A 72,089-nucleotide genomic window follows, 5' to 3' on the forward strand; every position below is an offset into this window, starting at 1 on the left:
CTGTGCTAGTACTCGAACGAGTAGTAGTGAATGCATCATTACACATCTCTGCTGCCAAAACCGTGGACAATTAAGGAAAAGTGGGGTCATTAACAACAATCTACTACCAGAACATATTTCGCAATGAATTGAAACGAGGCGGAAAAGTTGGTGTACCTCTTACTTTCCCTGCTCTTTTGTACAAAGTACCTATTAGAAAAACAGATTCTGTGATTTGCCAAAAAGAAAATTGTATCTATACAAGGACACTAATAAGGCAAGGCAACTAATCGTGATAGATATGGCCAAATCCTTGTGGGAATACTTTGCATCGACCTGTATCTATCCATCGGGCGCTTCATCCTTTTTTTTAATTGCAACCTATCCATGCGCTAGGAGATCATTTTTCGCGCCTCTACTCTTTTTCTTTTGAGAGAATACAACACTTTATTGGTCATAGTAAATCATTCTGCACGGAGCGAGCTAAAATGTCAGCGCTCTACTTTATAGGGAGGGAATCTAACGGAAACCACCGTGCCGATCAAGCTACATAGGCTGTTTTTTTTGAAAAATTCAAAATCGGCACTTCAAAATTTGAAAATAAATCTAGATGCATACAATGTTTTGTTCTACCACCACTTTCAACTAAGAATACCTTATATTCGAGGCTGTAAAAATGACAAAATTTAACATATATGGTAGTGTCGTAGTGAGCAGTGCAAGATTTTCAAAACCTCAAAATCTGCAAGATTTTGTCATTTGGTGCATTCCTGAATGTTAGTTAACCCGAGTTGAATTTGTGCACATCCGTAGAGCACAACATTGTCAACATCAAGATTTTTTTAAAACCTTAAAATATAGTTTTCGATTTTGCGAAAAAAGAGCTACGTGTAGCTCGAGCTACAAAAATCCACACTTAGGACTCTAACCTATATGTTTTACAACAATTTATTTTCTTCTAATTTTGCAAGCGTCTACCTAAGAGTCTCCGATTTTACATGCCCTAACACCAATTGAGAAAAAATAATTAGATTTTTACCTAATTATATCGTGGGTTTTTTCGATTAAGTAAGGTGATGCTAATTTATGGGAAAATTGCATGCAAGCTACAAAGAAAGAGACACCACCTTCTACATATTTAGTTAATTAGCCTGAAATGAGAGAGCACTAACACATAATTTATCGTGATATTTATTACTACATCTAAATAAGAAAAAATAGTAATAGTTAAAGCCTACAATATTTTGACCACTTGAAAAGTTGAAAATATAAACATCTACAACATCATGAAGCAAATATATTATGGAAATATAATGTGGTAAATATACTGGTATTGATTTGACATCGTAAATGTTCGTATTTCTATCTATTGGTTAAACTTAGGGGATTTTTTTTTTACTAAATTTATTGACCTTACTCATTTGAATGGAAGGAGTACTTGGCTTTATTTTCTCGTTACCTGGAATATAAGTTCATGGCCTTGCGGATGAAGCCTGGTGACCGGGTGTATACGTGAGCACGCGGTCTCTATCCAACACGTGTCCAACGTCATGTCTTCTGCCGTTTATCCGTGATGAGATCGGAACAAGACGTGTGGTCCTAATTAAAGTGGCTCCCCTTCTTATTCCCTTTTATCCTCCACCAGACGCACAACAGCACAAGAGCCTGGCCATGGTCGCCTGCCGATTCCGCCCGCAAGCCTCTTCCCCCCGAGCGCTGCCCTGCCCTCCCCTCCCTTGGACCGGGGCGGCGCCAGGGTCCAAGGTAGCCGCGGTTGGGGAGAAGGCGTGCGCGAGGAGCCGCTCTGGCGGACGTCGGCAGCTTCCGGTGGTGGCGCCCATGAGGAGCTGTGGAGGGCGGCGCCCACGAGGAGCTGTCGAGGGCGGCGCCGGAGAAGTGACGGGTCTTGGTCTAAAGGAAAGGGGAGGAGTGGCCGAGCTCCTATGGTCCACCTGCCCGCCGGCCGCTCCAAGACGACGACGCTGTTCAACCTGGGCGGCCAGGACGAACGCGGCGAGGACGGAGGAGCCAGGCATCGATTGAATTTGTGTCTGGATGAAAAGTCAAGGAGGAGGGTACTTTGTGCTCCTGCTACTCCGTGAAATTGAAAGTGAAAGTGAAATTATCCAATTAATCTGAGCTGACACAAGTTCAGGACCATGTCACGCACAAAAATCATGCTGAAGATCCAAAGGAGTGGCCCAACAACGAAGCAAACATTGAGTCAAATAATCTTCCAAGAACAGATGGTGAACAGATCACTACAAATTCTGCAACCACTCCAAGCGGCGGCCATAGCAACCAGGCTACGGTGGTGGGAATTAGGTAGCCGCTCATGTACACTCCGATTTGGCCTCCTCTGGCTTCCGATTTGACCTCCTATTTTGGTCTGCCGCCCCTGTTCGCCCTGCTCGCCCTCTCCCCTCGACCGTGTACGCCCTGGCTGGCCGCGCTCGTGCAAGTACGGCCACTCGCTGCTCCGGCCGTTACAATGAGCTCGATTTGCTGGTTCCCCCACGCGCAGACGGCTCGAACCCGAAGCCCAGATCGAGGAAGCCACGCAGCTCGACGGTAATGCGGTTCCCCCACGCGCGGACGGCTCGAACCCGAAGACCAGATCGAGGCAGCCACACAGCTCGTCGAGGTCATCGTCGGTGACACTCTGCGCGAGGCTGAGCGAGGACGACGAGGGCGCCCGGCGCATCAGGCCGCGGCGGCGGCACCGCTCTCAGGCCTCGCCCCGCTCGATGTCGGGTGACCACGAGTTCTGCTTCTGTAGGCTCATCAGCCCCGCCGCGCCCTCATCTTCTCGCATCCCAGCAGGTGGTGCTGGTGCTGGAAGCCCTTCTCCATGGCGCCGCCGCCGGCCTCCTCCCTGTGATGCGGCGAAGGTGTTGGGACTGGTTGGGAGAGAGAGTGGGCAGAGGCGGCCCAATTCGAGTCAACAGGTCGGCTCGCGGTGGGATTAGAAAAAGTATGTTTCACGCCGTTTGGCCTCAGTTTGTGAGGCTAGCATCTTAAAGCGAATCCAACGGTGATGACCGCGTGCTCACGTATACACCCGGTCACCAAATCCACTCTCCATGGCCTTGTATAGAAGAAAGGAGGGAGTAATCTTACTTCTAGATTAGCATTCTTTGATTATACTTGGGGGTTTTCTAAGCATATACGATTAGACGTATTAAGTTCCACACAATTTTTTGTCATAATTAAGGAAGAAATTGTTGAGAGCTTTTTAACCATTGAGTTTTTTTTCTGTCAGATCAATATATTTATGAGCGCATCCACTGCCTGTCGTGATTCAGGCTAGCTTTGGGTTACAACATGAGTTGAAACTGAGATATTCTCACTTGAACATGAGGCTATAACTTATATGTGAGATTTTACTACTTGCATTGCGGATGAGTTGCAGCTAAGAAAAATACCTCGTACCGCTAGATTGCTTTGTGATTCATGCTTGCCATAAATCGTTGCATCTCTAAAAGAAATGTTCCGAGCCGTTGGATTGATTTATGATTCATACTATTCTTAAGTTGCAAGTGAAATTACATGCATGGCTAGGAGTCGGTCGGATAAGCTTCCACATTGTTTTCTTTTGTTTTACGACCAAACTGGAAACATTGTGCAAACAGATAGCAAACGCGTTATTTGGGGATGAGGTCATGAGTTCAAACATATGAAAGCTAGTGTACTTCCGTATCATCACCATCTACAACGGAGAGCACGATACATGGGGTCGGTGCTGAATTACAGGCGAGTCATCCAGAAATTCACGTACATCTCTACTACTTATAAAGGCACGAACTTGCGCAGGAAAATTCAATCTAGACCGTTGATCTTGTATATCACACGGTCGAAAATCATTTGTTCTCCCCACCCTCCACCCCAAATTTCCGCGCCTGCACCTATCAGCTTTCCCCATATTTCACGCCCCCTTCCTTATGAACGGTTGCATCTCAATCTCATCCTTCACACCTCCCACCAGACGCGCAGGACTCTCCACCGCGGGCACCTCACCTCCAAACGCCGCCGCACAAGTAGAGCCGCCGCGGCTGGTGATGCACCGGATGAAGGGAGCACCTAGGCGCATCACGACGTCAATACAGGAAGGGACTCTCCATGGTGAGGAGGTAGGTTGCCGGGCGCATCCGAGGCGCTGCCTAGGTTGAGCGGCACTTACAACGGGTCCATCTCCATCGTTCCTCTCGGCTATGGCTCGACCAAATTTCCTTCCTGGAGAGAGCAGGTGATATCAGATCTCCCCCGCAAAAGATCTGTGATTTCCATTTGCAATATGTTCTGGTCCAGTTCATGATCTATGATTTCCATGGCTGCCACACGGGTGTAGGTTGCATGTAAGGGGATTCACGTCTCAGGTGCATGTATCTTCAGCTTTTGATTCATTTCTTAGGTCTGCTCTGACCATCGCATTTGCTAGGAAACTGCAGGGAATGTAATGCTCTGATTTATTAGGGTGTAAAGAACACAAGTTTACACAAACCGTACTCTAATTTTAGGGTATTCCCAAGTAGCAGAGATGACGATATGTTAGAGCGACATAACCACCGTATACTTGAATCTCCAATACCGACTCGGGGTTGATCAATTGGGGTGTTCAGTTGCTGTTGACGTCCAAAACCCACCGGCGAGTAACGACGGGCAACACGTAGAGCCGGGAGGCTCCCAGAACTGCGGTTGGCCCTGGTCCCTCGAGCGACGGCCCGCAAAGCTCCGGCACGCACGTCCGATGCTGGTGCAAGGGCGTGCCACCTGACCTATACCTGGTCAGGAAGGTGATGGATTGCTTCGCTTAGTTTCCTGCATGGCATACACGTAAACATTAAATACGAGCCTCGATCGGCTCTCAAGTTGTCCTGTGAATCGGCTCAAGGAGCCGATCCACCCATGATTCGTATGAGATCTACGATAACATGGTGGTCCTGCTTGATCAATACTAAGTTAAAACGACCTACGACGATTTAGGGTTTTCACCACATAATCGGAACGTCCTACACGTGATTGAGCCTGGCAGCCACGCAAGATGACAATAAACCAACCCTAGACAAGGCCTAAAAACCAACATGGAGTTGATTCCCGGAACATCTTCTCTAGGGCTAGCAAACTACACCTTACGTGCTACTGGATCCTTCAACCCGTTTGCAAGGCCTAACTATGTAGATATTAAACTAATCCTTGAAGAACAAGAAGCAATCGTAACGGATCGGATCTACTAAATAATGACTAAGCAAGGTGCCACCCTTGCACCTCAGATCGGTACAAGGGTGGCTAGATGTCTAGGGATAGCATGGATAAAAGCATGTATAAAGGTAAAACAATGCTAACCCTAACACATCTACGATAACTACGTTGCTCGCCATCAACAAGGCTTCAGCACGAGCAACGCATGAACAACGAATAAACTCGATACTGCCTAGATCGCGAGATGCGATCTAGGCAGCATGATGCTTACCCGGAAGAAACCCTCGAAACAAGGGGTGGCGATGCGCCTAGATTGGTTTGTTGTGAACGTGATCGTCCTCCTTCTCAATAACCCTAGATACAAGAGGAGGAGGCTCCCAAAGAGGGCTATGGGAGCAGCGACGAGGAGCCCGCCGGCAGCAGTGCCGACGGCAGCTCCGACGACGACGAGGGCAGCAACGGCCCGTAGAGCAGCACCTATTAGTATAGGTCTAGTAGTAGTAGCAGATTGGTCAATAGACCTTTCTTTTGTTCTTCCTCCCTTGAGCAATCGGCTCTTTCTTTGTAATAAATCCCTTCTATTAACGAAGAAAATGTTCCCATGCTGATCTTGTTTCGCCTCGATTTTGCCGATTGCCAGAGTAAGTCAACGTGTAAAGAGCCGATGGCAGCGCATCGGCTTTTTCCGTAACACGCGATTAAGGCCAAATTAGTTGCCTATTTGCACGGTAACCTGCAATCTTATCAGATCCCTCAAATTGCCGTCCAAACAGGTCCAATCCATGTCTACGTCAACCTTAGATTTCAAACGCACAGACTCGGCTCCTCAGCGAATTCAATGGGAAAATTATCCCAAATGCCACGATCTTGCCTGAAACTGATCTGTTAATCTGCTCAATTGAGCTTATTCCTCTAGAGTCGATGGCTATGCATCGGCTTTTTATTATTCTGAAGTCGATGTCCGTGCATCGGCTGTACTGGTATCCGTATTTCTAAAGTCGATGTCTGCGCATCGGCTGTGAATTGTATATAAATTTTTTTTTACTGGCCGATTTTATGCATCGGCCCCCATGTTTCATTGTCCGTCATCCCACATGCTTGGGAAATATTTCTTGAGGTGTTGACCATTGACGGCTACTGGGAATTTAACACCGTCCAGCTGCTCGAGCATGTATGCATTGCCCTTCAATACCTGATCGACTTTGTACGGACCGTGCCAATTAGGAGACCATTTGCCATATGCTTTATCCTTAGTTCCTAATGGCAACACGGCTTCCCATACTAGATCACCAACTTGAAACTCCTTTGGTCTCACCTTCTTATTGTATGCGCGAGCTACCTTGGCTTTGTTCTCTTTAATCTTTTCCAACGACCAAAGTCTGAGTTCCGTTGCATCCTCAATAGTATCACTCATCAGGGCTGCATATTCTTCAGCTGTTAGATCATTCTGAAACGTGACACGTCTCGATCCAGCCGTAATTTCCCAAGGCAATACGGCTTCCTGCCCATAGACCAGCTGATATGGCGAAGTCTTTATAGCTTCATGGCATGACATGCGATAGGCCCACAAAGCTTCTGACAATGTTTCATGCCAAACCCTAGGGTTCTCGTCAATTTTCCTCTTAATCAGCTTGATCAGGCTCTGATTGGACGCTTCAGCTTGCCCGTTGGCTTGAGCATAGTATGGAGATGATCGGATCAGCTTAATTCCCATGTCATCGCAGAACTTTCTGAATTCTTTAGAAATAAAGACCGAACCTCCATCGGTCGTGATGGTTTGGGGAATCCCGAATCTATGAATGACGTGTTCTTTCACAAATTTGATAACATCTTCTGATTTTACTTTCTTCATAGGGACGGCCTCCACCCATTTAGTGAAGTAATCGGTAATGGCCAAAATCCACTCGTGGCCTTTGCTCGACGCATGATGGATTTTGCCGATCATATCCATGCCCCAACCTCGAAATGGCCAAGGCTTGATGATGGGATTCATTGCTGATGCTGGTACCATCTGAATCTTCCCGAACATCTGACACGCTTGGCATCCTTTGTAATATTTGAAGCAGTCCTCAAGCATGGTGGGCCAGTAAAGCCCTGATCGCCTGATCAGCCACTTCATCTTATGAGCCGATTGGTGAGTTCCACAGGCGCCTTCATGCACCTCATGTAAGAGCCGATTAGACTCGGTTGGTCCCAGGCACTTGAGCAGTAATCCTTCCAACGTCCTGTAGAACATGTCATCTCCTATGAGGACATATTTCATGGCCTTGTACCTTATCCGTTTAGGTGCCCCCCGAGCCGGATCCTTCAAGTAATTGAAGATATCGGCTCTCCAATCATCCTGTTCCAGGAACTGCACCTGAACTTCTGACCCGTCTGGTATGTCCTTGTAGCCTGACGCCATTTGTGCGAGATCGTTGGCCTCGGTATTTTGAGACCTTGGGACCCAATTGAAGTTGATGTACCGAAATTGTGCCATCAGCTCGCGGCATTCCATCCATGAAACTTAACACCTTGTGGCCGGCAGCTGCATTGATCAATGTTTCTGCCACAGGCATTGGATATTCATCCTTTGGAGTGGCTCTGTTGAGATCTCGGAAATCTATGGCAACACGCCATCGGCCGTCCTTTTTCTCTACAGGTACGATACTGGAAATCCATTCAGCATACCTGCATGGCCTGATGAACCCGGCGGCCAACATTTTCTCGATCTCTTTCTTGACTTCTTCAAGAATTTCGGCCTTCATCTGACGCGCTCGTTGTTGGAATGGCCGAAATCCTTTCTTGAGAGGGAGCCGATGCTCAATGATGCTCCTGTCTAACCCAGGCATCTCTGTGTAACCCCACGCAAAGCAATCCGGGTACTCTTTCAACAGAGCTATCATCTGGCTCCTGAGATGTGGATCTAGCTTTTTGCTGATAAAAGTTGGTCGTGGCTTATCCCCAGGACCAATGTCAACCTCTTCTAGCTCATCAGCCGATGTAAACCCGTACCCTAGCTTTCCGTCTCCTGTTAGATCGATGTTCAACACAGGCAAAACGTATGGCGAGGATAGTACGGGCCGATTGCTGGAATCGGCCCCCATCTTGATTGCATTGCTCAATGAAGGTTTACATCTTGTTCGTGCTCTACTACGACTTCGTGACATGCTTGAGACAAGATCATCACTTTTTATTTTTTGGGGCCGATCGCAGGGATCGGCCTTGCCACGTACGTTCATAGTCTTTGTCCTTGTTACACAGTCAGGCCGGTGGATAAGACCAGCCTCACCCCTTTTTTGTCACGTCGATGCGCTCACAGTCGTCCAAAGTGACTCCAGAGAGTGGCTCTTGGCCTGCCGCCTCCCAAACGTTCATGCCAGACGTTGAGATCTCGGCCGAGTCATCTGCATGGACGATCTCTACTTCATCTCCATCCCACTGTATTAAGCATTGGTGCATCGTGGATGGTATGCAGCAGTTGGCGTGAATCCAATCTCTCCCTAGCAGGACAGCGTAGGTGCTCTTACTATCGACAATGAAGAATGTCGTAGGTATGGTCTTCCTTCCTACGGTCAGATCCACGTTCAGAACACCTTGTGCCTCTGATGCTTGGCCGTTGAAATCGCTCAATGTGACGTTGGTCTTGATCAGATCCGAGCTAGAGCGTCCCAGACGACGTAGCTTGGAGTATGGCATGATGTTGACTGCCGCTCCGGTGTCAACCAGCATCTTGTTGACCGGCTGCCCATTGATATAACCTCGTAAGTACAGGGCCTTCAGGTGTCTGTAACTTCTTTCTCGTGGCTTCTCAAAGGTAACTGGCCGTGGGCCGCAGTCAAGTTGTGCCACAGGTGCCTCTTCGGTTTCAGGAGCACAAAACTCCGCCGGAAGAATGAACACCATGTTTGTGCCAGCCGATGTCTCATCATCGGCTTTCTTTTGTTTGGGGCGCCACTCTTTCTTCTGTGGTCGACCCACTTCGTCCAGAGTTTGCTGAATTTTCGCGGCTAGATCAGGCCGCGCTTTCCTCAACGTATGCAGGTATAACCTTTCGGCTTCCTCCAAGCAACGTAGCCGCTGAACCCTACGTTTTTGGGAGTGGCTGAGTCCATCAGGGCACCACCTTGGACGGTGGTATTTATCTTCTTCTTCTTCTTCGTCTTCTAACTCCTCGAGATCTTCCACCCGAGAGGACTCAGCTTGCTTGTTCCGAGATGGGAGAGGCCCTAGACGCTTGAACACTGACACGTCTCCTGTGCCCTTCTTCTTCTGTCTACATTCTGGGCAGTTGCCGATTGTGGGCAATCGGCTCATTCCTGAATCCCAGCAGTGTTTGAAGAAGGGACAATCCCAGTGCCTGTCCACGTCGTCCTGCTCTCTTGACTTTTCCTTGGCATGGCGCTCATAACCTTCATCGTCTCGATCATGCCGACGATATTTGCTGTTGTCCCTGCTAGACCGATGATCTCTTTCGTCGTCGTCGTTGTATCGCCGGCGTTGGTCGTACTGACGCTCATATTTGTTGAGGAGATGATCAGAGAGAGGTCGCTGATATCGCACATTCTTCACTTCTCCCTCTGTGATGTAGCGCTTGCCATCGTGTCGGGGCCGGTCGCGTGGAACGGCCTCCTCCTTGTCCTTGCCACGAGAGCGGCTGCCCTCGTCTCTTTCCTTACCAGGGTGGTGCACAGGCCCGACCATGTTAATGCTGAACGAGAAACCTGGCTGGCACCCTCCGGGGTAAGTGAACTCCACCATGTTAACGGCGGGGAAGGGGTGCGTGTCGACTTTCATGGCGTACTGGCTGAAAATTAGACGCCCTTGTTCTATCGCCATTTGGATCTGCTGACGCCACACCCTGCAGTCGTTGGTGGTATGGGTGAACGTATTATGCCACTTGCAGTATGGCTTTCCGTTCAGCTCCTGCGTCGTAGGGATGTTATGGCCTTCGGGTAACTTCAGCTGCTTCTCCTTAAGTAAGAGGTCGAAAATCTGCTCAGCTTTGCTTACGTCGAAGTCAAAACCCTCTTGGAGGACCTTGTGGTTTAACCCACTTGCAGGACACGGGGCTTGCCCCCCGAGCCCATTCAGCTACTGCTACCTCCTGATCTCCAGCAGAGCCTTCACCTTCCTCTGTCTCAACCAGGACTACTGCGCGCTTGAACTATTCCTGGTACAACTCTGGGTGGTGCTGTTCATATAATGACAGTTTCTGAACCATATGCGCCAGTGAAGCGTACTCTGCTTGGGAAGCCATATCCTTGATAGGCGATGCAAGACCCACCACCGCCAGCTCGACTGCTTCTTTTTCAGTCAAACGAGCCGAATAGCATCGGTTCCTGATGGTCCTGAAGCGCTGGATGTATTCTGACACTGTTTCTCCGCGCTTCGTCGTACTTGTGCTAGATCGGCAATGCCAGCCTCGGAAGCCTCTGAGTGATACTGCATGTGGAACTGCTCTTCCATCTGCTTCCAAGTCTGGATTGAATCTGGTGGCAGCGAGGTGTACCACCCGAAAGCCGATCCTGTGAGGGACTGTGCGAAGAACCTCACACATAATGGGTCTGATGCTGAGATCGTGCCCAACTGCGCCAAATATCGGCTCACATGCTCGATTGAACTGGAGCCTTCTGACCCGCTAAACTTGGAGAATTCAGGGAGCCGATATTTGGGTGGTAGTGGGATCACATCGTACTCGTCGGGGTACGGCTTAAAATAGCCGATCGCCCTCCTTTTCGGCACCATGCCGAACTGGTCTCTCAAGATTGCACTGATCTGATCCGCGGTGCTAGCTGCAGGAGTCGAGCTTTGAAGATTCGCTGGAGTGGCATACTTAGCTAGCCACGCTTGCTTCTCACGATCTGAGCTAGCTGCAGGAGTTGAGCTTTGAAGGTTTGTTGGAGTGGCATACTTAGCTAGCCACGCCTGCTTCTCAAGATCTGATCCAGAAGCCCCTCCTGCTGTTCCAGAAATCCCTGCTGTTGCAGTCTGGTTCGTGAGTGCCCAGTTACTGCAGTCTGGCACATATGTGCACGTGTATCCGTGCGGGATCTCCTTAGGCGCCTCATACAAGAACTGGTAATCACTAGGATCGCCACCGATCTTGTAGACGATGAATGCCGGTGAACTCGGCACTTCTGGTGCTGCCAGCGCGAATGGCAGCTGTGGTCGGGTCTGGAGTGGTATCTCTCCTTGGTGAGTCCCTAGAGCAGGTCCTGACGGGGAGTACTGATGCTTCATGATTTCCTGGACCACGCGAAGCGCGACACGCTCCAAGGCGTTCACCAGGCTCTCAGAATGGCGGTGTAGCGAATGAGCTACCATGTGATTAACCTCCTGACGCAGAGACCTGGTGCGTTCTTCTGAAGGGGTAGACAGATCCACTCCATCGAGTGCGCCTTCAGGTGAGAACCCTTTCCACCTGATGCCGTGTGAGCGGGTCCTCTGAAAAGAGCCGATGAGGTCGGCTTCGAAGAGAGCTTTGACATCGTCATACTTCTTCTTGAGCTCCTCCGTTAGATCCTCGTACGTGACTGGATCTTCCGCCATCTCTGATGCGGATGATGATGCAGGTGATGTCGAAGACTGTCCCACCGGGCGTGCCAGAATGTGTTGACGTCCAAAACCCACCGGCGAGTAACGACGGGCAACACGTAGAGCCGGGAGGCTCCCAGAACTGCGGTTGGCCCTGGTCCCTCGAGCGACGGCCCGCAAAGCTCCGGCACGCATGTCCGATGCTGGTGCAAGGGCGTGCCACCTGACCTATACCTGGTCAGGAAGGTGATGGATTGCTTCGCTTAGTTTCCTGCATGGCATACACGTAAACATTAAATACGAGCCTCGATCGGCTCTCAGGTTGTCCTGTGAATCGGCTCAAGGAGCCGATCCACCCATGATTCGTATGAGATCTATGATAACATGGTGGTCCTGCTTGATCAATACTAAGTTAAAACGACCTACGACGATTTAGGGTTTTCACCACATAATCGGAACGTCCTACACGTGATTGAGCCTGGCAGCCACGCAAGATGACAATAAACCAACCCTAGACAAGGCCTAAAAACCAACATGGAGTTGATTCCCGGAACATCTTCTCTAGGGCTAGCAAACTACACCCTACGTGCTACTGGATCCTTCAACCCGTTTGCAAGGCCTAACTATGTAGATATTAAACTAATCCTTGAAGAACAAGGAGCAATCGTAACGGATCGGATCTACTAAATAATGACTAAGCAAGGTGCCACCCTTGCACCTCAGATCGGTACAAGGGTGGCTAGATGCCTAGGGATAGCATGGATAAAAGCATGTATAAAGGTAAAACAATGCTAACCCTAACACATCTACGATAACTACGTTGCTCGCCATCAACAAGGCTTCAGCACGAGCAACGCATGAACAACGAATAAACTTGATACTGCCTAGATCGCGAGATGCGATCTAGGCAGCATGATGCTTACCCGGAAGAAACCCTCGAAACAAGGGGTGGCGATGCGCCTAGATTGGTTTGTTGTGAACGTGATCGTCCTCCTTCTCAATAACCCTAGATACATATTTATAGTCTGTAGACTCTCTAACGTGGGAATAATCTCAACCGTGCACGAGCTAAACTCCTTTAATCCTAACCGACACGTATCCTACTATATTTACAGATACACGGGCAATTTAGCCCAAACTCTTATACAAGGCCGATTTATGCATATTTTCCGTGTATATTCTTCAAGCCCATCTCAATCACGGCCCACCTCTGATCTGGTTAAATTCTGGTGATAACAGTTGCACGTGAGGCATTCACATCTGTCATTAGAGGCTTTTCTTACCGCAAAGTTGGTTAACTGAACATCTGATGGTTGTGACAGGTGGATTGGATGAGTATGGATCAGAGGCCAGATTGCGCAGCACCAGTCGGACTTTTAATTCCCACCAGGCATGTGACTGTAGAACAATATATGACCATGTATGATTTTTACGGGCGACCATACCTCTAATTTGTTTTGTCAATGCAGTCAATTCACATGCATACTTGACCTAGGATCAAGCAAGTAATAGAAACCTAGGATCAATCAAGTAATAGAAACCTCGGTTAGTTCTCTTGAGTCATCCATGTTTGGACATGCTTTTCGATAAAGGGAATATATTAATATCAAAAAGATACCAATTACATCCAGCCTCTGCAACAACGCACCACCCTAATGGCACTACGGATGCACACAACCAAAAAAGGAAAATAAAACTAAGAAACAAAAGTTCCGCTACAGTATCTCGGGCCTAACAACAGCAATACATCCACCGCCAAGATAACACCTGAAATACAGAATCTCCAAAAACGACGCCTCCAAGAAGGAAACGGTGCTCTAACACCGTCGTCGCCGATCAACGATCTTAGGTTTTCACCCTGAAGATAGTCCCCGCTCTCAAAACAATGCCTCCAACAAGGTCATTGCCAGGCACTACCAGTTAAGGACAGACCTTGGGGTTTCACCCTGAAAGGTAGGACTCTGAACTTCACCTGTGTTGTCGCCCCCACTTTCATACCGCTGCTGTGAAGCCCGGAACACCAAGCAAGTCCCTCAACAGCGCGGAGACTTAACCTCCCTTAGCTAACCCTCCCCTCTGGCCTTCATGAACTTCTCTTCTTCCGAGTTTCATCATGGATCCATAGTCACTTGATGTCAACATAGAAAAAGAGCTTCGCGCCGCTCCCTCCAGAACCAATCGGTCGGAATAAAATCATGGGTGTGCACGACCGAATACCACCGATCCAGCAAACTCCAGGCAAAAAGCATTGTTACATTCGCCGGCGGAGCCTTCCGGAACTCAACACTCCGGCTAGATCACGAGTCCAGGCCTCCGGTAGGTCTTCCTCTTCACGCAAGAGAGACCCTAGGACCACCGCCTTTATTCAGGTCGGACCCCCACGTCGGCGACCATCCCGGGCTGGCCACTCCAACCCTCCACCGGCGACACCGTCGCTAGCTTCCATGCATCTCCATCTCGCCGCCGGAACAAGGTGATAGATCGATAGATCCACCACCACCAACCGCAGGCCGACCCTCTCCGGCGAAGAAGAGGGCCACCTCCACCGTCGTACCCAAGGCTACTGCCCCGCGCGACCTCGCGTCGCGGGTGAAGCCCGAGATCGCCTCCACTCATCGGCGAGAGGCGGGGGGAAATTGGCGCAGGCCATGGGCCTGGCCGCCGCCCACCACCAGCCCTTGCCGGAATGCTGCGGAGAGCCGACAGGAGGAGGGAGACTGCAGCGCAGGCCGCCGCCGCCCATCCCAACCGCGCCGGCCGATCCACCAGGGGAGAGCCGACGGGAGAAGGGGGCGCAGCGCAGGCCGCCGCCGCCCATCCCATTCGCGCGTCCGCCATGCGTCGAGGAGGGGAGATCCGGCCGCCATCCACCATGCGTCGACGAGGAAGGCGCCCCCCCCCCCGCCGCCGCCACGCCCCGTGGGTCTTTGCCCCGACGGCGCTACCGGCGGCGGTGGCGGTTAGGGCTGGGAGGCTGGGGTGCGGGAGGGTTAGGGCAGCCTTCACGCGTTCTGAAAGTACAAATCCTACGGCGGTTAGGGCTGGGATGCTGGAGTTTGGACATGCTATTGTCCAATGCTCACGGGAATTCCTTTACAATGTAATATTTGGAGCTTCTACTGAAAGTACAAATCTTTTTTTCTTCTTTTCAATTCAGGTTTCTCGGCCTTTCTGGATTCATGGGAACATAATGGACGATTGAGCACCATAAGCATAGGCAAGTTTGTTGCAGGATTTAGCCTCAACTGTGTACCTGGCATAAGCACTCATCGTTTGACGAACATCTGAATTGTTTTTATGGAAAAAATGATCTGATCTCAGAAACTATGTTTTCGGTTAGTATATTCTGGTTGCAATGTTTGCATTTTTTGGGGTGAATTTGCACTCTAGCTAATACGGTGAAAATGTCATTAGTAAAAGTACTGGTTCTACTGTCAAAAGCATGTCTATTTTATAGGTAGAACGAACCCATTCTTTTGCCTTATGAACTATGTCTATATGTAATCTGTTTCTTTTGCCTTACAATAACTTTTTTCCTACATATTATTGTTGTTCTGTTCAAGCTCCTATCAAGGTCAGTCTTTAAGCATCAATCTTTCTCTAATAGACTTGTGGATGTTGGCAACCATACCAAGATTAAATTAACAAACATATCTATAGTGAAGGCATAGTCCAAGATTGCAGTTGCAGCTCATGAACGCATGTATCATTCAGGAAAGGTTAGAAAACGCATGTACCATTGGTACTTTGGTAGTGCTTGATGCTTATGGCGCCATGTACAAACTGCTACATACTTAATAATTGGTTATTCAGTTACATGTCTGCATCATCTATTTTCTTGATAGATTTGCTCATCCCTGGTGTTTGATCAACTAACCTTATTTTTATATACAGTATGGTCCTTCTTTTTTCATAATTCAAATTGTTACCTATGTTAATGTGTATTACATATTTTCTCTATTCCAACATTTCCTGTCCTAGGAAATTTGTCTTAAGTTTGTTAAAATTTACCGAAGGAGTATATGAGATTAAGGTTATGTCAATGTGCATGTTCTTTTTTGTGCCACTGGCTCATCTATGCTTCTGGATGTCTTTGTATAATAAGGAAAGACGTGTTCGGTCTTCTCTGTTATATTATTCTTTGAGAAATATTAAACACGAAATTACTAGCATCAATCAAATAAAGATGAAAAAAAATCTAAATTTAGATGATAGAAGGGACATTCTTTGAAGAACTTTTTAACGTTTGTATTGTTTCTCAAGATCTAAATATTTGAATTTTACAGTGTGTGTTATCATTGGTTAAATATAAATACGTGCGTTGCACGTGCAAACTTACTAGTATACTATCAGTAGAAATTTACTACAGTTTTTTTTTTGAGAGGGAAAATTACTCCAGCTGGAGAAAGAAAACAGCGGCGCTCCTTCTCCGTTCCTCTTTCCTGGGTCGGCTCTCCTTTTGACCGGCCGGCGGCGCTAGGGGGGCGTGCGAGCGAAACTTCAAATTCTGGAGGGCGAGGGCGGAAGATTCCCATGTGGAGCCGCCGGCCCGAGCTGGAAAAAGGCCGTTCAGCGGCGGAGGGCTGACCGGGTATCGCTCTGTGCGCCGCGGCGACGGCGACCAACGGCTCCGTCAATTTTATTTTATTTTGTTTGTTCTGTTTTATATGTGCTGGCGCCTCAGATGAGAAGCATCTCCTCCGGCCAGCCAAAATTCCAGATCCGGCGGGACCGTCCACCGCCGCGCCATGTGAGCTCCAGGCCGGGGCCCGCCGCGCCTCGGTTCGTTGAGCTGTGCAGCTACTGGTGCGCTGTCGTTTGCCCCCGGGAACCCGGCAAAATGGCTCCAGGCCTCGAAATATTTTCGTCGTTCCAAACTTGTACTTTCACAAGTCACAAAGCTCGCAATTGCTTTCAGAGAAGTAAATCACTGCGTGTGTCTCTGCCGTGTACTCTAATCTGCTTCTCGATGAAGCGACTCGTGAAGTCGTGAGGACAACACTTGCTGTGACAAAGGACGCGTCGAAACTATATCGATTGGGCATACATCCCCGGTGGCAGTGGCAGGAGATTGAATAGGCTGTCATGTAGTCCTCGGACACAGATTGAGATTAAGATTAGCGAAGCAGATCGATCGGCACGTGCCTGGATGGCATCGGGATTCTCGCGCGTCACCGTTCCTCGCTACTACTGTACCAGTGACAGTGCCGCTCATTGGGAGTTGCAGTTTGGCTAGTTTCATGTCTAGGTGCCTACTTTGTTTTATTGATTTTTTTCTTTTTCATATTTTTTTTGGATGAGTTTATAATAGTTCTGCCATGTAAGTATTTTTTTCTGTCGTAATTGGGCTACAACTGAGATAATTTCCATATGCAAGTGGATTTTGTAACTGATTTTTTTTTCTAGTCGTGAAAGTGGGGTTGCAACTAAAAAAGAATCTCCTCTTGCAAGTGGAGTTGTAACTGAGATATTATTCATTCGCAAGTTAGGTTATAACTGAGATATTGTCCAGTCACAAGTGGGGTTAAAACTAGGATATTGATAATTTGCAAGTGGTATTGTAACTATATTTTATCTAGTTGCAACTTAGCTTGTAATGAGATTTTCTTCGGTTGCAAGTGGGGTTGTAACTGAGATTTTGTACAGTTGTAAGTGCAATTGTAATTGAGTTTTTATCTAGTTGCAACTTGGATTGCAAAAATGAGATTTTGGGCACTTGCAAGTGGGGTTGTAGCTGAAATCTTGTCTAATTGCAAGTGTGGTTGTAGCGAGATTTTCTTCATTCACAAATAGGGTTGTAACTCAGATTTTCTCCGGTGGTAAATGGGGTTGCAATAGAGATTTTGAGCTACAGATGAGTTGTACCTTGTTGCAAGTGGGTAACAACTGGATATTTTTGCATTGTTCCAAATATTGGCCGATATTTTAGATTAAGTGCAAATTTGAGGGTCACCGAAATGATAAGGGCCTATTCAGTGAGTTAACTAGTCCAGGAGATTAATCGATCTAGCAAGCTGATTCATCGGCTGTCAGACCGACTAACAGGACCTAGGCGGTTAACTAGATTTCATTTTCTGGCTATATAGTGGTATATTTTGGTATATTACATGTGTTTTTACCTTTTGTATGTGCATTTTACATGCATACAGTAGTTTATCCTAGTATATTACAATGCTTTGAACATTGCAGTATGGGATTGTACCTAAAAAAACTAGGTATATGATGGCAATATGTTAGCATTTTCCTATGTATTCTACAGATTAATGGTCTACCGATAAATTCAATTAATCGGCCAAGTAACCGATAATTGTTTATCCCAGCCCAGCCGACCGGCTACGAGTTAACGATATCATGAACATTGGTATTTTTTAGTGGTTGGTGAGAGATTTTAGAGTTGGGTTGCCACTATTTTTCTTGTTGATAATTAGCAAGGTTCTTTCTAATTTCTTTGAAGCTTCGCACATTGATTTTTTGTTGTTGCAAAACACAGTGCATGCTCAGACTCTTATAAATACGTACATACACTTTGCATTCAGTGATGAGTTTGCCCTTCCAAAGATGCTGAAATTAAACAATGTGTAAATATATATAGATGAGAATTATCAATTTTAATGTCGAAAGCCCGCTCAACACGCTTTTTATGAGCATGTAGAAACTTTTGCCATTTGGGTGTGTGAGGTACTCCTTCTATTCTAAAATAGGATGCCTATAATATATGGGTAAAGTTAAATTTCTCAAAGTTTAACCAACTATGTAGAAAAAAGTATCAACATCTATAATCCCAACTTAATATTTTTAGAACCATCATGAAATATATTTTCATATTATATGCATTTAAAATTTTAGATGTTGATATTTTTATATATAGTTGCACAAACTTTAAAAAGAGACTTTGGCTGAAAACTATAGGCATCATAATTTGGGAAGGAGGAGTGCATGTGTACAACTCACTCTCTCCGTCCATTATAGATGCGACACGTGGATTTTGGTGCCGCTGGTGTCAGCTAACTCAGAAATAGCCGAGGGATCCTTTGATTCATAGGATAGAAAAATCATAGAAATAGGAAAAAACCTAGGATTAGTATGTCTTGCCTTCTACAGAAAGTTGAGTTCCGTTTGATTGTGCCAAAGAATTTTTTTTATGAGGTATGACCTCAAGTTTATTTTCTATAGGATTTGCACTACAAGATTCATATAGGATTATTTCCTATAGAATCAAAAAAATAGTGTAGAAAAAATCCCATATGATGTAAATCCTAGCTATACAATTCCTACACAATTCCTATGAATGAAAGGAGCCCAATGAAAAAGTCAAAGGAGCACTTGGACTTGATACAATAGGCTTCCTTTATTAATGTTTTCGAACTTGATTGTAAACTATTTCCACCTAAAAGATAAGCTTACTGCTAGCTTTAGCTGTAAGTGGAGCTTTAAAATTTGGTGAGAATGGTTCTCACTAATTTCCACTAAAATTCTGGTTTTTTTTTTGAGCGTTACTAAAGAGCCTTACTAAAATTCTGGTGCTAAACAAGGCCTAAAGAGGGCCGCATGGTTAATGTGGGAAATGGCAGTCAGTTGAGCCTTAGACCATTTATTGATTGTTTCTATGACGATCCACTCACATGTGATCACTGAATGATGCACAGTATGTCATTTTCGGGAGTCTTTTTTTGGTTTATACCTGATCGACGTGTAGATCCTATGTCATCACATGCGTTGCGGTGATCAGAGATGGACAGGGGCCATATGCTGCAGAGATCGCAGCTCACAGCTCGTACCCAACGAATGCTGTATAGCCTAAGGGGTTTGCTGTGCTGGATTAAACGCACCAGTCCTAAATTAGCCGAACGATCACCGCTCAAGAAATTTCCCAAAACAATCGCAGTGATGCGTGAACAAGACAACAACGAGAACAGATTGGAGATAGGACCAGTTGGCAACCCAAAAATTGCTCCCAATAGCTGCATTGTGGATATGTTTGGCACTACTTCGACAGCGATATAAGAAAGTACAGTTGCTTTTGGTTTAAACACTTTGTGGAAAAGAAGGGGCATGCAAGTGAGGGTGAGAAAGGGATCATGCGAGTTTGCCCGATGTGATCTGATTCCGGACAGGAAAGACGGACAAGCCACGAGTCGCCATTGGCCATTGCAATCATACTAGTAAGCTGCAACGAGATCTAGGCCCAACAAGACGATCACTCTGGATGTTCCAAGAAAAGAGAAGTGGTCAGATGCTCAGATCTGGAACGATCTTTCTAACGCTGAGACCAAGTCCCCTGTGCGGGCTAAAGGTAAATTAAACAGGGAGCAACCTACGGCGATCCGCACCGCTCATAAGCAGACACGAAAAGTCAAATCCATCCATCGCCCTCCCCGAGAAGCTAGCGCGTGTGATCACCGGCCTCCTGGCAAGCATAGCCACAGGCCGATCAAAGTCGCGCTCACACTCGCAGAAGCAGCAAGCCGCCTTGGCATACAGCTACTAGTATATCCTTAGCTTCGGGGGTTAAGATCTTATGACGTTGACTACAGGCGTACGCTTACGCTAGCAGCGCCCCTACAGCTGCGATGGAGAAGTTGATAGCACGACACCATTCGTTAGCTTCTGTTCGTAGCTCTTGGCTTCGAAGGTGCGATGTAGGGCCACGGTTCCCGGATGGATTACCGCGTGGCCGTTGCGGCATTGGCGGTGCCCGCTCCCGTGGCCGCGCCATTGTTATTGGCTGCGGTAAGGCCAGGCAGGCACCGCATTCTCCGTAGGATTGGCCATGAACACAGCCGCGGGAGCGTTCTTTCTGCGAGAAATGGAGCCGTCACAACTGCTATCGGAGTTGTAGTCGAGGGCGGGGATGGAAGAGCGACTTGTCATCGCGGTTGTCGTCGGGATCGCCGTCTCTGGCCAGTTTGGTGACGAAGCTGGTGCCCACGGAAGTGGTGAAAGCAGCGGTAACGAAGGCGTCGATGTCATTGGTCGCAGCGGGGGTGCTGGCCGAGTCGGTGGTATCGTCGGCCGAGCCTGCCGCACAGCCGCAGTGACGGACTTGCCGGCTTGTTTGCCCCGACACTTTTTGGGTCCGCCGGTGAAACCGATGAAAGCAAAACCATTTGAAGCGATTGAGGCGCGTGTGATCGGCGCCGGGGCTGGTCGGTAGCCACGGCGTAAGATCATATCGTAGCTGTCCACGGTGACCATATAAGAGCAGCTCTAGCAGCTATAGCTAAAATTGGCAAAACTGCAAAACCGAATAATAACCGTCACTTCAGTTTTTCGTAGAAAAAACGTGCAGTGCAGCACACGTACTTCGACCCGAAACATTAAAAAAAATGCAGGCAACATCAAATTCCAAATTCGTCTGCTCGAACCGAGTATACGCGGGGCGAGAGGCGAAACCGAGGGCGGCCTCTATCCGCGCGTGAAACTTGACGCGCTGAAGTTTCATTCCCCCCACTCTTCTCTTCGTTTTTCCCCTTGATTGTTCCTCCTCCTCCGCCGCCCGCCACTACCCGCGGCCAACGATTCCAGCCGCCGCCCGCCACGTCCATGCCAAAAAAGACCTCGCCGCTTCCGTTCAAGCTAGAATCCCGCTTCCGTTCGAGCTTCGAGCGGCAGCGGAGGGTCGATTCGGCCACTTCCTCGAGCTTGACGATCAGATCCGACGACGCCAGATCTGATTCATCCTCCCCTGCCCGTTTTTGCAGTAAGATTCCTACTCCCGTCGTCGATTTGGCCGCCGCGGTTCGATTTTGACTTTTTTAGATGTCCACCATGGAGTTCCTCCTCGACGACTCGTCGTCGTTGTCCGACTCGGACCTCGAGGAACTGCTCGAGGACGATGACACAAAGCAGCTCGCCCTCATCCTTGCGGTGAAGGAGATGCAAGACAAGATCAAATTCAGGGGGGGCGATCTCCGGCTGCCTTTGCATCCCGCGGAATCGGGCACTCGTCAACACCAATATGATGCAAGACTATTTCGTTGATGTAGCAACATATCCGCCACATCTTTTTCATAGGAGGTACCAAATGCGCTGTAGTATGTTCGTCGACATAGTGACAGCTTGCGAAAAGCACTGCCGGTTTTTTACTCGCCGGCCGAACGCGGCCAGGATCTTTGGATTTAGTTCCTACCAAAAGATCTCGGCGTCAATGTGTGTGATTGCCTACGACATCTCCGCAGACTACACGGACGAGTACCTTCGCATTGGCGAAGATACCACCATTTTCTAGTGTTCGGATGTTTGCCAAGACGGTGATCCGGGTGTTTGGGCCGAAATATCTTCGAGTCCCAAACGATGAAGATGTGCAAAGGTTGCTTACACATAATGAGAAGAGAGGTTGGCCGGGGATGCTAGGAAGTGCAGATTGTATGCATTGGAGGTGGAAGAATTGCCCGATGGGATGGCATGAGCAATATTGTGGCAAGGTACATGATCCCACCATTGTTCTTGAGGCGGTGGCATCGGAATATTTATGGATTTGACATTGTTTATTTGGCTTGGCGGGATTATTCAACGACATCAACGTCTTGCATAGATTCCGTTTATCCACCAATTAGCTCATGGTAACGCACCAGCTTGCAACTACGAAGTCAATGGCCATCACTACACCATGAGGTATTATCTTGCTGATGGTATCTACCCGGTATGGGCTACATTTGTGAAGACCATCCAAACTCCGGAGTACAGAAAAGAAGCTCATTTCTCCAAAGCTCAAGAAGCATGCCCAAAGGATATTGAAAGAGCATTCGGTGTTTTGCAAGCACGGTTTTCTATAGTGCGTGGTCTGGCTCGTTTTTGGGACAAAAATACTCTACGGAACATCATGACGTGTTGTGTGATTCTCCACAACATGATTATCGAAGATGAGAGAGGGTTAGACTTAGAGTTTTTCTATGACAATGTTGGTACCCATTTGCAACCTCAAAGAAACGCCCATCACATTCAAGCTTTTCTTTAGACCCATAGTAAAATTGAAGATGCAAGCACACATGAACAACTCCGCAAGGATCTCATTGAGCACCAATGGATGCTTAAAGGCAACAAATGATGTGCCCATTTCATTGTATTTCCTATTTGATTTGTAAAACTATTTGATTTGAGTTGAAGCATTCCTTATTTATTGTAAGACTATTTAATTTGTATGAACTATTGTAATTTCATTATTCAGAATACTGTAATTTGGTCGATTATTGTGTGATGTGATGATAACTGAAATGTTGTATTTGCTGTCATACGAAATTTCGAAATTCATTTATACTATGTGGTTTCATTTTATAGTCCTAATGCAGTGCAATTACCGTAAACGCAAACCGGGAAACAACATATTCGAGAATATGATGTTTTCCCATTTGCATTTATGGTAGCTGCACTGCGCCGGCTCACGCGGCCACCGAAGTCACGTTTTCCGCAAATTGAACTCGAGTGTTTACAGTTCACATTTTACGGTAGCTGCTAGAGCTGCTCTAAGTCCGGTCGTGTTCTTGTCGCTGATCGGCGGAAGGGATCACGCCAGGAACACAACTTTAGATGTTAGCTGAGGGGCCATGTTTATCATTGAGACATATGCTACAGAGTGTAGCTTAGATGAGGTGGAGATCCGACCCGTAGTTTGTGCATGCAAAATGGGGCATAGGTGATAGTGATATCACAACCGTTTTTGTTACTCACGTTCCTCGAGATTCGGTCCGAAATGGCCTCACATGAAAATAGAATCTACAGCTGCCATATGTGTAAAACTAACAGTACTTCAGGACTGCATATACCATCTAAACAAATTTGGAAGGAATATAAATCCAACACGTCATATCGCAGGATTACATGGACATGACATATGAACTACATGCAAACAATAGAGGACTCTATAGATCCAGGTTACGAAATAAGTTTTAAATATTAAATATTAGACTCATTTCGAAGACTTTGGTCGCGGGGAAGTCAAATATTAAATAAACTCTCATTTACATTTGTTCCATGAAAGTTGTGCTCGTTTTTCAATCAGTATTGTATTTGGAGAAGGGAATCTCCTGGTATGGGTGGTCACATGTGCGGTTCTCACTGGTTGGTATCCCAATGATATACAATGGCTCAGATTTCACTCGCGTCCCATTTTAACTGCACAGAGTTATTTCTGGTGGAGATCGATGGTGACATTGGATGTCCTGAACAGGATTGAGACATGACATAATGTACCCAGGTTTGGCCTCTCATGTTGGAGGTAAAGATCTGCTACTACTTGATTGTATTGATAGATGTGTTTACAGGTTGTGCCAGAGGCGTAGATGGAGGCTAAGGCACGCGAATGTACTTTGGTTCTACTCTCTAATGGCCAGGACTTATATATAGGTTTTTTTTTTTCGAAAAGGGGGAAAAATCGCCCCAGCTTCTGCATCCAAAGGATGCACACGGCTTTTTATTAGATTATACATGAAGCCTTACAAGAAACAATACAAAAGATCACTCTCGAAGCAACCTAACTATACCTACAGTAGGATGTATAGGGTGACAATACACCAACTCACATCATCCAAACTAAATGCCTTCCCAAACCGCCCAATAGCAGGTGAGAAGCATATCCAGTCAAGCATACTCTCAGCGCACGCCAACGCCCACGCCACAGGAGTTGCTTCCGCCGTCTTCCTCGACTCCATCTTCAAGAGAGATAATCGCATTAACCTTGCAAGACCTGCCGTCGATGCCACCATGACGCCAGACGGCTCCACCATCCACTCCACCAACATCCGCCAACATCCAGCAGCTGCTCCAAAAACGATGCCCCAAGAGGTAGAACGACGCAGAGCGCGCCGCCATCGTCCGATCCGGGAGACCCGGACCTAGGGTTTCCCCCGGAGCAGCACGAGTGAGAGACCGCAGACTGCGACGACGATGCCTTCAAGAAGGTAGCGGCGTGACACATCGCCATCGTCCGCCAACCGAGGTCGGAGCACGGTTTTCACCGGCAGCCGCGCATCCCAAACCCGCCGAGTGTAGTGCCAAGACGGGCAAAGATGACGCCTTCGACAAGGTAACGACGTCGCCCGACGCCGCCATCATCCGCCAAGACCGAGGTCGAGGCTCGGTTTTCACCGGCCGCCATGACACCCCGGACTAGATCTCACCGCCACCCTGCCGCCCACACGGCCAGGGCCACGGGCCACCGCTCGCCGCGAAGAACACGGCACCGCTGCCACCATACGGAGCCGCCGCCCCGGCGTCCAGGGCCCCCACCGAGACCACCACCAGCAGCCCCTCCAGCACCGAAGCCCGCCGCCACCGAGCCGCCAGATCCCGAGAGCCACCCGCCGCCACGGACGGAGGAGCGGCTGCCGGAGTCGCCGACCAAGGGGGAGACGCGTCGGGGGTGGAGAGCGTCGCCGGGCAGCGGCCTCAGCCCCGGCAAGCCCAGCCTGGCCACCTTCCTCCATGCGGCTGTGCTTGGCGCCGGGGACCGCAGCCGAGGGCCAAATCCCCGCCGCCCCCTTCACCGGCGCCGCGGCCTTTGGCCGACAGCACCTCGAGGGGCGACGAGGAGGGAGAGAGGGGGGAGGGCGGACGGGGCGGCGGCGGCTAGGGTTTGCCCTATATGAATAGGTGAATTGACCTAAGGTTTACATCACTTGGACGACTCACCAAAACCCTAAGTCTATTAACCATTGTGGGATCCTTGGCTTGTTCTTCACGGTCATCTCTGGTGGGTTGACTAGCCTTTACATCATCATGGATCCTTCCAAGCGGATCCAATATTGTATAACGGCTTGTTTAATTTGATGGACCTAACCGGTTGGATATTCCCTCGTCACTCCTCATTGGGAACTTGAGGATACTCGGGACCGAAAACCCGGATCAAAACCTTGACAAACAGCCAAACACACTTCAACAAGGTATCTTTGTCATTGCAAAGATACTCATCGGTGTAATCAGCCGAAATGTTGTATGGCATTATCCTAATAGCAGCTGGTATCTTCTGACAGACACTAAACCATAGCGACAACATTTCTCATGCGAGTGAAATACTGGAAGTTCTCCTGGCACACATCCACAATTTTCACAAATAGCTCTCTCCACATTGGACCGCACGAGATTCTCCAAATAAAGGATGATTTAGATTGAACTTACCTTTAGGAAGGTGAGCGTGTGATCCATTGGGGGCGGCGTTGGCGGTACCGTTTGCAAGAACGCCCCCCTCCTGGATCAAGCCTTGCGGACCGACGTGTTCCTGTCGCAAGAGCTCCATGACGGATCCATGGACGCGACGCGGTGGAATGAAATCGACGCACTATCTCACCAAACACACGTGCGGGGAGGGGGGGTTGGACGACATATGGCGGGTATACTTTTATACGGCGCGGAATGGACGAGAATGGCCGAGATCTAGGGCGACGTGGTGGTGGGCGCGGTTATATTAGCGCAGGAGGAGTCTTGATTGCGCGCACAAAATCAACTGAAAATTCAACCCGCACAATGCTCTGGGCGTGATCGGGGTGCTAGATTCAGGCTGCAGAGTGCATTATAGGGGATGCGAGATAAACAAAAATCGTGCTAGCCTCTTCCCCGGGATCTAATCAGGACGTTTTCTTTTTTGGCCCAGGCCCGAAAACTCACCGGGCGCTTTTCCGAGATGTGTTAGAGCATCTCCAGCCGCGTCCCCCAAAACGTCCCCCAAAGGGATTTGGGACGCGCCGGACAGAAAATGCGTTCCAGCCGCCCCAAATCCCTTTGGGGGACGCTTTGGGGGACGCGACTGGAGATGCTCTAAGAAAGCACAGCTGCTTTTGGTTCAAACATAACACTTTGCGGAAAAGAAGGTTCATGCATTTGGGGTGAGAAAGGGATCATGCGAGTTTGCCCGATGTGATCCGATTCCAGACGGGAAAGACGGACAAGCAACGAGTCGCCATTGGCCGTTGCAATCAAAAGCTCCAATAGTACTAGGGTACGTACTAGTAAACTGCAACGACATCGAGGACTACGTGTACTACCAAGAAAAGAAAAATGGTCAGATCTGGAACCGATCTTTCTAACGCTGATCAGACAGGGTCCTGCGCGGGCTAAAGGTGAATTGAACGCCGGCAACCTAAGCGATCGGCGCCACTCATAAGCACACACTCAAAGTCAATCCGTCGCCCTCCACGATAAGCTAGCGCGTCTGCGTACGCGTTTGATCGCACGAACTCAAGCTCGGCCGATCAAAGTCTTCTCCCGCGGGGCGAAGGATTGGAAATGCACTCGCAGAGTCGGAGAAAACTGGCTTGGTATACGCGTGCCCAACGCGTGAAGAAAGTGGAGATTGTTCCGTGCATGGCATGGGAGGTCCCGTACATATGGTTGCTGTCGGATTCATATTATTTCTTGCTTTGGGGTTCGTGCTGTCACCTATCATTAAGTTTCATCAAATTTCAGAAATCATAGACATATTCATACGCAATGAAACATAGTGGTTTCGTGGACTGAAGACGTACGCTTACGCTAGCGGCAATTGCGATGGAGAAGTTGATAGCGCGACACTGTTGAAATATTGGGCCTACACTTAGTGGCCCATACTAGATTTCAGATTTTTTCTATAAATCTCAAAGCCCACATAGTGGAAGCCTTGTGAATTTGAGCCCAAGTTGGTGGCAGCTCACTAGGGAGTGGCAAGAGGTGGGAAGTTTAGTCCCACATGGAAAGTTGGGAGGAAGTTAGACCACCTTATAAAGTGGGTTGTTCCACCACTAGTAAGTGAGTGAGAATAGGAGTGCTACACGCGCGCTCCTCCTCCTCCTCGCTCGTCTCGACTCGTCACGTCACGTCACGTCACGCGCGCCGCGCTCGTGGTCATTTATGTGGCATTAATTTTGGTTTAATGTCTCGGCTATCCAGTTTAAGTTTAATTCCGAATTTCACCATTGCTAAAGGTTCTAAGTGCCATAGTTGTGTGCAATCAAAGCAACCTCGGAAGCCTCACAAGGCGGCCGAGGAGAGAAACTTGGCACCTCTAGAACTCATACATTCTGATCTATGCGAGATGAATTGTGTGTTGACAAAAGGTGGAAAGAGATATTTCATGACATTGATTGATGATGCGACTAGATTTTGCTATGTTTATTTGTTGCGAACTAAAGATGAAGCTTTAGACTACTTTAAAATTTATAAGGCTGAAGTTGAAAATCAACTAGAGAGAAAGATCAAGCGTCTTAGGTCGGATCATGGTGGCGAATATTTTCCTAAAATCTTTGATGAATTCTGTGAGGAACATGGCATTATTCATGAGAGGACGCCTCCCTATTCACCCCAATCAAACGGGGTTGCCGAGAGGAAAAACCGCACGCTGACTGACTTGGTGAATTCCATGTTAGCCTTTTGGTTTATCAAAGGCATGGTGGGGGGAGGCTTTGTTGACTTCATGTCATGTCCTGAATAGAGTTCCTAACAAGAATAAAGATAAAACCCCTTACGAGGAGTGGGCTGGGAGAAAACCATCACTTTCGTATTTGCGCACATGGGGATGTTTGGCGAAAGTCAATATTCCAATTACTAAGAAGCGCAAACTTGGACCAAAGACAGTGGATTGTATCTTTCTAGGTTATGCTCCTCGGAGTGTAGGATATAGATTTTTAGTAGTTCAATCCGAGGTACCTGATATGCATGTTGATACTATTATGGAATCTCGTGATGCAACATTTTTTGAGAATATGTTTCCTATGAAAGATATGCATAGCATTGCTAGAATTTCTACTGAGATAATTCCTGAGTCCAGTACATTGATGGCGTGTAACTCACACGTTCGTTGGGAACCCCAAGAGGAAGGTATGATGCACACAGCAGCAAGTTTTCCCTCAGAAAGAAACCAAGGTTTATCGAACCAGGAGGAGCCAAGAAGCACGTTGAAGGTTGATGGCGGCGGGATGTAGTGCGGCGCAACACCAGGGATTCCGGCGCCAACGTGGAACCTGCACAACACAACCAAAGTACTTTGCCCCAACGAAACAGTGAGGTTGTCAATCTCACCGGCTTGCTGTAACAAAGGATTAACCGTATTGTGTGGAAGATGATTGTTTGCAGAAAACAGTAGAACAGTATTGCAGTAGATTGTATTTCAGTAAAGAGAATTGGACCGGGGTCCACAGTTCACTAGAGGTGTCTCTCCCATAAGACAAACAGCATGTTGGGTGAACAAATTACAGTTGGGCAATTGACAAATAAAGAGGGCATGACCATGCACATACATATCATGATGAGTATAGTGAGATTTAATTGGGCATTACGACAAAGTACATAGACCGCCATCCAGCATGCATCTATGCCTAAAAAGTCCACCTTCAGGTTATCATCCGAACCCCCTCCAGTATTAAGTTGCAAAGCAACAGACAATTGCATTAAGTATTACGCGTAATGTAACTAGTGACTACATCCTTGAACATAGCACCAATGTTTTATCCCTAGTGGCAACAGCACATCCATAACCTTAGAGGTTCTTGTCACCCCTCCAGATTCACGGAGACATGAACCCACTATCGAGCATAAATACTCCCTCTTGGAGTTACTAGCATCAACTTGGCCAGAGCATCTACTAATAACGGAGAGCATGCAAGATCATAAACAACACATAGACATAGCTTTGATAATCAACATAACAAGTATTCTCTATTCATCGGATCCCAACAAACGCAACATATAGAATTACAGATAGATGATCTTGATCATGTTAGGCAGCTCACAAGATCCGACAATGATAGCACAATGGGGATAAGACAACCATCTAGCTACTGCTATGGACCCATAGTCTAGGGGTAGACTACTCACACATCACACCGGAGGCGACCATGGCGGCGTAGAGTCCTCCGGGAGATGATTCCCCTCTCCGGCAGGGTGCCGGAGGCGATCTCCTGGATCCCCGGAGTTGGGATCGGCGGCGGCGGCGTCTCTGGAAGGTTTTCCGTATCGTGGCTCTCGGTACTGGGGGTTTCGTCACGGAGGCTATTTGTAGGCGGAAGGGCAGGTCAAGAGGCGGCACGAGGGCCCCACACCACAGGGCCGCGCGGCCAAGGGGGGGGCCGCGCCGCCCTAGGGTGTGGCCTCCTCGTGGCCCCTCTTCGTCTCGTGTTCGGACTTCTGGAAGCTTCGTGGCAAAATAGGACCCTGGGCGTTGATTTCGTCCAATTCCGAGAATATTTCGTTACTAGGATTTCTGAAACCAAAAACAGCAGAAACAAAGAAGCGACACTTCGGCATCTTGTTAATAGGTTAGTTCCAGAAAATGCACGAATATGACATAAAGTGTGCATAAAACATGTAGATAACATCAATAATGTGGCATGGAACATAAGAAATTATCGATACGTTGGAGACGTATCATACATCTAATGAGTATTTTGAACAATCACATGAGAATGTTACTGAGAAGGATGACAATGAAGCTCCTAAACGGAGCAAGAGACGAAGGATTGAAAAATCCTTTGGTGATGATTTCATTGTGTACCTTGTGGATGATACTCCCACGTCCATTGCAGAGGCATATGCATCTCCAGATGCAGATGACTGGAAAGAAGCTGTCCATAACGAGATGGACTCGATCCTTTCTAATGGAACTTGGGAGCTATCCGAACGACCCCATGGATGCAAGCCTGTGGGCTGCAAATGGGTGCTCAAGAAGAAGCTAAGACCTGATGGTACTATTGAAAAGTACAAGGCGCGGCTTGTAGCGAAAGGCTACACACAGAGAGAAGGCGAAGATTACTTCGACACCTATTCACCTGTCGCTAGACTTACCACCATTCGAGTACTACTATCCATGGCTGCCTCCTATGGTCTTATCGTTCATCAAATGGACGTAAAGACAGCTTTCCTTAATGGAGAGTTGGAAGAGGAAATCTATATGGATCAGCCTGATGGGTTTGTAGTAAAAGGTGAAGAAAGAAAGGTGTGCAAGTTGCTGAAATCTTTATATGGCCTGAAACAAGCACCTAAGCAATGGCATGAGAAGTTTGACAGAACTTTAACTTCTGTAGGCTTTGTTGTCAATGAGGCTGACAAGTGTGTTTACTATCGCTATGGTGGGGGCGAAGGTGTTATACTATGTTTGTATGTGGATGATATTCTGATCTTTGGTACAAACATGAGAGTAATACACGAGGTCAAGTCTTTCTTGTCAAAGAGTTTTGATATGAAAGATCTGGGAGAAGCTGATGTGATTCTGAACATCAAGCTGATTAAGAACGAGAGTGGGATTACTCTAACGCAATCCCATTATGTTGAGAAGATTTTGAGCCGGTTCGGCTATATTGATAGCAAGTCTTCTCCAACACCTTATGATCCCAGTGTGACACTACGCAAGAACCGGAGGATTGCCATAGATCAATTGAGATATTCTCAGATCGTTGGCTCACTCATGTACTTAGCGAGCGTGACTAGACCCGACATCTCTTTTGCTGTTAGCAAGTTGAGTAGGTTCATGTCAAACCCGGGTACTGATCATTGGCATGCACTTGATAGGGTCATGCGCTAACTATGTGGTACAATGAGTTATGGGATTCACTATTCAGGGCACCCAGCTGTGATTGAAGGATATAGTGATTCGAATTGGATCTCAGATGTAGCTGATCTGTATGCCACAAGTGGGTATGTATTTACCTTTGGAGGTGGCGCAGTATCATGGAGATCTTGCAAGCAAACCATATTGACGAGGTCAACTATGGAAGCAGAACTTACTGCTTTAGACACAACCACTGTTGAATCAGAATGGTTGCGTGAGCTCTTGATGGACTTGCCTGTGGTTGAAAAACCTGTTCCGGCAATCCTTTTGAATTGTGACAATCAAACTGTAATTGTCAAAGTGAACAATTCTAAGGATAACGCAAATTCATCAAGACACGTAAAGAGACGTTTGAAGTCTGTCAGGAAATTGCGAAACTCCGGAGTAATAACTGTTACATATATTCAAACAGACAAAAACCTGGCAGATCCCTTTACAAAGGGACTATCACGTAATGTGATAGAAAGTGCATCGAGGGAGATGGGTTTGAGACCCGTTGATGTTACACCATAGTGGTAACCCAACCTTTGTGATCGGAGATCCCGTGAATTAGGACCTGGGAAGAACAAACTAGTGGTTTAATTGAGGAGAGTATTATGTAACCCTCTCTATGTGAAGATGCACAACTCTCAATTGTTGTAAGGCAGGTTGGCAACAAGCCTTAATGTGTTTATGTTGGCTATATTAGCAAAGATGCTGTCCTACAGAGCATTCTTGAAATAACACACCTATATGAGTCCGATTGTTAAACGTCGCAATCTATGAGATTTGGGTGATCTCTAGTAAACTCATGAAGAGACCACGAAGTATGACGCATATGCTTCACCCGCGGGGTAGGCTACTGGCAGCCATGTACTGGTCATGACTTTGAGTGAAACCCTGTTCACGCAAAACTTGCAATTCAAGGCTTAGTCCATTGTTCAAGTGTGAATGGATGTAGCTTAAGGTTCTAGGCGGAAGTTCAACTTAACAGTCTCCGCTGAAACACTGGTATATAAACAAGCAGCGAGTATTGGTAAATCTCTAAATGGGGATTTGAGATCTGGTGGGGGATTGTTGAAATATTGGGCCTACACTTAGTGGCCCATACTAGATTTCAGATTTTTCCTATAAATCTCAAAGCCCACATAGTGGAAGCCTTGTGAGTTTGAGCCCAAGTTGGTGGCAGCTCACTAGGGAGTAGCAAGAGGTGGGAAGTTTAGTCCCACATGGAAAGTTGGGAGGAAGTTAGACCACCTTATAAGGTGGGTTGTTCCACCACTAGTAAGTGAGTGAGAATAGGAGTGCTACACGCGCGCGCTCCTCCTCCTCCTCGCTCGCTCGACTCGACACGACACGTCACGTCACGTCACGTCACATCACATCACATCACATCACGACGCGCGCGCCGCGCTCGTGGTGAGTGGATTGAGCCTCGAGCCGAGACTTTCCTTACTTTTTGCAGCTCAGGAAAACGGACAGAGTCCTAGACGGACGCGTCGCAGTTAGTCGCTTCGGGTCGCTCCCGGATCGTGGGCTATCTGTAACCGACTCGAAACGTTCGTGTGACGTGGGCGTGGCCCACGTTGCCTAGGGTTTCCCGAGCCTATATAATCTCTTGCCCGGCTACCGCAGAAATATACTGAATACACGAGTTAGGGTTTCCACCTCTCTCTGCTTGCGCCGCCATCGTAGCCTACTCCATCCCGCTCGCCGACGTGCATCGGCGAACGGGAGAGCAGGTCTCCGGAACCACTCGTCCTTGCGATCCTATACGGGAGAGGGCGAATTAGGTTTTTGGGAAGCGCTCTGCGCGACTGCTCAAGCTCTTCATCACGGGTCGCCTTCTGTCCAAGTCAGGCGGTGCTGCCTACCGTCGTCTTCAACGCCGTCTACTTCGACCCGTCGTCCCCGTCGTCAACAACGTTGTCATTAATAACGTTATTGCCGCGACATCATCTGCTACACCTCCACCGCCACCTCCACCAGATCGGTACGTGCGACATATCTCGATCTGTTTAGCGATGGATGTTGTACTGTTTGCTCTGCTACTGTTCATGTTGATCACTACATCTAGTATGTTCGAGTTTCACATGTTAGTAGTTACTGTCGTCATGCTTAATATTCTGGAATTAATCATGGAAATTGTGCCTAATTATCCAACAGACACCGTTTGTTACTTATTGTAGGGCCAAGGTTTCCCGGGATGAATTTCACATGTGATCTGATGCATCGTTCAATGAGGAAGGCTCACATTCATGCAAAGTTGGTGTGTTGTCTTTTGCCGCTCGAATTTCTTAATTGCAGTTGTTGTTTCAAGTATGTCAGCAGCAGTTAGATTGCATTTTCCTCCAATTAATCTCTCACCATCACCTACATTCTTTCTCGCGGCGCATGCAGCTCTTGCCTTCTCCATCCCCAAGATTGCTTGTACAACCAAGAAAACATGCCTCCGCACTTGGATCACCTTTTCAAATTCCCTCGTGAGCGTGGGGTCTATAGTTAGTAAGTGATATAATGAAAAATGGATTAGTAATTTTCATGTGATTTGATTTTGATCTGACAATGTTCAATTGGATTTTCGTGGTTTGTTATTTATGTGAACTAAACACCCAATCTATAAAATTATGCGTTTCTCAACCTGCTGTATACGCAACTTTTTTTATCTTGTCTTGTTCCTATGCCTTTTCTATTAATCTGTTTTTTTAAAAAACTCATCCACCGTTTTTTTAGGGGTCCACCGCCTTTTTCTTTCAGGTGAAACAATGTACACACTCCAAAACACTTATTCGTTTTTTTTTTTTTTGACTTAGCAAAACTCTTCTTCGTTGGTGCTTCACGGGCCGTCAAATCGTGGATGGCTACAACTCATGCCAACATCCGCGGACCCGTATCATAAAACGACCAACTTTTCCCGGCCCGCCTCTCCAGTCCCGCGGAAGCCCATCCCATCAGTCCGACCAAATGCCTCGCAAAGCGAAAGCCGCGGAGCCTACCCGGCGGTCCAAGGGCAAAAAAGATCATCCGCCCCACGCGCCGACCCAAGCGGCCGCCGCCAACGCCACCGCAGCCGCCGCCGGCATGGAGGCCGCCGCAGCGACCGCCGGGGTCTGCGTCTACGACACCCTCCCCGGTCTAACCCTAGACTTCTCTCCGGAGGAGGCCCTCGACGCGGCGGAGCCCCAGCCGTCCTCCTACCCCGCCGCCGCCGCGGAGGACGCGACCGCGACCTACGCCGTCTTCCGCAATGAGATTACTGCGGCCGGGGACGCCCTCGTTGACATACCCGCTACCGATTTCTTCTCCCTCGACGTCTCGGCGGCTGGTAAGGCCGTTCCGGCCTCCCCGTCGTCGTCGGTGGCGTGGCCTGCCGGGGCGGCGACGCCCTCGAGCTCCCTCGCTAAGGCGGAGCAGCCGGCGCAGGGGTCGGAGCGCGCGTGGTTCCGAGGAGGCAGGCGGTTCAGAAGCCCCATGTTGCAGCTACACAAAGGTTAGGAACCTTGGCATTATTACTGCCTAGAACTTACTGTCCTTAATGAAGTTTCTGGTGTTGATGTGCTTAGAAATTGTATGCACCCATAGTTCTCCTCGAATTTCCCCCGGTGGCAAGTGACTGAAGAGTGGTAGTTATGAAATGCACACATTTGGGGGGTGGTGATATGTTGTGTATGGAAAGTGATTTGAACCGTTTTGTTTGTTACAGTACAAAAAATACCGAGGAGGATATCGTACCGAGTTATCAGTAATTTGGAACACCAACTTGATGCATTTAGAAAACAGGAAATAGCCATTGCAGTTTGTGCACTAATGGACCACTCAAATATTGTCGCATTGTCTGCATCATTGATAAATTAGCATTGCCACACCTTTTTACATCTAAAACATGTACAGAAATGCTCATCATAACTAATGTGGCAAACAGCCCTGTTACTTTGCTTATTTAGGCTCGCCAATCACATTTGATTTGATGTTTAAGAGCTTACATGGTAAAACTTGGGTTCGTTAGAAACTTATATTATATTTTTTTTAGCTGCAAAATTTGTCTGCTGAGATACTGAAGTATTGCGTATCTGTTGCAGAGATTCTTGACTTCTGTGATTTTATCTCACCTTCCGCCGAAGAGGAATCTTCACGGACGGCTGCTGTGCAAGCTGTCTCTGATGTTGTCAAGCATATATGGCCTCATTGCAAGGCATCATAACATTCTCTCTCTCTCTCTCTCTCTCTCTCTCTCTCTCTCTCTCTGTGTGTGTGTGTTTGTGCGTGTGTGTGTGTTTATAGCCACATGTCATTTTGGTAATTCTTGATTTTGCGTGGCAGGTTGAAGTCTTCGGATCTTTCAGAACAGGGCTTTATCTACCAACAAGTGATATTGATGTAAGAGTACTTGCTCTCATACTCTCTTAAATTTCAGCACTTCACTTCCTCTGCCATCTTGTCTGTATTTTGTCAACTTTTAGGGCTATTAATAAGTGTATTTTGTAGAGTAAAAAACACATGTATTTTGTAAGTGTACAACTCTTCAGTTGCAACTTGCATGCATTCACAATTATTTAGCTCATTTTCGTCAATCATTCTCCTTTCCCCTTTCTCCTCCTCCTCACCGGATGAGGGCTGGTGTCTAGTATGTGTGCTCCTCCCGCGTGGCATGGCAGATCCGTTCAGCACGACATAATGACAGGCGGGGCCGAACCAGTTGACATGCTTTTTTTTCCCCTAAACCAACCTGACCTGGTCTGAAGTTCGAACTTACCCCTGGTCCCGAGTGCAACATCCAAAGTGCAACTAATGACAGTACCTGGTCCGAAGTGCAATTCACTGCAATAAAAATCCAAGAATCATCACACGGTGTGTGTGGTAAGTAATCTCAAACAAACATACTAGAATCTTAGCAAAAGATTTATTTAGTGTAAGTAATATTTATGGAGAAAAAAAGGACAAATTCAATATAGTACAGGTGGAGTTCCCACACTGTTTTTCCAACTGCAGAAAGCAGCAGGGCTATAACATATAGGAGAAAATGAGATTGAGTACACCGAGCGCAGGAAATATTGTACTCTACTAGTCCAGGACAGCAGTACATTGTCACTGTTTCTCGGGACCAATGTTCACCTACCAATTGCACTTGTCAATTCATACCGAAACTGGTAGGGTATTTTTTTTTTCGAGAAAACGCGAAGCTTGCTTCATTGCATTGATAGAGAAGAACAGTCTTCAAGCCTAAGACAAGCCGAAACACCTGACCACTCAAGACAAGATCAAACCCAAAGGCCCTAAGACAAACATTACAACAAACGCCACCAAACCAGCATCAGCCTAGATGCCATCCATACAAGTGCACAAGACGCAACCGACCCACCAATCCTAGATAGCATGGCAAGCCAACAGCATTGTGGACTGGCCTCGCCAAAACTGATAGGGTATCTTGTTCTGTTTTATGATATAATAAATTACCCGTGTACATCTGCTTGCAACAATTGATTGCATTCCCAACCTTTTACCTGGAAACACCTGGAAAACATACTTCCTTTGGGGGTGTCTTCTTTTTTGTCAGATAGGGTGTCTTGTGCCGTTTCATGATAGAATGAATTGCCAGGACATATCAGCTTGTCACAAACTACTTACATTCACCTCCTTATTTTACATAGAAACACATGGAAAATACTTTCACTTAGGAATATGAATGTCTTCTTTGTCCTTGTAAGTTCATATGTGTTACTTCTGTTGCAGGTTGTAATATTTGAGTCCAGGGTCAAGACTCCTCAAGTTGGCCTATACGCTCTTGCAAAAGCATTGACCCAAAAAGGTGTTGCCAAGAAGATACAGGTTCCTGTTCTCACCCTTTCTGTATCTAGCGTGAAAGATGTGTATGGAAGTCTTGTTTCTTCAACCCATACTCATTAGCAGGGCTTCAAATTCTTTTGTTGGACTGTTCCTGCCAGTGTATGGTAACTTTCCTGGTTTTTGAATTTTTTTCCCAAATTTGAACTTCAAAATATAAATTGAGCCAGTTCTATTTTGTTGCCTGAACCTAGATTTCTAGGTGTTACCATGGAGGGTCTGCATTATTATTTTCTGCGCTACAGGAAGTACTGCATTCAGCTCACAATGAACACAATTTGCAGCATGCTGTTATGCATCAGCACAATAAATAGGAGATAATTGCAGTAGTTATTTGATTAGTGATCATATAGGAATATTGTACATGCATGTATAAGATGTTCGCGGGAAATCAGGTTTATGGATGCACAAGAAGTAATGGGGAAGCAAATACTGAATTCCTTCATTGTTAAGCTCATCAGTCATCATTCAACTCAGTACAGAACAAGGAGGTTGTTAACATTGCTTTCAAATGTGCTGCGGAAAATTGAACTCAATATTTGTGTGAATGGCTATCTGTATTTTTTGAGTGGTGTTGCATGCCTGCTAGTGGCTACGAAAGAGCACTGTTTATTCCAAATAGATTTTCTCACCTTTTGGCTCCTGCGAAAATGTGCATGTGAATGGAGTTTGCTCAACCTTCTCAGGGCACACGTAAGAACCCAATTCGCTTATTGCTCTACATCCCTACATTTGCACCAGCCAAAATGTTGACGATTTTCTTGTTCATTGGCTTCGACGTAGCACCATCTAGGTGCAACAATACCAAACTTCACTACTGGAGTTTGAAATTCAAGCTCAAACTAGCTGATTTAACAAACTTTGCATTGGCCTGAATCCCAGGTAACTTGCCAGGATCCATATCCTACTCGTAACGAGAGCTTCCAAAGCAAGAAAACCTGTTACTATTTTTTATATTTTGAAAAAAAATACAATTACTCCAGTTGAATTACAATGTGGGATGATATATAGCACCTTGGAAGGTTGCCAAAAGCTGTCGGTTGAGCTTTGGAAGCTGCCACTGCTCGGTTCTGCAGTTGCCAGTTGTTTATTTGTTCTCAAGTTGGTTATGATGTTAATTTTGTTTCTTTTCAGGTGATAGCAAAGGCCCGTGTGCCAATTGTGAAATTTGTGGAAAGAATTAGTGAAATACCTTTTGATATCAGGTTATATTTTTTCTCAAGTAGCTAGAGCTACCACCCCCGCCCCCTCCTTGCTATGTTGTCCAAGAACTTAACGATCTTGTTTTCTTTTCCAGCTTTGATATTGATGGTGGACCACAGGCAGCGGATTTTATCAAGGTACCTGTTGCAACAAAGGACTAGCCCACACTATTGAGGGCATAATTTCTGTTCTAGCTAATCTGTGACAAGACATATGCCCATATTTATCTTCGATCATCTATGTTAGTCATACTCAACACAGTTTTTCCATTTGGTACCATAGGATGCCATCAAGAAGATGCCTGCTTTAAGACCTTTGTCTATGATTCTGAAGGTTTTCCTTCATCAAAGAGAACTCAATGAGGTACACAACTAAATTTGTAGTTTACTTATTCCATAATAATAACATTGTTGCTTTGAATAGTTGGGTTGACAGAGATTATTGTTTTACATTGGTTGCTAGGTCTATACCGGTGGGGTTGGGTCATATGCTCTTCTCACAATGCTGATCACACATTTACAGGTAAACTGAGCTCTGTTTTATCTACAAGTCCTTGCTGCACTTTCTTAGCCTCATGGCCCATGTCATATACTCATTTTTTTTAGCTAAGTTCTCCACACTTGTGCCTCCATCTTCGACAAGTGTGGGCCTTGTTTGCCAAAAAAAGTTTGGCCTGCTTTAGTTATTTTTCTTACGGTATATCTAATGCTGTCCTTATATAGAATAATTAATATATTTAAGTAGCACAATCGGGTCATAAGATGCTAAGAGATGTTTCAAAGAACATTTTAGTAGTAAGGCTGTAAGGGTGGAAAATTATTAAACTGCATGTGCTATTTCACACCTTGCATATTATACCTTTACGCTTTAGAACTTATGAACATTTGATAAGCTTTTCATACATATATTTGTTGGTGGTAAAAGAAAACATCATATCATTCAGTATACTAGCAGCAAAGTGCTGTTGATATATGTAGTTATCTCAATTGCCTTATGCTTTTCCGTCCTGTGAAATTTCTCACTTACATAAAGGCTGGAACTTATTTTCAACCTGATGATAATAAATTATCATATTTATCATTCTGAGGATTATCCTTTTTTGCTAGTTGATCTGGGGAGTGAAAGATATGCTGGGCTATCGACAATCCAAGGAGCACAATTTGGGAATTCTTTTGGTAAGCAATACTTCCTTAATGTTTCACAGTAATGAGAGTTTTTACATTTTTATGCTTTGGTATTTATCTTATGTAAAGTTGCACATAATAGTCATTGGCTCCTGGTGTGCACCAGGATATATTCCAGTGTGTACACATGTGAAATGCTTAAGTTATTTTCTATTTTCTACTTTCGGATAAAGGTACATCACCTTTGATTTGAGGGAGAAACATACAGTATCTTTATTATGAATTTATGATGGAGAAATGAAACATGGTTTCAGCCATTCATACAAGCTTTGTGTTTTCTCCATGCCAGATCAAGTTTTTTGACTTCTATGGGCGCAAGTTAAACAATTGGGATGTTGGAATATCCTGCAACTCTGCAAGAACCTTTTTCTTGAAGAGTGATAATGAGTAAGGCAACTAGTTTTAATTGCATTACACCCACCTCAGTAACATCTACTATGATTCACTCGTGATGTTCATGTTCACTGATCCTATTTCTAATTTGTTTGATAAGCTTTGTGAATCTTGACCGCCCACATCTTATAGCCATTCAAGATCCCATGGTAAGATTGTTGTCCTTGTTCATTTTGGTTGAACTTGATAATCTTCAGTGGGTAGTGTATTTACCTATCTAAATTACTTTCATGGCCTAGGTACCAGATAATGATATCGGGAAGAATTCCTTCAACTACTTCAAGGTAACTTTCGAAGTTCCTTTTTTATCTGTGCACCTTTTTGTGTAGGACATGCCATGGATGTGATACTTGAATAATTCGATGCTATAACTCATTTGTTCTTTCATAATGCTGTATATTCTTACAGTACAGATGCTAGCAATTGATGGAAATAATCTTATGATGGCTGTGCAGATTATTTTAGTAGTTCTCTCTGGCGATTTGATTGGGTTTGATCCTTCCTTGCTTTCTTGGTGTTATTCTAGTCAAGTTTAGCGATGACTATCTGATGTCATCAGTCTTCAGCGATGAAATGACCCAGAATGATTATTCAATCTCTGTAACTTGGGACCATCAATCTGCACTTATCTTACATTGGAATGAGGATTGTATGTGTTTAAATTTGAGGATTGACATCTTTAATGTTCGAATGAACATGCTAGTTAGTTGTCTCTGGTTTGGGGAAGCTTTCTTAATCAAGTACCATAAGGGCACATGAATAAATACTTAACAGCCACAACCTGTCTTGATAACAGTTTGGTACTTCTGCCTCTTTTTTTGCCAAATGCTCCAGTTTGTTCACTTGTCTGACTTTGATCTTTGAAGTTCATTTACATTTTAGCTATGCTGCAACTTCTACTGGGTCTTTGACATATACAAAATACTCTACATGGACAACATTTGATGAAGAAACTTAATTCACGGTGCAGGTGAAATCAGCATTTTCAAAGGCTTACTCAGTGCTGACTGATGCCAAGTTGATTACGAGCTTGGGACCAAACAGGAGCATTCTGGGTGCCATTGTCAGACCGGATTCAGTGCTGCTTGACCGTAAAGGCTGGAACACTGATGGTGCATTAGCTGACATGCTAGCAGAACCCTGGGAACCATTGGCCCAACGGTTTGACAGCGAGAATGATGCAATGTACAATTGGCATGCATTAGATGATGATGAACCACTGCCCAGAAATACTCAACCTGCTTCTGAGGACACTAGTTCATCACCATTGAAGAAACGGAAGTCCTCCAAGTCAAATAAGAAATCTAGAAAGAAGGCAAAGGCTGATGATGTCTCAAGCAGTGATGATGCAGAAGATGGGTCCAGAAATCGAAGAGAGCGCAGTCGTGGCAAAGAGTCGAGACAAAGTGAGAAAACACATCGCAGTGCAGGAAGCAGTAGACGAAGAAAAGGGCCACGAGAGTATGACAGATTTACAAATACACTCCCACAGCACACACACATAAGTAGGTGGTGAGTTGTGTGATGGCACTGATGACATCTGCGATATGTTTTCGGGAGCAACAAAATTTGACTGCTGGAAGAGCTGTATGTGATCAAATGGTGGCAGGCTGGCAAACATTTAAGTTAGTAGCAGCAGTCAGATGCCCCAATGTATCATTTGTTTTATTTGTCTATCTAGTCCTGTTTGTAGTGCTGATCAAACATAAAAATCAGTTATATTCTTGAATCACTAGTGGGCTCGCAAAATTGTTTCAGGGATTTGGATGCTGTGGTAAAGGCTTCAAACATTTGTATTACATCTATGCTGAAATGTAGTGTCAGATGCATATAAAATCGTGTGCCAACTGCCATAGCGAATTGATCATTGCCCAGCCATGGTTGGAGTCTCATTCGAAGGGGCTATGGTTTTATTTTAAGAGAATAAGATCAACAAACTTCTGAAGTTACACATATGGACAGCTTGGAGGATCACGCAATACGTGCAACTCATAATTTTCTTATGAACGAACCTATAGTTTTTGTACATCAGCTATATACATACAACTATGTTTCTCCAACGACTACAGAAGCTGGAAGCCTGGAACATCTTACAACTCTGTTTCTCCAAGGACTAGAGAAGCTGGAATAATCTTACCAGCAAGAAGTGGTTTGTTTAGCACTTCTGTACAGCTCTGCCACCTGTTTTCTCTCGTGAGCTGCTGCTTGTTCTAAAGAGTAAATAAAAACTGCTTAGGCAAGGCAGGCTAGGAGAACAATGAACTATTGACAACTTCGTTTCCAGATGATTAGATTTCTACATCCCAGCTGCATTCTTCTCCAATGCATACAGAAAACCAGATAGATATATAACATTCCCCCCGTTCCCTTATATAAGACATTTTGTCAAGTTAGTTTAGCTTGCCAATACATCTTATATCAGGGAACAGAGGAAATAGGACAGATTCATAACAACTATTTAAAAGCTGATAAGATGATGTGAACTCGTCATATTTTCATATCGCAAAGGCACAAATTCTTCGTCAACTGTCGGTTACAAGCAAGATATGTCCATTAAAAGTGAGGACATATGCCAGCATCATCACTAGACTAATCTACCATTCTTATTTCAGATTGACCCTTCAGCAAAAAAAAAGTAGAAGGATCTGTACCAATCTGCTGGCTAATTAAAAAGGAAGCCAGATGAAATACCCGTGTGAGAGCTGATAGCTTCCAGTTATAGTCATGGAAATAAGTTGTGGGAGCAATGCAGTACCCGTTGTAACTGGCCATTCTGCACTATGCGGACCAGTCTCGTGGGGATGTAACATTACTACCAGCATTGAGCTTATTAACCATGGTGGCATTGGAGTCTACAGGCTGGAGGGCTGCAGTCACCGCTGGGTGAGTCAAATTCCCTACTACATCCTGCGGATACCCTACTACAGTAGCCGTTTCAAACATACTTCCATACGGATTCTTATGCATAACTTGGGAGCCCAAGTGGTGAAACGCCATTGGAGCAGTTGCCGGATGCTGAGGCAGAACAGCAACAACAGTTGCAGGGCACTCGGAAGGATTCTCATATGCGGCGCTGTAGGCTCGGCCACCGCCTTGAACAGCATACGAAGCAACACTGCAGTGACTGGGCTTGCTTGGTTGAGGTGGGTACGAGCCCTGGCTGTGTGGCTGCAGTTGCTGTGGCTGTTGATGCTGGACATTGTGCTCTGCCGCCTGCCTGTGTGGCTGCACTTGCTGCGCCTGTTGATGCTGGATACTGCGCTCTGCTGTCGGAAGCAAAACCGTGTTGCCTTGGCCGTAAAACGAAGGCGCGACTTCATGGTGCTTCTGCTGAGGTGAGGAGTACGGAGACTGCACGACCAAGCTTCTCGGAAGTGCCTCGGCGGTAGCATTGGCAGGCTTCTGAGAACAGTACGGAGGATACATGAGCGTGACCTGAGGAGCACTTTGAGCATGAGGAGAAGATGTTTTCTGTTGAACAATCTGCTGTGTAACTTGCTGAACACTGTACTGCTGCTGCTGCTGCTGTTGCGAGACAGACCGCCATGTCTGCGACTCGTGATGTTGCACAGGCATCTGCAGCATATGATGCTGCTGGAGCGGAGCACACATCTCCGTCGTCTGGCTCGACTGCTGAGGCAGATCGACCGCAACCCTGGGTTCAGGGTTCTGGAGATGCGGCTGCATGACCTGAACAAACGACTCGGACGACTTGTTCTCCGCGGACTTGACATGGCTCTGGCTCTGCATGTAGTACACGGCAGCCTGGCCGGGATGCTGCTGGTCGTGCAAAGAGACCGGCACTAGCTGCTGCAGGATGTAGCCGCTGCCGCCTTGGGTCATCGGCATAGCGGGAGACTGCGTGGCGTTGACCTGGTGCATTGGCAGGAAGGAAACCTCAGGGTTGGGGAATTGTGTGGCATGATGATCGCTGGCGGTTTCCCTTGCCGCTGCGAGCATCGACAGGGGAGGAGCGGCTTCGTTGGCCCTGGCAGGGAACTCGTGCGCTATCTGAAGCTTGGCCAGCTGCTGCTGCGCCATGTCGGCGGCGGCCGGCTCGTGCTTGTCCTGAAGCACCTGCACTGCTTTCTGAACCTGTTGAGCAACAAAAAAAAGTTGTTCAGTTTAAGACGGGTTGTTCTTAGGGTGATGTGAATGTCATGAGAACAGTAATAAGTCAGACTCCCCCGTACGTGGTTAGAAACAGCAGGTCGTGAAAACGTTCCGCTGTAAGCATCATATAGAAGACAAATGTGAATGGTAAAATGCTGTTAGAGTTTGTGAGGGCTGGCTACAGGCTGAATGTGAGTAGCGGGTGAACCAATTTGGTAGTACTCGAGAGGGAGAGCAAGGAATATAATGGGTGCTCGTGCACACGGATCTAGTAATTCTGCAGAAATCCTCGTGAAAGCGCACCTGTCTGATGTTCTTGTCGATGCATCTGAAGTTGACGGTGGCGTCGCTGTGGTAGTCCATGACGTCGCTGCGCAGCTCCCCGATGGAGCGCTCGAGCTTGTAGCAGTATAGCTCGAGCTGCGAGAGCCTGCCGCCGATGCCCTCGAGCGAGTGCAGCAGCCCCTCGGCCTGCTTCCGCATGCACTCCTCCACGGCCGCCATGACCGCCTCCCTCGGGTAGCACGGCTCCTGCGGCTGCGGCTGGCCGTACACGTTGACGAACGTCCGCACCAGCCGCTTGTCCTGCAAATCCTGCTCACCCGCGGGCGGGCGCAATCAGGACCGGCGAGATCGAGGAGCGGCGCGTGGTGGGCGGAGGGAGATCGAGTGATGCGGGCGTACCTCTGCGCGGCGGCGGGTCTGGTCGAAGGCGCAGCGCGCGTCGGGCGGGAGGCCGAAGGCGCCCGAGACGGATGCGGCGGCGGGGCGCGCGGGGGACGCCATGGGCGGGAGGGTGGCTAGGGTTTAGGGTTGGTGCGTTGGGAGGGAGGGAGATTGGGGCGGGGCGGGGCGGGATGGGAGGAATCCGAAGCGGAGGAAGGGGCGAGGAAAGGAAGGAGGGCGAGTGAGAAGTAGTCGTAGAAGCAAAGCAGGGTAGAGGGAAAAGCAGAGCGAAACAGAGTAAAAAATCGTGGAGGCAGAGAGGGGCAGCCAATGGGATCGTGAGATGAGATCGAGGCAATAAAAACTGGATGGATTGGGACGAGACGAGCGGGGTTGGGGGCAAGTGGGGAGCGTGGGTGGACTTGGGGGAGAGCGAGATGCGAGGCCGATCTGAGTTGCACCGAGTGAGTGAGTTCGTTCCTTCGATGTGGCTGTCTCTTCCTGACACACAGGGGAAAGGGGAGATCGGCCATGGGGATGGATGGATACCTTGCTTGCCTAGCTGGACCATCGTTTTCGGATGAGATGACGGTGGTTGGGTCGGGCGCGGCGTCGCCGTCCAGCCTCCCAGCCCGCCTCGTGAGGCATGTGCGTGATTAACAAATGAGCTGCATAGCATTCGTTTTGTCATACATTGATACACAATGCATTGATACACACGGTTGAGAGAGGTGTGGCTGGTATAGACCAGTAGCATTTCAGAGCTGCTGTTGTCACGGAGATTTTCAGATCTTCAGTTTGGGAATAAACTGGATACCCCAGACTGTAGGTTGGAAGAATGGGGCTCGGGATATTAAAAGGGCTGCTTCAATGTGACTAATTTTCAGGCAAGAATTAATTTACTTCTCAGTTCAAGTGATGTCATTACATTTTAGCTACAATCAATATTGCAACTCATAACTAGCACGAATCACGAAATAACTCTAAGGGCTCCTTTGATTTAAAGGATAGGAAAAACATAGGAATAGGAAAGGTATGAGATTGGAATGGCATGTCTACTTGAAACCTATAGGAAGATGAAGTTTGTTTGATTGTAGCAAAGGAATTTTTCCATGAGGTATGAGCTAATGCTTTTTTTCTATAGTAATTACACTACAAGATTCCTATAGGAATTTTTCCTATAAGATATGTTCCTACGAATCAAACAACATGTATAGGAATTTTTCCCATAGGAATCAAATCCTACACAATTCCTATGCAAATCCTTTGAATCAAAGGAGCCCTAAAACTTGTCATGATGAAAAGTAACATTAGGTAACTAGTAACATGCATACTCCCTCCTTATCAGGGCATAAGGCGTAATTTTTTTTCTGTTTTTTGGTCAAGGATTAAGGCGCCAGGTCTCTCCCTCCCGATGGTTTCCCGAATTACCCCTCCGATCCCAGGCCGCACGCGCCCGTCTTCCTCCTCGAGCCAGGTCGCCTTTCTCTTCGACTCCTGCGCTGAATTACTGCCGCCGCCTCGCAGACTCCCTATAGATCATGGTGGCCGTGGCAGGGATCCTCCCCCCCTTCACTCGCCCACTTCCTCTTGCCCTTTCTCCCATTCTTTTCTTCTTGCGGACATCTCCCCATGCTGATGGAGGCTGTGGCAGTTCGGTTCCAAAGGGCGGCGGCGCTCATGGTGGTGGGGGCGGCGTTGGTGGCGCTAGCCGCCGTGTTCCTGGTCTCCCCTTCCGTCCGAGCGATGGAGGAAGGTTGTGGTTCCAGTGTTCCTTCCATGGGCAGCGACCTGGCCATGACCGGCAATGGCGGAACCCTACCGAGGGTGTAGGGCATCCCAACCCTAGACGTGGAACAATTCATCTTGCAAGACAATGCATTCAGGGAGGAACACACAATGAACATGGAGGTATGTGCTAGCGTCAATTTGCATATGCCAGCCTCTGGTCATCTGTAATATCCTAGGTTTAGAGGCAATAAAATGAGAGAACACCAAAGTGTGCATTGCATTCATGCATAGAAAATCCGGGGAATTTTCGCGCTTTCAAATAAAACTTACCACAGTAACTGAAGTTTCACTTGACTTGCTGGAATTGAAGAAGATCATCAAGTCAAGCGCTATAAACTTCACTGTGATCTTTGCTAAAACCTTGTTTTGGGTAGAGATGGTTTGATCTATGGGCTAGATCAAATAGAAGTAGATTTACAACAAACAACACTTTAAGTAAGGATCAACTACAAGATCTTATAAAGGATCTCAACATGATAATTCTAATAACAACACATGAATAATTATGCAACTATAAATCAAAGAACACAATTAATTAAGAAACTATTCTATACTTATCTTATCCATGTCTTCTACTAAATAAATGTTCCTACCATGAGTCACATGGTATATCTTTTCAACTACAATACTTGAACCAAGTCAAGAACACTCATATTCATTCTTCATTAAACCCTGACCATTCCAACATTGTTTCTCAACTCATTCCTATTAAACCTCAAAGAAAGGAGAGGATCCTTTAATTATGTTTATACCATTCATTGAGTAGAGACACATGTTAATATTCAAACCATGTTTAAGTGAGGTAAACCATTAATACTAATCAATGCTATAAGAAGTACAAGTCAAGTACTAAACCCTACTTGACCTAGCTAACACTTGATATTAAGTAAGAACCTCTTTTACTAGTGATCCAAGAGAGAGACAAGTGTTGTGATCATTACAACTTGGTAATGATCATAAACCCTAGAGGGATCCTACTTATTCAAAAGAGTTCAACCTAAAGAGGTATACTCAAGTATATGGACTTATACTTGATCTTGGAGAGAGAACCATGATTCACTAATGAATTGTTATGAGGCCAATATCTTGATCATTACAAATTGGGTGATGATCATAAACCCTAAGAATCTAAGTGAGTGTTTGGACAGAAGTATTAAAGAAGAGAGATTAGTGAGGAATAAGTGGATCATGTCTAATGCATGATCTTACCTTATAAATTGAGATGTTAAGTTAAACTTATACATGTGATTCATAGATCTCATTCTTCTCATGAAATGATAAGTAAATCATTAGTAGTTAATCCAGACCAATACTCATGCCTTGTATAGAGTAGTGATGACATTGTATTTAAACCTTGCCTATCCAAACACTTGAGACAAACATAGCATTGCCTTGAAACAATAATTCTACCTAAGTGAGGAGGGTAACCCTAGCCAATTTAGCATAACCCTAGCTTATGCCCATATCCAAATAATAATTGTGTATCACATGGGTAATCACAACTAAAAACCTAAACTACCTTTGCATTTCAATACAAGTATAATTTAGATTACAAATAGAACCCTGCCGTACCTCATGCCTATTTAATAATTAAATTAGTGAAGTATTCCCAAAACCATAAACCTTGTCATATGGAACCAATCTACATAAAATAGTATGTCCTAACTTGTGTATTATAGATCACAGGTGTCAACCAAGCCATATATACCTAAGCTTAAATGTTATATAAGTGAGTAGAATGAAACCATTGCCCTATTCTACTTTGTTATCCAAATACTTTGCCTAAGTGAACCAAATGAATAGTATTTATAAAGTAACACCACCTCAGCAAGAGAGTTAATCATGGTGAGTTTAGGATTCATTTTAAATAGTTCTCCACATGAAATCATGATCCAATCCATCCTTATTACCATCTACTTTAAACACTAGCCATAATAAAAATTATATGAGAACAATCCATATTGTTAAGCACATCAGTTAAACCTAATAATATTTTCACTATGCACATATTCTAAGTTTCAAACCATTCAAATAGACCTGGTTTCTAAATCAAAAAGGAAATTGAATTAACTAACTAAACCATCTCCATTTTACTTAAGCCTCACAAGATATCAATTAAACCCTAACCAAACTATTTGTTTTAAATAATAAAACCATGCATTAAGCATGATTATCAAATTATCTTGATACTCAAGTATTTTAGAACCTGCAAAACAAAACAGAATTCAAATTTGAATTCAAATATCAAAACAGAAAATAAAAACAGAAAATAAAAAGTTTGAAAAGAGAAAAAGAGGGAAAGTTTACCTTACCTGGCCATGCAGCCCGTGGCCAGCCCAACAGCTGAGCCCAACAAACCAACCCACCAGCACCAAACCCGGCCCACCGTACCCCTTCGTGAGATAAGATCGAAGAAGACGATCTTCGTCTTCCTCTCACACGCGCTCGACAGCACGATATGCCGTGGCCACCTTCTCCTCGCTGCTGTCGATCTCTCCTTGAACGGCCGCGTGACGAGGCGCATCGCTGCAGCCTATAAATACCCCGGGATGAACCCTAGTCCTCAATTTCTTCTTTTCCCCTCCAATTTCTTCTCAGGCCGAAACCCTAGCTCGCCGGCCATCTCCTCTCGCCGGTGATTGGAGCACTCCTGAGCCATGTCATGGTCACCATCGTCTTCCCCGACCTCGACTTGTTTAGCCTACGCAAGGAATCGAGCCGCAGAGCCCTGGAGCATCCTCACCGAGCCATCTTCTCCGACGCCGGCCACCGTCCACGCCGTCGATTCGGACCACCGCAAGCCTCACCGTCAAGCCCTCGGTGCTCCTGGTGAGCTACTCGTTCCGTTGGTGCCCTCGGCCCACTCAATTACGTCCCAGATCATCGTCGCACCATGAGCCCGTGAGCGCCGCCGCCTCGCCTCGCCGTCGATCATGCTCCGGCGACCATTAGGTAGCGGCGATAGCACCAATAGCTTCCTCATCGCATCCTGAGTAGAACGGTAGTCTCAAATCGACCGGGGGAAGCCCAGGTCGCCGGCGCCGTCGTCGACTGCCCGCCGGCAGTGCTGCTCCCGCGCCTCTTTCCAATTTTGACTTGGTCCGCCTTGCGTGGCTGCCACGCTGGACTTGACCCCACGGGTCAGTCTCTGTAGCTAGGGTGCGAACCGGTAGCTTTAGTGTTTTCTGTTTTAATTTAATTCCAGTAAATTGCTGAGACTTTGCAAAATTCTAGAAAATTCATATCAACTCAGAAAATTATGAATAATATATCAAAATGCTCACAAAAATAAACTCTATTCAAATAAAATATAAAATAAAAATGTGTGTCAAAAAAAAAATTCACTTATTTTTAACCTTATTAATTATGCCATTTCAATTATTTAAAATACAATTTGAATTCAATAATTAGTGAAGTTATAAAAATTAAATTTTAACTATTCAGTAACTAAGTAAAATGTTAAGATTAATTTTATTTACCATAATTGCATTAACTTAATTATTAGTGGTAATTCATAAACCCTAATTTGCAAATTACTATTTTCTATTTTCTTTAAATAGTAATAACTCAAGAAAATATTAAAAGCCAATATTATTTTGGTAATTCAAAACTTATTTACTTAAACATCTTTAGTTAACAAGTTAATTATTTTAAAACCTAATAACAATTATTAAACCCTGATTATTAATTAAACCAAAATAGGAGTTACTCTAATTATTAAATCTTGTGAAGATTAATAAAATGTCAAACCATCACTAATTTTGATTCAAAGTAATTAGTAATCACAACTCTATTACCAATTATCATTTTAGGAGATGTACCATAATTTAGAAACCCTAGTTTCAATTTGAGTAAGACCTTGATCCCATTATTTCATGTGATCATTCCACCTTAGAACCAACTCTAAAACCCTAGATATGTGTCACATATGATCATGTGAGATTTACTTGACATATAGAACCCTAATAAGCAACAATTGAATGCATTCTTATGATCCACCAGCATAAAACCAAATCACATGAGATTATCATTTCATGTCCCTATTCTCAATTAAAACCTATATGATCCACTAGTGCCACCTAGGTATAAATCCTAACTTATTAATTGAATTAGTACCATTGATCACTATTCCTATATACCATACCATTAAGATCAACCTCAATCATCAAACCCTAGTAGCACCATAATGATAAACCCTAATACCAATCTTGTGTAGCATTTCACATCACATGCTCCTATTCCACTACACCCTACTTAGGAAATGATAAGCCACTTAGCTTAGAAACTATTAGAGATTATTTGGAAAAGCAAATATGAAGTCATAGTAAACCCTAACTCATAGCAACACCTTGATAACCATCCTTTGATATGATGCTTAGGAGAAACCATAGTAATAAACCTACTAATACTTGCTACATGTAGATCACTTCTACTTAAGCACCAACTAGCCCTATTAGTAAACCCTAATAGCACTTAGCTCCTATTTAAAGTAGTTCTTATTCTTATTTAACCTGTTCTTCAAAAGTTATTCTTTTGAAGTACAAATGTCAATCAAACCTTAGAAGCCCTAATCTTTCTTTGAAATACTCATTAATTCTTAATTAACATGTTCTTCAAAAGTTATTCTTTTGAAGTATAGTATAAGTAATCATCAACCATGTTCCGTAGAACTTAAAATTGACAACTGTTCCTTACATATTATTCCACCACTATTCTTTGTGTGTATGATTGTTATGATGTCTTATATCACTTGATTATGATGCTAATATAACCAAACCCTAATAAGAACCTTGTTTGAGAACCATTCTAAAAGTACAACCAACCCTAAAGAAATCTTTACAACACATACATCCTAAATCATCGAGGTTAGGTTACGCGCGGGACGATTGCATCTCATACTATGCATTATAGCATCTTGCCAGTTCTTTAAACATTGTCCTTACCGGACGATGATGGTATTTTAGCATTTGGAGTTATCACGTATCGAAGCTTTTGCCTGCATAATCTTGCAGTCAAGAAAGGCAAGTTCATCGCTTGCTCATGTCATTTGCTTATTTGTATCAAACTATATGCAAAGTACTATACTTATCACTCATGCATTGAAAAGCAAAGTATTATTTTACAATTATGAATATGACTATGTGGTGGGCAATGGAACCATGGTATGTGTTGATATGGTGGAGGTTCCATTGCATGGGTTATATCACCCTGGGATTAATTACCAATGCCGTCCATTGATTCTAGCGCCGTACAAATCGCGTTAACCATGAGATCTATAATGGCTCTGGGGAAGCCAGCCGTATCTTTTCCCTTCTGCATGCCAACGGATTGGTAGAGCCGGCGGGGTGTTGGAGGCACTACCGTAGGTTGGGATGGCCTTTTAAATCCCCATCCATTAGTGATGATGGCTTTACGATCTATGATGGATTGTCCAAAGTACACCGTGAGTAAAGCCGTATTATCGGGAGAAGTCTACTGGGGGTGTGCGGGTGGACAAAAGGGTGGGTTTGCAGTCGCGGAGAAGGCGGTGTGGGCTTGGATCTTTATACCTGGCCTCACACCTAAGGAAGTGTGAACGGGGGCAAGTCCCTGCGGATGGCAAAAAGGGTGAGATCTCTTGTGGGAAAAGTAACGCACCTCTGCAGAGTGTATCAAATTGTGGCTGTCACTCCTTGTTCCGGGAAGGGAGCTATGACAGCGGCAGAAAGGAACTCCACGAAGTTCTGGTCAACCTGTGAAGACTGACGGGCATAGTTTTCAGAATAAAATAAACCTTTTGAAGAAATGTTTATGAAAACTTGCATTGGCCTATGACTTTCTGGTCTATGGCTGTAGCTAGTGCATGATACACCTATTTCCTAATATGAACTTGCTGAGTACGCTCGTACTCATTCTATCCCATTTGAACCCCCTTCTTAGATCAAGGCAACGAAGGAGAAACTACCGTGGAACTCGAAGACAAAGGAGTCAACTGCAACAAGATGAAGAATCCAATCAAAGAAGTCAATGGAGTCAACTCCTGCATCAGCTATAATGGAAACCTAGACTAGTAATAGAAGGGAACCTTCCCTAATCCTAGCACCTAAGTAGCTAGATTTCTATAGCAAGCCAATTAGCTCTTAAACTTGAGTTAGCAATAAGATAGACTACGAGTCGTTCTTCTGGAGCTTTATATGAAGTTTTACCTCACTGTAAAGTAGGAGGTTGTGTTGATCTTATGTAAACAGTTCGTGTGTACTTCTATAGACATACCTTGGACTCGCATATGTTTCTGTTGTACCACTCTGAGAGATGTAATATGAGTGGAACGGTGTTTCACTTGTGTTATGTCAACGACTTGTGTACTACACCATGCAGTGGTACGCTGGGTCATCACAGCTGGTATCAGAGCAAATGCTTTGACCCTAGGATTAAAACCCTTTAAAGGAGACCTATAGGTTTTGGTAGTGTCTATAGGAAGATGTCTTAGTTAAACCAACTATTCTTTTGACTTGAGATGGGTATTCACTTGAGAATAATCCTGACACACTTGAGTCAATCATTCTTATCTATTTTCTAAAGTAAAGTTAGTTAGTTATCTTGCTTCATTCCAAACTAGAACACCATTGGAGCTTAAGATAATTGGTGGTAGTAGACCACAGTTGGTATACAATAAATGGTAGTCCAAAGAGAGGATACAACCACAAGGAAGATATCCTATTGGAAGAAGTATACCAATACAAGTATAGTTAAGTAAGAGTCATTTAAAATGTCAAATGATTGATGTTAAGTAAGGGGGATAAGTTATATAAGGTAGTATATACCTATGACGAGTCAATCATGGGAGGTAAGGAAGAGTGATAGGAGTTATATAGATTCATTTTACATGATCGAGTGGGTACTCATATATGATTCACTTGAGAATCATGATGTGATGGAGTAGAACATCATAAGTACGATAACAGAAGTATGATGAGGAGTAGGATTTAAGGAATAGTTCGAAAGCTTAGGCCTTAAAATCCTAATAACTGTGCCAAGTATGTTAGAACTGTAGTCCTTAGTTTAAAGAAGGCTTATTTAGAGCATATCACATAGAGAAATCCTAGAGTTATAGGTGGTATATTCTAAACAATCATGTGTTTAGAGTAGACATGTTAGAACTAATTGTATTATAGGAAGTAGTCTGCAATAGCACATATATATGGTATACTATTTTGTTAGTACTTCTAAATAAAACTAGGTTAACTTCAACTATCCCAGGCCATTTTGTTTCAAGTTTGTCTCATTGCAAATGTGCAATTAAGATAAATGTTGAGACAAATAGTAGAAATTCACGTATTTGTGCTAAGTATCACAACTTAAAACCATCTTATGTGGTGTTATATACTACACATCTGAGCCTGATGTTTAGGGATGTCTTACCCAACTTTTATATTCAGGCATATAAGGATGTGTATTATGAACACAAAGCTGAATCTTCTTGGATTTTATTGGATTTTCATTGTTTGACTAGATCCATACGTGAAGTTTGACTTTGATATGCAAATGCATGTTGCAATATCAAGCTCTTACTTGATGTTATAGGTCTAGAGGGTAAAGGTATTCATGTGAGGAAGTGACGAATTCTGAAGATTTTGAAGTCAAGATGAAGGTTCACTAGAAGAAGGAAGTCAAATTGTGGGAAGCAACCACAATACTCTAAAGGAAAGACCAATCAAAACTCACTTCTATCCTTAATCAAGGAGTACTTCAACATGGAAGTATCATGAAAGTGAGAAAAATAGTGAATATGGAGTAGTAGAAGTAGAGCTGTATTCATTCTGGAAGAAGGGAATGCAAGTGAAGTCACTTATAATACTATTTTCATAGTGTCAACAAGTGGTTTTCTTGCAAAACAAACCCTAGAAGAAGGAAAATAGACAAGTGAAGTCGCAGCTGGTATAATAGGACCGTAGCTGATATAGGATAATCATGAAGAGAAAGTATGTGAAGTGAGGTATATCTTAACTAAAACTATGTAAGTAGCCACAGCTGGTAGGTAAAGATTGACTAGAACCATAACATAGCCACAGCTGGTATCCAATAAGCCACATCTCGTGTTAGATAGTCTGCAGCTGGTAGCAAATAGTCCACAGCTTAATCGTTCTTTCACTCTAAAGGAAAGAGGGATTCCGTAGCTGGTATTCCGTAGCTAATAAATATTTAGTCGGAGGATTCACATCGGATACCCACAACTGTGTGGATACACCGCAAAGAATTCTTCATGAGACTTTAGAAAGGTACAAAATATAAACCAGACTTAAACCAACTACCTAACCTTGGAGTTTAATGATTAGAAGAAAGGAAGTTGGAAGATCATTAGTAAACTCCAAGGGGGAGAGGAAGGCTGAAGGAGAAGTATTAAAATATGATATTTGGAGTATTATGGACCAAAGAGAAGGTCTGAACTGAGAGGAAGTCCGATCTTATTTTTATAAGGTTGTTGGGAACTACCCATATAAAGGTACTCTCAGGAGGTTGTCAGACCAGAAGCCGAGGTTCATATCTCGAGGAAGTAAGGGTTAGACCTTAACTTGAGTGGGTAATTGTAATTACTCAAAATCAAGAGAACTTAAGTAAGTATTAGAAAATGAAGTTGGAGGAAGAAGTTATCGGAGGACAATCAAAGCTTAAGAAAGTTTAAGACCGAAGGAGTTTGACCATACCAAAACATAAGCCTATTAGAAAGATTCCTTTCATGGAACCTAAAGAAACCAAAAGGAGGATAACTAGCATAAACTAGAAGCCATGATTGGATGGACTAAATGAGTCTCATCCATTCGTAGGAATAAACCACCAGGACCATGCCTATTGTAAATACCCTACGAAGTACCATTACTTTCGTTATGGTAGTAAGGGACAACAATACCTTACTTTAAACAAATCCTTTAGACTTAAGGTTTGGGCACCGCAGCTGGATTACCGCAGCTGGTAGAACCAAGATTTGAGTAACCAAATAAGAAGATGTCACCACAACCATTAGTGAAGTCCATTAGCCAAATAAGATGTCCTAATCCAAGGATCTTTGAAGAGTAAGCCTATAAACTTAGAGTGTTGGAAGAAATCATAGAATTGAAGAAAGTATCAGTGCCAGACATCAGAAGACTCCAGGAAGAATCTGGACAAGGGATATATTCAATTATATCTAATGTGATCACTGATGTCTACGCACACTCCTTTTCCTGTAGACAGTGTTGGGCCTCCAAGAGCAGAGGTTTGTAGAACAGCAGCAAGTTTTCCCTTAAGTGGATCACCCAAGGTTTATCGAACTCAGGGAGGAAGAGGTCAAAGATATCCCTCTCATGCAACCCTGCAACCACAAAGCAAGAAGTCTCTTGTGTCCCCAACACACCAAATAGGTGCACTAGTTCGGCGAAGAGATAGTGAAATACAGGTGGTATGAATATATATGAGCAGTAGCAACGACAATAATGCTTAAAGAAACAAGTAAACAAGCAGTGATAGCAGTATTTAGGAACAAGGCCTAGGGATCATACTTTCACTAGTGGACACTCTCAACATTGATCACATAACAGAATAGATAAATGCATACTCTACACTCTTGTTGGATGATGAACACCATTGCGTAGGATTACACGAACCCTCAATGCCGGAGTTAACAAGCTCCACAATTCAATGTTCATATTTAAATAACCTTAGAGTGCATGAAAGATCAACACGACTAAACCAAATACTAACATAGCATGCACACTGTCACCTTCACACTATGTAGGAGGAATAGATCACATCAATACCATCATAGCAATAGTTAACTTCATAATCTACAAGAGATCATAATCATAGCCTATGCCAAGTACTAACACGGATGCACACACTGTCACCATTACACCGTGCAGGAGGAATAGAATACTTTAATAACATCACTAGAGTAGCACATAGATGAATAGTGATACAAAACTCATATAAATCTCAATCATGTAAAGCAGCTCATGAGATTATTGTATTGAGGTACATGGGAGAGAGATGAACCACATAGCTACAGCGGAGCCCTCAGCCTCGGGGGTGGATTACTCCCTCCTCATCATGGAGGCAGCGATGGCGGTGAAGATGGCGGTGAAGACGGCGGTGGAGATGGCTCCGGGGGCAATTCCCCGTCCCGGCAGGGTGCCGGAACAGAGAGTTCTGTCCCCCGAATTGGAGTTTCGCGACGATGGCGGCGCCTGAGTCTTTACGGAGTTTCGTCAATTGGTACGCATTTTTAGGTCGAAGGGGTTTTATAGGCGAAGAGGCGGCGCGGGAGGGCTGACAGGGTGGCCTCACCCTAGGCCGGCGCGGCCAGGGTCTGGCCCGCGCCGCCTTATGGTGTGGTGGCCCCCTGGCCCCTCTCCGACTATTCTTCGGTGTTCTGGAGCCTTCCGGGAAAAATAGGAGGTTTGGCGTTGATTTCGTCCAATTCCGAGAATATTGCCCGAACAGCCTTTCTGGAACCAAAAACAGCAGAAAACAGCAACTGGCCTTTCGGCATCTCGTCAATAGGTTAGTTTCGGAAAACGTATAATAATGACATAAAGTGTGAACAAAACATGTCGGTATTGTCATAAAACAAGCATGGAACATCAGAAATTATAGATACGTCGGAGACGTATCAGCATCCCCAAGCTTAGTTCCTACTCGTCCTCGAGTAGGTAAACGATAAAAGATAATTTCTGAGGTGACATGCTACCAACATAATCTTAATCATACTATTGTAAAGCATATGAGATGAATGCAGCGATTCGAAACAATGTAAATGCAATGAGTAAACAATTGAATCATATAGCAAAGACTTTTCATGAATAGTACTTTCAAGACAAGCATCAATAAGTCTTGCATAAGAGTTAACTCATAAAGCAATAATTCAAAGTAAAAGCATTGAAGCAACACAAAGGAAGATGAAGTTTCAGCGGTTGCTTTCAACTTGTAACATGTATATCTCATGGATATTGTCAACATAGAGTAATATAACAAGTGCAATATGCAAATATGTAGGAATCAATGCACAGTTCACACAAGTGTTTGCTTCTTGAGGTGGAGAGAAATAGGTGAACTGACTCAACAATAAAAGTAAAAGAATGGTCCTTCAAAGAGGAAAGCATCGATTGCTATATTTGTGCTAGAGCTTTGATTTTGAAAACAAGAAACAATTTTGTCAACGGTAGTAATAAAGCATATGTATCATGTAAATTATATCTTACAAGTTGCAAGCCTCATGCATAGTATACTAATAGTGCCCGCACCTTGTCCTAATTAGCTTGGACTACCGGGATCATCGCAATGCACATGTTTTAACCAAGTGTCACAAAGGGGTACCTCTATGCACTTTGTACAAAGGTCTAAGGAGAAAGCTCGCATCGGATTTCTCGCTATTGATTATTCTCAACTTAGACATCCATACCGGGACAACATAGACAACAGATAATGGACTCCTCTTTTATGCATAAGCATGTAGCAACAATTAATTTTTCTCATATGAGATTGAGGATATATGTCCAAAACTGAAACTTCCACCATGGATCATGGCTTTAGTTAGCGGCCCAATGTTCTTCTCTAACAATATGCACGCTCTAACCATAAGGTGGTAGATCGCTCTTACTTCAGACAAGACGAACATGCATAGCAACTCACATGATATTCAACAAAGAGTAGTTGATGGCGTCCCCAGTGAACATGGTTATCGCACAACGAGCAACTTAATAAGAGATAAAGTGCATAAGTACATATTCAATACCACAATGGTTTTTAGGCTATTTGTCCCATGAGCTATATATTGTAAAGGTGAAGAATAGAAATTTAAAGGTAGCACTCAAGCAATTTACTTTGGAATGGCGGAGAAATACCATGTAGTAGGTAGGTATGGTGGACACCAATGGCATAGTGGTTGGTTCAAGTATTTGGATGCATGAGAAGTATTCCCTCTCGATACAAGGTTTAGGCTAGCAAGGCTATTTGAAACAAACACAAGGATGAACCGGTGCAGCAAAACTCACATAAAAGACATATTGAAAGCATTATAAGACTCTACACCGTCTTCCTTGTTGTTCAAACTTAATACTAGAAATTATCTAGACCTTAGAGAAACCAAATATGCAAACCAAATTTTAGCATGCTCTATGTATTTCTTCACTAATAGGTTCAAAGTATATGATGCAAGAGCTTAAACAAGAGCACAACAATTGCCAAGTATCACATTATGCAAGACATCATACCAATTACTACATGTAGCATTTTTTGTTTCCAACCATATAACAATTAACGAAGCAGTTTCAACCTTCGCCATGAATATTAAAAGCTAAGAACACATGTGTTCATACGAACCAGCGGAGCGTGTCTCTCTCCCACACAAGCATTTATTCAAACAAAAACAAAAACAAGAAACATACAGACGCTCCAAGTAAAGTACATAAGATGTGGCCGAATAAAAATATAGTTTCAAGAGAAGGAACCTGATAATTTGTCGATGAAGAAGGGGATGCCTTGGGCATCCCCAAGCTTAGATGCTTGAGTCTTCTTGAAATATGTAGGGATGAACCACCGGGGCATCCCCAAGCTTAGACTTTTCACTCTTCTTGATCACATTGTATCATCCTCCTCTCTTGACCCTTGAAAACTTCCTCCACACCAAACTCGAAACAAACTCATTAGAGGGTTAGTGCATAATCAAAAACTCACATGTTCAGAGGTGACACAATCATTCTTAACACTTCTGGACATTGCCCAAAGCTACTGGAAGTTACTGGAACAAAGAAATCCATCCCACATAGCAAATGAGGCAATGCGAAATAAAAGGCAGAATCTGTCAAAACAGAACAGTCCGTAAAGACGAATTTTATTGAGGCACCAGACTTTCTCAAATGAAAATGCTCAAATTGAATGAAAGTTGCGTACATATCTGAGGATCACTCACGTAAATTGGCATAATTTTCTGAGTTACCTACAGAGAATTTTGCCCAGATTCGTGACAGCAAAGAAATCTGTTTCTGCGTAGTAATCCAAATCTAGTATCAACCTTGCTATCAAAGACTTTACTTGGCACAACAAAACACAAAACTAAGATAAGGAGAGGTTGCTACAGTAGTAAACAACTTCCAAGACTCAAATATAAAACAAAGTACTGTAGCAAAATAACACATGGGTTATCTCCCAAGAAGTTCTTTCTTTATAGCCATTAAGATGGGCTCAACAGTTTTAATGATCCACTCGCAAGAAATAGTATTTGGAGCAAAAGAGAGCATCAAGAGGTAAATTAAAAACACATTTAAGTCTAACATGCTTCCTATGAAGAGGAATCTTGTACACAAATAAATTCATGAAGAACAAAGTGACAAGCATAAGAGGATAAAACACGAGTAACTTCAAGATTCTCAACATAAAGAGGGGAAACTTAATATTATTAAGATGCATATAACCATATTTCCCTCTCTCATAATAACTTTCAGTAGCATCATTGATGAAATCCACAATATACCCATCACTTAAAACATTCTTATCATGGTTCATATGCATAGAAGTATCATTAATTTTGGCATAAGAAGAGTTCTTCTCATTAATAGTAATTGGAGCAAGATTATTATCAAGAATTTGAACATGGTAAACAAGTTGCATATTAAGGGAATTGTTTTTGGTAATCCAATCATGGCTATGACAAGTTTCATAAGGATAGTTATAACCTATATCATAGCATTCTTTATAATAATCATCAAAGATCGGAGGCACAGTGTCATCATAAGAAATAGAATAGTTATCTTTCACAGTCGGTTTATCTATGACCATACCATCATTGTTATTAGAAGGAGATGTATCAAGAACATAATTACCAGTAGCAAAAGGATTTTCAAACACCTCTTCCCCAAGCTTAGAGCTTTCTATATCATTATGGGAGGAAGCATGGATAGCACTGACACTATGGCAATTATTATCATCATCATTTTCAGAATTAGTTTCCTAGAGATTTGCAATATCAAAAGTAGTGTGCTCATTCAAATCATGATCGCTAATGTATGTAAAGGGCATAGGAAGATCATCGAATTCAGATTCATTATCACAATAATCATTAGGAGCAACATACTTACGGTTACCTAGCGTTATCTCATTCACGCGGGGATACGCCGTTACCTCTTTCTTTTTATTCTCCTTCTTCTTCTTCTTCGTTCCCTTTTTCTTCTTCTTCTCTTCCTTCTCCTCGTTCCCTTCTTTAGGAGGAAGAGGCTTGAAGGGTGGCTTGTCCGCATAACCTGATTTACTTTCTGAAACAATAGAAGAAACTTGGGAGGATCCTTCCTTTTCATTAATTAGTTGAAAACACACAGCGGTCCTATCATATTTTGGCAAGGTGTCATCTTCTAAAATATTTTGTATGTAAGTATTTGTATGGCTATTATCAATGCAATAAGAAAAACACCCATGCAGGACATCATCAATATCAAGATCACTCATATGTAACAAAGAGATTTTTCGCGACAGTTCTTCACACCCCAAAAATAAAGTAAGTTCATCATGCTGATTAGGAGTAATTTCATCATCACAATACAAATTTGCAGCACTCATTGGGTTCAAATTATCATTGGAGGAGCATTGAAAATTAAAATGACCCACTTCATGGCAAACTTCACAAATAAAAGGATAGAGGGCACAAACTTTTTTACCAAGATCATCTAGAGCCCTAAGCCACTTTCTAGTTTTTTCATTAGCATGATGGATACAATATTCATCTTTGATTTGATTAATTCCACAAGGTCTATGTATTCCACAAAAATTAACATGCTTATAGGAAATAGCATTCTTAGGAGTTTGAGCATGCTTATTGCAATAATTAACAACGATTTCATTCTTCATGCAAGCCTCTTTAAAAGGTTCATGATACTTATCAAAATTCTTTTTAGGCAATTCAAAATGAGAAGCAAAGGCTTTATAAAGATTTGCAGCAACTTGAGAGTCAAGACCATAAGTAGCACTCATATTTCGAAATTTATCGGTATCCATAAAAGCTTCAATGCATTCATAATCATAATTTATACCTGACTCTTTACCTTTGTCGTTCTCCCATCCTTCAGCGTTCTCCTCAATCCGATCAAGAAGATCCCACCTAGCTTCAACCTCCTTGCTTGTGAAAGATCCCTCCGAACAGGCATCCAGATAGTCCTTGTGTTGTCCTGAAAGCCTCGCATAAAAATTGTTAACAATAACATTACGGGGGAGCTCATGAATGGGACATTTTAGCATTAGTGACTTCAATCTCCCCCACGCTTGAGAAATACTCTCTCCATTACGAGGATAAAAGTTATAAATATAATTCCTATCAATATGCACTTCATGATGAGGATGAAATTTAGAATAAAAGAGAGGTACAATTTCCTCCCAACCAAGAGAATGGCTATTCTCCAACAATTTATACCAATGCGCCGCTTTACCAGACAGCGAAACGGAGAATAGCTTCTTCTTCACTTCATCCATAGAGATACCTGCACACTTGAATAACCCGCATAATTCATGCAAAAACAGTAAATGATCTCCAGGATGGATAGTTCCATCCCCTTTATAGCGGTTATCCATAACGCGTTCAATAATTTTCATAGGTATTTTATACGGAATACTTTCAGCAGGTGGATTTAAAATATCAGAAGCATCATTAGAGTTATCGCATATGGGAGATAAAGCATTATCAGAACAAATTTTCTCCCCTAAAGATGGGAAGCCAAAAAGATCACAGAAACTAGCTTCCCCAAGCTTAGACTTATTCATAGCATTAGCAGTGATTGCGTTCATACCAATAATATTGCTACTAGCATGCAAATGAGGTTCCATAGGTTCTTTAATTTTCGCATCACACAATTCATGTCTTAGCTTAGGAAATAAATTAAGAAGCTCATAGTTATATTCCCTTATGCCTAACTAGTGTAAAACAAGAAACAAAAAGATGCAATTGCAGGATCTAAAGGAAATAGCTTCGAGCACAAACACAATGGCGCCAGAAAATTACTTTACCTGGAACCGAAGTATGAGTGCCTTTTACCTTTCCTCCCCGGCAACGGCGCCAGAAAATAGCTTGATGTCTACGCACACTCCTTTTCCTGTAGACAGTGTTGGGCCTCCAGGAGCAGAGGTTTGTAGAACAGCAGCAAGTTTTCCCTTAAGTGGATCACCCAAGGTTTATCGAACTCAGGGAGGAAGAGGTCAAAGATATCCCTCTCATGCAACCCTGCAACCACAAAGCAAGAAGTCTCTTGTGTCCCGAACACACCAAATAGGTGCACTAGTTCGGCGAAGAGATAGTGAAATACAGGTGGTATGAATATATATGAGCAGTAGCAACGCAGCAGTAGTAACGCAGTAAAACAGTAAACAAGCAGTGATAGCAGTATTTAGGAACAAGGCCTAGGGATCATACTTTCACTAGTGGACACTCTCAACATTGATCACATAACAGAATAGATAAATGCATACTCTACACTCTTGTTGGATGATGAACACCATTGCGTAGGATTACGCGAACCCTCAATGCCGGAGTTAACAAGCTCCACAATTCAATGTTCATATTTAAATAACCTTAGAGTGCATGAAAGATCAACACGACTAAACCAAATACTAACATAGCATGCACACTGTCACCTTCACACTATGTAGGAGGAATAGATCACATCAATACCATCATAGCAATAGTTAACTTCATAATCTACAAGAGATCATAATCATAGCCTATGCCCAGTACTAACACGGATGCACACACTGTCACCATTACACCGTGCAGGAGGAATAGAATACTTTAATAACATCACTAGAGTAGCACATAGATGAATAGTGATACAAAACTCATATAAATCTCAATCATGTAAAGCAGCTCATGAGATTATTGTATTGAGGTACATGGGAGAGAGATGAACCACATAGCTACAGCGGAGCCCTCAGCCTCGGGGTGGATTACTCCCTCCTCATCATGGAGGCAGCGATGGCGGTGAAGACGGCGGTGGAGATGGCTCCGGGGGCAATTCCCCGTCCCGGCAGGGTGCCGGAACAGAGAGTTCTGTCCCCCGAATTGGAGTTTCGCGACGGTGGCGGCGCCCCTGGAGTCTTTCTGGAGTTTCGTCAATTGGTACTGCGTTTTTAGGTTGAAAGGGGTTTTATAGGCGAAGAGGCGGCGCAGGAGGGCTGACAGGGTGGCCTCACCCTAGGCCGGCGCGGCCAGGGTCTGGCCCGCGCCGCCTTATGGTGTGGTGGCCCCCTGGCCCCTCTCCGACTCTTCTTCGGTGTTCTGGAGCCTTCCGGGAAAAATAGGAGGTTTGGCGTTGATTTCGTCCAATTCCGAGAATATTGCCCGAACAGCCTTTCTGGAACCAAAAACAGCAGAAAACAGCAACTGGCCTTTCGGCATCTCGTCAATAGGTTAGTTCCGGAAAACGCATAATAATGACATAAAGTGTGAACAAAACATGTCGGTATTGTCATAAAACAAGCATGGAACATCAGAAATTATAGATACATCGGAGACGTATCAATCACCGTGGAGTTGAAGGATGGTGATCTGTTCAAGACATTTCAATGTTCCGAAACGTGAGAGCGTTCGAACTTCGGGACGAAGTTCAGTTTAAGGGGGAGAGGCTATAATATCCCAGGTTTAGAGGCAATAAAATGAGAGAACACCAAAGTGTGCATTGCATTCATGCATAGAAAATCCGGGGAATTTTCGCGCTTTCAAATAAAACTTACCACAGTAACTGAAGTTTCACTTGACTTGCTGGAATTGAAGAAGATCATCAAGTCAAGCGCTATAAACTTCACTGTGATCTTTGCTAAAACCTTGTTTTGGGTAGAGATGGTTTGATCTATGGGCTAGATCAAATAGAAGTAGATTTACAACAAACAACACTTTAAGTAAGGATCAACTACAAGATCTTATAAAGGATCTCAACATGATAATTCTAATAACAACACATGAATAATTATGCAACTATAAATCAAAGAACACAATTAATTAAGAAACTATTCTATACTTATCTTATCCATGTCTTCTACTAAATAAATGTTCCTACCATGAGTCACATGGTATATCTTTTCAACTACAATACTTGAACCAAGTCAAGAAAACTCATATTCATTCTTCATTAAACCCTGACCATTCCAACATTGTTTCTCAACTCATTCCTATTAAACCTCCAAGAAAGGAGAGGATCCTTTAATTATGTTTATACCATTCATTGAGTAGAGACACATGTTAATATTCAAACCATGTTTAAGTGAGGTAAACCATTAATACTAATCAATGCTATAAGAAGTACAAGTCAAGTACTAAACCCTACTTGACCTAGCTAACACTTGATATTAAGTAAGAACCTCTTTTACTAGTGATCCAAGAGAGAGACAAGTGTTGTGATCATTACAACTTGGTAATGATCATAAACCCTAGAGGGATCCTACTTATTCAAAAGAGTTCAACCTAAAGAGGTATACTCAAGTATATGGACTTATACTTGATCTTGGAGAGAGAACCATGATTCACTAATGAATTGTTATGAGGCCAATATCTTGATCATTACAAATTGGGTGATGATCATAAACCCTAAGAATCTAAGTGAGTGTTTGGACAAAAGTATTAAAGAAGAGAGATTAGTGAGGAATAAGTGGATCATGTCTAATGCATGATCTTACCTTATAAATTGAGATGTTAAGTTAAACTTATACATGTGATTCATAGATCTCATTCTTCTCATGAAATGATAAGTAAATCATTAGTAGTTAATCCAGACCAATACTCATGCCTTGTATAGAGTAGTGATGATATTGTATTTAAACCTTGCCTATCCAAACAATTGAGACAAACATAGCATTGCCTTGAAACAATAATTCTACCTAAGTGAGGAGGGTAACCCTAGCCAATTTAGCATAACCCTAGCTTATGCCCATATCCAAATAATAATTGTGTATCACATGGGTAATCACAACTAAAACCCTAAACTACCTTTGCATTTCAATACAAGTATAATTTAGATTACAAATAGAACCCTGCCATACCTCATGCCTATTTAATAATTAAATTAGTGAAGTATTCCCAAAACCATAAACCTTGTCATATGGAACCAATCTACATAAAATAGTATGTCCTAACTTGTGTATTATAGATCACAGGTATCAACCAAGCCATATATACCTAAGCTTAAATGTCATATAAGTGAGTAGAATGAAACCATTGCCCTATTCTACTTTGTTATCCAAATACTTTGCCTAAGTGAACCAAATGAATAGTATTTATAAAGTAACACCACCTCAACAAGAGAGTTAATCATGGTGAGTTTAGGATTCATTTTAAATAGTTCTCCACATGAAATCATGATCCAATCCATCCTTATTACCATCTACTTTAAACACTAGCCATAATAAAAATTATATGAGAACAATCCATATTGTTAAGCACATCAGTTAAACCTAATAATATTTTCACTATGCACATATTCTAAGTTTCAAACCATTCAAATAGATCTGGTTTCTAAATCAAAAAGGAAATTGAATTAACTAACTAAACCATCTCCATTTTACTTAAGCCTCACAAGATATCAATTAAACCCTAACCAAACTATTTGTTTTAAATAATAAAACCATGCAGTAAGCATGATTATCAAATTATCTTGATACTCAAGTATTTTAGAACCTGCAAAACAAAACAGAATTCAAATTTGAATTCAAATATCAAAACAGAAAATAAAAATAGAAAATAAAAAGTTTGAAAAGAGAAAAAGAGGGAAAGTTTACCTTACCTGGCCATGCAGCCCGTGGCCAGCCCAACAGCTGAGCCCAACAAACCAACCCACCAGCACCAAACCCGGCCCACCGTACCCTTTCGTGAGATAAGATCGAAGAAGACGATCTTCGTCTTCCTCTCACACGCGCTCGACAGCACGATATGCCGTGGCCACCTTCTCCTCGCTGCTGTCGATCTCTCCTTGAACGGCCACGTGACGAGGCGCATCGCTACAGCCTATAAATACCCCGGGATGAACCCTAGTCCTCAATTTCTTCTTTTCCCCTCCAATTTCTTCTCAGGCCGAAACCCTAGCTCGCCGGCCATCTCCTCTCGCCGGTGATTGGAGCACTCCTGAGCCATGTCGTGGTCACCATCGTCTTCCCCGACCTCGACTTGTTCAGCCTACGCAAGGAATCGAGCCGCAGAGCCCTGGAGCATCCTCACCGAGCCATCTTCTCCGACGCCGGCCACCGTCCACGCCGTCGATTCGGACCACCGCAAGCCTCACCGTCAAGCCCTCGGTGCTCCTGGTGAGCTACTCGTTCCGCTGGTGCCCTCGGCCCACTCAATTACGTCCCAGATCATCGTCGCACCATGAGCCCGTGAGCGCCGCCGCCTCGCCTCGCCGTCGATCATGCTCCGGCGACCATTAGGTAGCGGCGATAGCACCAATAGCTTCCTCATCACATCCTGAGTAGAACGGTAGTCTCAAATCGACCGGGGGAAGCCCAGGTCGCCGGCGCCGTCGTCGACTGCCCGCCGGCAGTGCTGCTCCCGTGCCTCTTTCCAATTTTGACTTGGTCAGCCTTGCGTGGCTGCCACGCTGGACTTGACCCCACGGGTCAGTCTCTGTAGCTAGGGTGCGAACCGGTAGCTTTAGTGTTTTCTGTTTTAATTTAATTCCAGTAAATTGCTGAGACTTTGCAAAATTCTAGAAAATTCATATCAACTCAGAAAATTATGAATAATATATCAAAATGCTCACAAAAATAAACTCTATTCAAATAAAATATAAAATAAAAATGTGCGTCAAAATAAAAATTCATTTATTTTTAACCTTATTAATTATGCCATTTCAATTATTTAAAATACAATTTGAATTCAATAATTAGTGAAGTTATAAAAATTAAATTTTAACTATTCAGTAACTAAGTAAAATGTTAAGATTAATTTTATTTACCATAATTGCATTAACTTAATTATTAATGGTAATTCATAAACCCTAATTTGCAAATTACTATTTTCTATTTTCTTTAAATAGTAATAACTCAAGAAAATATTAAAAGCCAATATTATTTTGGTAATTCAAAACTTATTTACTTAAACATCTTTAGTTAACAAGTTAATTATTTTAAAACCTAATAACAATTATTAAACCCTGATTATTAATTAAACCAAAATAGGAGTTACTCTAATTATTAAATCTTGTGAAGATTAATAAAATGTCAAACCATCACTAATTTTGATTCAAAGTAATTAGTAATCACAACTCTATTACCAATTATCATTTTAGGAGATGTACCATAATTTAGAAACCCTAGTTTCAATTTGAGTAAGACCTTGATCCCATTATTTCATGTGATCATTCCACCTTAGAACCAACTCTAAAACCCTAGATATGTGTCACATATGATCATGTGAGATTTACTTGACATATAGAACCCTAATAAGCAACAATTGAATGCATTCTTATGATCCACCAGCATAAAACCAAATCACATGAGATTATCATTTCATGTCCCTATTCTCAATTAAAACCTATATGATCCACTAGTGCCACCTAGGTATAAATCCTAACTTATTAATTGAATTAGTACCATTGATCACTATTCCTATATACCATACCATTAAGATCAACCTCAATCATCAAACCCTAGTAGCACCATAATGATAAACCCTAATACCAATCTTGTGTAGCATTTCACATCACATGCTCCTATTCCACTACACCCTACTTAGGAAATGATAAGCCACTTAGCTTAGAAACTATTAGAGATTATTTGGAAAAGCAAATATGAAGTCATAGTAAACCCTAACTCATAGCAACACCTTGATAACCATCCTTTGATATGATGCTTAGGAGAAACCATAGTAATAAACCTACTAATACTTGCTACATGTAGATCACTTCTACTTAAGCATCAACTAGCCCTATTAGTAAACCCTAATAGCACTTAGCTCCTATTTAAAGTAGTTCTTATTCTTATTTAACCTGTTCTTCAAAAGTTATTCTTTTGAAGTACAAATGTCAATCAAACCTTAGAAGCCCTAATCTTTCTTTGAAATACTCATTAATTCTTAATTAACATGTTCTTCAAAAGTTATTCTTTTGAAGTATAGTATAAGTAATCATCAACCATGTTCCGTAGAACTTAAAATTGACAACTGTTCCTTACATATTATTCCACCACTATTCTTTGTGTGTATGATTGTTATGATGTCTTATATCACTTGATTATGATGCTAATATAACCAAACCCTAATAAGAACCTTGTTTGAGAACCATTCTAAAAGTACAACCAACCCTAAAGAAATCTTTACAACACATACATCCTAAATCATCGAGGTTAGGTTACGCGCGGGACGATTGCATCTCATACTATGCATTATAGCATCTTGCCAGTTCTTTAAACATTGTCCTTACCGGACGATGATGGTATTTCAGCATTTGGAGTTATCACGTATCGAAGCTTTTGCCTGCATAATCTTGCAGTAAAGAAAGGCAAGTTCATCGCTTGCTCATGTCATTTGCTTATTTGTATCAAACTATATGCAAAGTACTATACTTATCACTCATGCATTGAAAAGCAAAGTATTATTTTACAATTATGAATATGACTATGTGGTGGGCAATGGAACCATGGTATGTGTTGATATGGTGGAGGTTCCATTGCATGGGTTATATCACCCTAGGATTAATTACCAATGTCGTCCATTGATTCTAGCGCCGTACAAATCGCGTTAACCATGAGATCTATAATGGCTCTGGGGAAGCCAGCCGTATCTTTTCCCTTCTGCACGCCAACGGATTGGTAGAGCCGGTGGGGTGTTGGAGGCACTGCCGTAGGTTGGGATGGCCTTTTAAATCCCCATCCATTAGTGATAATAGCTCTACGATCTATGATGGATTGTCCAAAGTACACCGTGAGTAAAGCCGTATTATCGGGAGAAGTCTACTGGGGGTGTGCGGGTGGACAAAAGGGTGGGTTTGCAGTCGCGGAGAAGGCGGTGTGGGCTTGGATCTTTATACCTGGCCTCACACCTAAGGAAGTGTGAACGGGGGCAAGTCCCTGCGGATGGCAAAAAGGGTGAGATCTCTTGTGGGAAAAGTAACGCACCTCTGCAGAGTGTATCAAATTGTGGCTGTCACTCCTTGTTCCGGGAAGGGAACTGCGAACGCGGCGGGAAAGGAACTCCACGAAGTTCTGGTCAACCTGTGAAGACTGACGGGCATAGTTTTCAGAATAAAATAAACCTTTTGAAGAAATGTTTATGAAAACTTGCATTGGCCTATGACTTTCTGGTCTATGGCTGTAGCTAGTGCATGATACACCTATTTCCTAATATGAACTTGCTGAGTGCGCTCGTACTCATTCTATCCCATTTGAACCGCCTTCTTAGATCAAGGCAACGAAGGAGAAACTACCGTGGAACTCGAAGACAAAGGAGTCAACTGCAACAAGATGAAGAATCCAATCAAAGAATTCAATGGAGTCAACTCCTGCATCAGCTATAATGGAAACCTAGACTAGTAATAGAAGGGAACCTTCCCTAATCCTAGCACCTAAGTAGCTAGATTTCTATAGCAAGCCAATTAGCTCTTAAACTGGAGTTAGCAATAAGATAGACTACGAGTCGTTCTTCTGGAGCTTTACATGAAGTTTTACCTCACTGTAAAGTAGGAGGTCGTGTTAATCTTATGTAAACAGTTCGTGTGTACTTCTATAGACATACCTTGGACTCGCATATGTTTCTGTTGTACCACTCTGAGAGATGTAATATGAGTGGAACGGTGTTTCACTTGTGTTATGTCAACGACTTGTGTACTACACCATGCAGTGGTACGCTGGGTCATCACATCATCTCTTCAATTTGCATATGTTCAAGAACATGTATGCTAAGTTAGTTGTAATTTTCGTATGCAGTGGCTTAATGATGTGCATAGTACTTTCGTGGAGTGGATGGACAACCTAGATAACGAACTTTCAGATGATATTGGTGCGGAGATTGCCAATGCTGCAGAGATGGATGGTGCTGCGGGTATGGACGTTGCTGCAGAGATGGACGATGTTGCAGAGATGGGTGGTGCTGCGGAGATAGATGGTGTTGTGGATATGGACGGTGCTGCGGAGTTGGACGGTGTTGCGAACATGGGTGGTGCTGCGGAGTTCGACGGTGTTGCGGAGTTGGATGGAGAAGTAGTGCATGAGTATGAATTTCTCACAGCCGGTGAGCAAGTCATATTTGATGTCATGTTCAACATTCACCATCCGAACATCTATCTTGATGACAATGGTGTGTACCGTTTCCGTGAGGATTAGATAAAATATTTAGACAATGCGGTATGATGAGATTGTAATCCAAAACTGATCATTATCATTTCATTTCAATGTTCATGCATTGCTTTGATGTTTCATGTCATTAGAAATTGAACATTGTCTTGTCCGTTACATGGACTTATTACTCCATCATGATAAACTCTCTAGCAGCGTTTACCATAGCGGGATCAACATGAAGCACTTGAGGTAGTATCTGTAGTCTCTCAAGAACCCCCTTCCTCATGTGTGGGATCTTGTACCGGTGCTCTCCCATAAGCTTCATGACCTCCACCATGCATGTTTGACGTGTCAAGGAGACACGATTGCTCCTCTCAGCTGGGTACTCGGTACTCATTCCATGCTTGTTGTACCTTCATTAGAATGGTACGATTAGTAAAATAATAATTAAAATGCTGCAAATAAAACCAAATAAATTTCTGTACCTTCATTAGAATGGTACGATTATTAAAATAATAATTAAAATGCTACAAATAAAACCAAATAAATTTATGTACCTTCATGAGAATGTCAAGAATAGAAGTTGGTGATTTTTTTGAAACAATGATTGGAGAGGCGGCGAATAAACCCAAATCAAGAATATTTGTATCCGGCGAGTTTGAAGGTTGACAAACTAGTCTAATTTCAATTAGGATCCTATTCTACGGTTACGACTACAATGATCATTATTTACTTTGCGAGGACGTAAGTGCGCGAGACTGCTGAACTCCAGGCTGCGACATCCACTTTAAGACTAGTTAAAAAGAAAAGGTTCCACAAATCAGCTCAAGATCAAAGGAAGGTGCCTCTAAGATCCAAAGTCGAGAGGGAAACAGCCCAGATCGTACGCTAAGGTCCCTCTCGGAATCCTGGTCGGAGTAGCGCTCCCCAGCGCACTATCGCATATAGTTAGTGTTTGTGAGCCTATGTCTGATTGGTGACAGACAGTTTCCTAGCTGGCACTTGAGAAGTGCTCGTCTAGTTTAGGATCAAATAACGTCTTATAATAAGAAGAAATATTTCTCGGTATCAGTCCACTTGCCCCTCATTCCGCAGAGGAAAGCACCCAAGATCTCGCAGCGTCAACCCTCCTCCATAAAGAAGAAGATCTCCATGATCCGGTAAAGCTCTGGGTTGTACACGAAGGCCCCAGTGTGGACAAGTTCAAATGGAGCAAACCCGCAAGTGTCCCAACCACCTGCAGCAGCCACTTCTAAAAATTCGGGATCATTTGGCAAGACATGAGTCTTGGCATTGTCTTGTTGAATGAATATTGGGCTCCAACGATCCTCCAACGGCCACTTCTCCTTGATAGCGGACAAGACTTTTTGAATAAGGAACTCTCGGCTAACATCTCGTGTAATATTCCTCGTTTTAGTTTCCATTGTTCCCCTAGGGCGGTCTCCACTACAACGACGTTCCGCCGGCTTCTCGGT

General features: G+C 44.1%; 2 protein-coding genes and 1 long non-coding RNA gene across 3 annotated transcripts; 2 read left to right on the plus strand and 1 right to left on the minus strand.

Annotated features, from left to right (window-relative positions):
* The first annotated feature begins 3,951 nt into the window (after positions 1-3,951).
* LOC127338523 (uncharacterized) lies at positions 3,952-15,018 on the plus strand. Its single transcript, XR_007874399.2, has 3 exons — positions 3,952-4,225; positions 13,017-13,114; positions 14,852-15,018. It is a non-coding gene; the product is annotated as an uncharacterized lncRNA (long non-coding RNA).
* A 19,103-nt stretch (positions 15,019-34,121) lies between these two features.
* On the plus strand, positions 34,122-41,600 carry LOC127343291 (uncharacterized). The gene is made up of 13 exons (XM_051369409.2): positions 34,122-34,670; positions 35,260-35,372; positions 35,501-35,557; positions 36,911-37,006; positions 38,156-38,226; positions 38,319-38,361; positions 38,507-38,587; positions 38,687-38,746; positions 39,331-39,399; positions 39,698-39,795; positions 39,902-39,950; positions 40,041-40,085; positions 40,772-41,600. Exons 1-13 carry the CDS (start codon positions 34,145-34,147, stop codon positions 41,315-41,317), a joined length of 1,854 nt encoding a protein of 617 aa, XP_051225369.1. The 5' UTR covers positions 34,122-34,144; the 3' UTR covers positions 41,318-41,600.
* A 675-nt stretch (positions 41,601-42,275) lies between these two features.
* On the minus strand, positions 42,276-44,770 carry LOC127343293 (uncharacterized). The gene is made up of 3 exons (XM_051369410.2): positions 44,599-44,770; positions 44,218-44,508; positions 42,276-43,896 (listed from the first exon to the last, which is right to left on the minus strand). Exons 1-3 carry the CDS (start codon positions 44,698-44,700, stop codon positions 42,580-42,582), a joined length of 1,710 nt encoding a protein of 569 aa, XP_051225370.1. The 5' UTR covers positions 44,701-44,770; the 3' UTR covers positions 42,276-42,579.
* Between the last annotated feature and the right edge of the window lie 27,319 nt (positions 44,771-72,089).

Source organism: Lolium perenne, chromosome 3 (genome assembly GCF_019359855.2).
Source record: "Lolium perenne isolate Kyuss_39 chromosome 3, Kyuss_2.0, whole genome shotgun sequence".
In the NCBI taxonomy this organism is placed as follows: Eukaryota; Viridiplantae; Streptophyta; class Magnoliopsida; order Poales; family Poaceae; genus Lolium; species Lolium perenne.

Excerpts from the sequence above, each read along its gene's own strand:
- LOC127343291 (XM_051369409.2), top strand. The coding sequence starts at position 34,145 with ATGCCTCGCAAAGCGAAAGCCGCGGAGCCTACCCGGCGGTCCAAGGGC. Across the intron at positions 39,400-39,697 it reads ACAATTTGGGAATTCTTTTG|ATCAAGTTTTTTGACTTCTA; the intron begins GTAAGCAATACT and ends TCTCCATGCCAG. Across the intron at positions 39,951-40,040 it reads TAGCCATTCAAGATCCCATG|GTACCAGATAATGATATCGG; the intron begins GTAAGATTGTTG and ends TTCATGGCCTAG.
- LOC127343293 (XM_051369410.2), bottom strand. The coding sequence starts at position 44,700 with ATGGCGTCCCCCGCGCGCCCCGCCGCCGCATCCGTCTCGGGCGCCTTC. Across the intron at positions 44,509-44,598 it reads AGACCCGCCGCCGCGCAGAG|GATTTGCAGGACAAGCGGCT; the intron begins GTACGCCCGCAT and ends GCGGGTGAGCAG. Across the intron at positions 43,897-44,217 it reads TCGACAAGAACATCAGACAG|GTTCAGAAAGCAGTGCAGGT; the intron begins GTGCGCTTTCAC and ends GTTGCTCAACAG.